Raw genomic sequence first — 72,089 nt, 5'->3', positions numbered from 1 at the left:
AGGCTGTGCACATGAGTCACTCCCGACCACTTAGATATCTTGGAGCTATTTAGGTAGATATGCTTATTCTTGAATATAAATATGTAGGTCTATCTATTCACAAATTAAACCTCAGACATTTTTAGACATGTTCTATATATTAGCCTAATACATATATCAAAAAAAATGCTTAGTTGTAATTCGCTGACAAAATGTATTGTTTGATACATGTAATATACTACATTACATTAAGTAACTACATATTAATATAATGTAACATAATACATTAAATGCAAAGTTTTGTTGCAAAAAAGAAGCTTCGCATAGCAACCTACCAAATGAATAGTGGAATATCCTACTCCAATTACTCGGGCAAGCCCTAATTTTAATTCAACTCATTGTTATATAAGCCTACTAGTTTTACCGGCGCCTTTCCCATTCATCATAGCATGCATACATTTGATTATTACAAAGTTCTATATTACGGAGAAGGTACAAACTATATTTTTTGATCTTACCTTATGGCCTGCATGCTGCTTGTGGACGGCATGTTTTATGAAGACTGCGTCAATGTCAACCCCTCGTAAATCCTCGGTTATACGATTTTCCAATTTTCCCTGCCTTTGTATAAACTTGCTTTATAATAAAATTTGGTCTGGGTGGTCCTAATTCCTTTACTGTTAATTTCTCCTGGTTGCTACGACGGCTGAACGGTGTTGTTCAGAACATTACTAGCCGCCATTGCCATGGTGAACGAACGTGATCTGAAATGAAGGTTAATTGGCTAGCTCGTCTAAAGCTACGCCGGACATGACGTAAGCACGTACGATTCTTTGTGCATGTCCCAAAACCCCATAGACAAATGACCGAATGGCCTGAAGTTACCAAAATAGATTTTACATGCAAGTCTACGAGAACAGCCTAGTGCAACTTCGAGTAGACTGAAAGTTGCCCTGAAAGGGGCGGGACTTGAAGCTGATTGGAACATACTCCACAGAACACTAGCTGATTGGACTATGATATACTCCACAGAACACTAGCTGATTGGACTATGATATTCAGAAGCAACACTGTCTAGAAGTCATAGAAAAAAAATCTCTCTCTTCTCCCTTTGGTGGGGCATTGCCCAATTGCCCCTAATGAACCAGCCTCCCCTGTCTCCCACACCTCCCCCCCCCACCCGAAAGACCCTCTGCACATACTAGTTGTTTAAATGATCCGTTTTCTGTAGTACCCGGAGAATTGCCATTTTCAATGTTTTGCTGTGTTAAAAAGATGTAAATTATCTCAAATAAGTATCTCACGTTGTGGATGATGCCGCACCCTCTTTTCAGTTGTGAATGAAATGTTTGTTTGTTTAGTTAATTACGTTTTTGATTGGTTTGTTTTTCCAAGATAATTTCCTGCCTTCTGCGTATACACGATGACATTATTTATATTGCAACGTGGTTGATGTCTCTTTATATACAGTACCGACCACTGCACATTTCGTTTACGGCCATACCACTCTGACCACGCCCGATCTCGTCCGATCTCGGAAGCTAAGCAGGATCGGGCCGGGTTAGTACTTGGATGGGAGACCGCCTGGGAATACCCGGTGCTGTAAGCATTTTCCTGATTTCGACCAGTAGGGTGTACTATTGTACCATCACATTGATTGATTGATTGAAAACTTTATTAGAAGATTTGCAGAAGTAGGTACATGAAAGTACATATTACATACAAGGTCAACTAAAAGGATAAAAACCCAAGAAAGCCACTGGCTTATTTCAATTGGGGTCCTTGAACTGTAGTTGTAACAGTGCTGTAGTGTTACAGTTTTTCTCCAGCGCTTCCACAAAACATGGCTCGTTTTCTCAAAACTCTAAACACAAATCCCAAAACTCACACACAAAACCTTAAAGTGTAAAGCTTTACAATGCATGAAACACATTCAAATGTAAGAACTTCTAAATCTGGAAAATGGGTATGCAGTCGTAATGTCGTAATGTCAATTGTCTCATTAAAGGGGACAATATTCATGCCCGTAGCGAGGGGGGCGGGGGGCGGACGGTTCGAACGACCCCCCCCCCTCTCACGGCCAAAGGTCCACAATTTAAGGCCGTTTTTTAAAGTGTGTCCCCTCTTAAATAACGAAGTGAAATAATTCTGAACTAATCTAAAAAAGATATATACACAAGTAGCAGACACACTACACTATCCAGAATGCATATAAACATATCTTTTAACAATGTTCATAGGAGGATTCCAACTAACAAGACTGATTAATTAATTAATTGATTGATTGATACATTATAACCTGTATCTCCTGTCTCTCTGTCTGTCTGCCTGTCCCAGGTTCCTTCAACGCCAACCTGCGTCCCCCGGGGACATTATTCAAGGTGATCTTCTGGCTGGGCTACTTCAACAGCTGCCTGAACCCCATCATCTACCCCTGCAACAGCCACGAGTTCAACAGCTGGCCTTCATCCGCATCCTGCGCCGCCAGTGCCACCCGCCGAAGAAGCCGAAGGGCTGGAGGGCCGACTACAACTGCCGCTCCTCCCACCTCGGCTCCTCCAACCTCTCGGGTGGCACTGGCAATCCTACCTAGAGGGGAGGGAACAGGTGGTTAGTGTGAACGGAACACTGTCCCCCCCCCTCCCAGTGACCTGCGGCGTTCCACAAGGAAGCATATTGGGACCTTTACTGTTCCTAATATATGTGAATGACATGTCATCAGCATGTGATTGCAATTTGTTCCTGTTCGCGGATGACTCGGCTCTGCTGGTCTCTGACAGGGACATATTGCAGGTGGAAAAAGCGCTAAGCACTGAACTGAGTAGAATCTGCATCTGGCTAGCTGACAATAAACTATCAATACACCTAGGTAAAACTGAAACCATCCTATACGGATCCCCATCTAAACTCAGAAAGGCTGTAAATTACAAAATAAAAGTGGGTAACATTACTATCACAAGAAAAGAGGATATTACATACCTGGGCTCCATCTTAGAGGCAAATCTTTCCGGAGATAAAATGGCAGCAAAAGTAATCAAAAAAGTTAACCATAGAACTAGATTCTTGTACAGGATATCCTCACTTGTCAGTAAAAACACACTGAGGACCCTATCAGGAGCTCTCATTCAATGTCACTTCGACTATGCCGTAACATCATGGTACTATAGAACCACAAAGGCCCAAAAAACAAGACTCCAGACAGCCCAAAATAAACTGGTTAGGCTTCTGCTAGGCCTCAACCCTAGGACACATCTAACCGCTGCTCATTTTTTGAGCCTTGATTGGCTACGAGTAGTTGACAGAGTGCAGCAGCTTGCACTGGGCCTGGTCTTCAAGATACGCTACACCACAAAGACACCCAAGTACCTGTCAACATACTTCCAAAAAGTGAACAACGTCCACACATACAATACCAGAGGAAGCTCCACGAACCACGTTCAACCGCGTTGCACCACAAACAAGGGGTTAAACTCGTTTGCAAACTATGCAGTAAAAATGTGGAACGCCCTTCCTATAATCTTAAAGGAGTGCAAAACACTGCCCACCTTCAAAACCACTCTCAAAAAACATTTACAGGAGGCTGCAATCCGTAACTGGACCCTCTAAATCAAAAATCTAATTAAAAGACTACACCCCCACCAGGACCACCCTCTATATATTCTTGTGGTTTTGTTGTTATGTCTCCCACACCTCCCCCCCCCCCGAAAGGCCCTCTGCACATACTAGTTGTTTAAATGATCCGTTTTCTGTAGTACCCGGAGAATTGCCATTTTCAATGTTTTGCTGTGTTAAAAAGATGTAAATTATCTCAAATAAGTATCTCACGTTGTGGATGATGCCGCACCCTCTTTTCAGTTGTGAATGAAATGTTTGTTTGTTTAGTTAATTACGTTTTTGATTGGTTTGTTTTTCCAAGATAATTTCCTGCCTTCTGCGTATACACGATGACATTATTTATATTGCAACGTGGTTGATGTCTCTTTATATACAGTACCGACCACTGTACATTTCGTTTACGGCCATACCACTCTGACCACGCCCGATCTCGTCCGATCTCGGAAGCTAAGCAGGGTCGGGCCGGTTAGTACTTGGATGGGAGACCGCCTGGGAATACCCGGTGCCGTAAGCATTTTCCTGATTTCGACCAGTAGGGTGTACTATTGTACCATCACAACTGTAGTTGTAACAGTGCTGTAGTGTTACAGTTTTTCTCCAGCGCTTCCACAAAACATGGCTCGTTTTCTCAAAACTCTAAACACAAATCCCAAAACTCACACACAAAACCTTAAAGTGTAAAGCTTTACAATGCATGAAACACATTCAAATGTAAGAACTTCTAAATCTGGAAAATGGGTATGCAGTCGTAATGTCGTAATGTCAATTGTCTCATTAAAGGGGACAATATTCATGCCCGTAGCGAGGGGGGCGGGGGGGCGGACGGTTCGAACGACCCCCCCCCTCTCACGGCCAAAGGTCCACAATTTAAGGCCGTTTTTTAAAGTGTGTCCCCTCTTAAATAACGAAGTGAAATAATTCTGAACTAATCTAAAAAAGATATATACACAAGTAGCAGACACACTACACTATCCAGAATGCATATAAACATATCTTTTAACAATGTTCATAGGAGGATTCCAACTAACAAGACTGATTAATTAATTAATTGATTGATTGATACATTATAACCTGTATCTCCTGTCTCTCTGTCTGTCTGCCTGTCCCAGGTTCCTTCAACGCCAACCTGCGTCCCCCGGGGACATTATTCAAGGTGATCTTCTGGCTGGGCTACTTCAACAGCTGCCTGAACCCCATCATCTACCCCTGCAACAGCCACGAGTTCAACAGCTGGCCTTCATCCGCATCCTGCGCCGCCAGTGCCACCCGCCGAAGAAGCCGAAGGGCTGGAGGGCCGACTACAACTGCCGCTCCTCCCACCTCGGCTCCTCCAACCTCTCGGGTGGCACTGGCAATCCTACCTAGAGGGGAGGGAACAGGTGGTTAGTGTGAACGGAACACTGTCCCCCCCCCTCCCAGTGACCTGCGGCGTTCCACAAGGAAGCATATTGGGACCTTTACTGTTCCTAATATATGTGAATGACATGTCATCAGCATGTGATTGCAATTTGTTCCTGTTCGCGGATGACTCGGCTCTGCTGGTCTCTGACAGGGACATATTGCAGGTGGAAAAAGCGCTAAGCACTGAACTGAGTAGAATCTGCATCTGGCTAGCTGACAATAAACTATCAATACACCTAGGTAAAACTGAAACCATCCTATACGGATCCCCATCTAAACTCAGAAAGGCTGTAAATTACAAAATAAAAGTGGGTAACATTACTATCACAAGAAAAGAGGATATTACATACCTGGGCTCCATCTTAGAGGCAAATCTTTCCGGAGATAAAATGGCAGCAAAAGTAATCAAAAAAGTTAACCATAGAACTAGATTCTTGTACAGGATATCCTCACTTGTCAGTAAAAACACACTGAGGACCCTATCAGGAGCTCTCATTCAATGTCACTTCGACTATGCCGTAACATCATGGTACTATAGAACCACAAAGGCCCAAAAAACAAGACTCCAGACAGCCCAAAATAAACTGGTTAGGCTTCTGCTAGGCCTCAACCCTAGGACACATCTAACCGCTGCTCATTTTTTGAGCCTTGATTGGCTACGAGTAGTTGACAGAGTGCAGCAGCTTGCACTGGGCCTGGTCTTCAAGATTCGCTACACCACAAAGACACCCAAGTACCTGTCAACATACTTCCAAAAAGTGAACAACGTCCACACATACAATACCAGAGGAAGCTCCACGAACCACGTTCAACCGCGTTGCACCACAAACAAGGGGTTAAACTCGTTTGCAAACTATGCAGTAAAAATGTGGAACGCCCTTCCTATAATCTTAAAGGAGTGCAAAACACTGCCCACCTTCAAAACCACTCTCAAAAAACATTTACAGGAGGCTGCAATCCGTAACTGGACCCTCTAAATCAAAAATCAAATTAAAAGACTACACCCCCACCAGGACTACCCTCTATATATTCTTGTGGTTTTGATGTTATGTCTCCCACACCTCCCCCCCCCCCCCCACCCGAAAGACCCTCTGCACATACTAGTTGTTTAAATGATCCGTTTTCTGTAGTACCCGGAGAATTGCCATTTTCAATGTTTTGCTGTGTTAAAAAGATGTAAATTATCTCAAATAAGTATCTCACGTTGTGGATGATGCCGCACCCTCTTTTCAGTTGTGAATGAAATGTTTGTTTGTTTAGTTAATTACGTTTTTGATTGGTTTGTTTTTCCAAGATAATTTCCTGCCTTCTGCGTATACACGATGACATTATTTATATTGCAACGTGGTTGATGTCTCTTTATATACAGTACCGACCACTGTGCATTTCGTTTACGGCCATACCACTCTGACCACGCCCGATCTCGTCCGATCTCGGAAGCTAAGCAGGGTCGGGCCGGTTAGTACTTGGATGGGAGACCGCCTGGGAATACCCGGTGCCGTAAGCATTTTCCTGATTTCGACCAGTAGGGTGTACTATTGTACCATCACAACTGTAGTTGTAACAGTGCTGTAGTGTTACAGTTTTTCTCCAGCGCTTCCACAAAACATGGCTCGTTTTCTCAAAACTCTAAACACAAATCCCAAAACTCACACACAAAACCTTAAAGTGTAAAGCTTTACAATGCATGAAACACATTCAAATGTAAGAACTTCTAAATCTGGAAAATGGGTATGCAGTCGTAATGTCGTAATGTCAATTGTCTCATTAAAGGGGACAATATTCATGCCCGTAGCGAGGGGGGCGGGGGGGCGGACGGTTCGAACGACCCCCCCCCTCTCACGGCCAAAGGTCCACAATTTAAGGCCGTTTTTTAAAGTGTGTCCCCTCTTAAATAACGAAGTGAAATAATTCTGAACTAATCTAAAAAAGATATATACACAAGTAGCAGACACACTACACTATCCAGAATGCATATAAACATATCTTTTAACAATGTTCATAGGAGGATTCCAACTAACAAGACTGATTAATTAATTAATTGATTGATTGATACATTATAACCTGTATCTCCTGTCTCTCTGTCTGTCTGCCTGTCCCAGGTTCCTTCAACGCCAACCTGCGTCCCCCGGGGACATTATTCAAGGTGATCTTCTGGCTGGGCTACTTCAACAGCTGCCTGAACCCCATCATCTACCCCTGCAACAGCCACGAGTTCAACAGCTGGCCTTCATCCGCATCCTGCGCCGCCAGTGCCACCCGCCGAAGAAGCCGAAGGGCTGGAGGGCCGACTACAACTGCCGCTCCTCCCACCTCGGCTCCTCCAACCTCTCGGGTGGCACTGGCAATCCTACCTAGAGGGGAGGGAACAGGTGGTTAGTGTGAACGGAACACTGTCCCCCCCCCTCCCAGTGACCTGCGGCGTTCCACAAGGAAGCATATTGGGACCTTTACTGTTCCTAATATATGTGAATGACATGTCATCAGCATGTGATTGCAATTTGTTCCTGTTCGCGGATGACTCGGCTCTGCTGGTCTCTGACAGGGACATATTGCAGGTGGAAAAAGCGCTAAGCACTGAACTGAGTAGAATCTGCATCTGGCTAGCTGACAATAAACTATCAATACACCTAGGTAAAACTGAAACCATCCTATACGGATCCCCATCTAAACTCAGAAAGGCTGTAAATTACAAAATAAAAGTGGGTAACATTACTATCACAAGAAAAGAGGATATTACATACCTGGGCTCCATCTTAGAGGCAAATCTTTCCGGAGATAAAATGGCAGCAAAAGTAATCAAAAAAGTTAACCATAGAACTAGATTCTTGTACAGGATATCCTCACTTGTCAGTAAAAACACACTGAGGACCCTATCAGGAGCTCTCATTCAATGTCACTTCGACTATGCCGTAACATCATGGTACTATAGAACCACAAAGGCCCAAAAAACAAGACTCCAGACAGCCCAAAATAAACTGGTTAGGCTTCTGCTAGGCCTCAACCCTAGGACACATCTAACCGCTGCTCATTTTTTGAGCCTTGATTGGCTACGAGTAGTTGACAGAGTGCAGCAGCTTGCACTGGGCCTGGTCTTCAAGATTCGCTACACCACAAAGACACCCAAGTACCTGTCAACATACTTCCAAAAAGTGAACAACGTCCACACATACAATACCAGAGGAAGCTCCACGAACCACGTTCAACCGCGTTGCACCACAAACAAGGGGTTAAACTCGTTTGCAAACTATGCAGTAAAAATGTGGAACGCCCTTCCTATAATCTTAAAGGAGTGCAAAACACTGCCCACCTTCAAAACCACTCTCAAAAAACATTTACAGGAGGCTGCAATCCGTAACTGGACCCTCTAAATCAAAAATCAAATTAAAAGACTACACCCCCACCAGGACTACCCTCTATATATTCTTGTGGTTTTGATGTTATGTCTCCCACACCTCCCCCCCCCCCCCCCCACCCGAAAGACCCTCTGCACATACTAGTTGTTTAAATGATCCGTTTTCTGTAGTACCCGGAGAATTGCCATTTTCAATGTTTTGCTGTGTTAAAAAGATGTAAATTATCTCAAATAAGTATCTCACGTTGTGGATGATGCCGCACCCTCTTTTCAGTTGTGAATGAAATGTTTGTTTGTTTAGTTAATTACGTTTTTGATTGGTTTGTTTTTCCAAGATAATTTCTTGCCTTCTGCGTATACACGATGACATTATTTATATTGCAACGTGGTTGATGTCTCTTTATATACAGTACCGACCACTGTACATTCCGTTTACGGCCATACCACTCTGACCACGCCCGATCTCGTCCGATCTCGGAAGCTAAGCAGGGTCGGGCCGGGTTAGTACTTGGATGGGAGACCGCCTGGGAATACCCGGTGCCGTAAGCATTTTCCTGATTTCGACCAGTAGGGTGTACTATTGTACCATCACAACTGTAGTTGTAACAGTGCTGTAGTGTTACAGTTTTTCTCCAGCGCTTCCACAAAACATGGCTCGTTTTCTCAAAACTCTAAACACAAATCCCAAAACTCACACACAAAACCTTAAAGTGTAAAGCTTTACAATGCATGAAACACATTCAAATGTAAGAACTTCTAAATCTGGAAAATGGGTATGCAGTCGTAATGTCGTAATGTCAATTGTCTCATTAAAGGGGACAATATTCATGCCCGTAGCGAGGGGGGCGGGGGGGCGGACGGTTCGAACGACCCCCCCCCTCTCACGGCCAAAGGTCCACAATTTAAGGCCGTTTTTTAAAGTGTGTCCCCTCTTAAATAACGAAGTGAAATAATTCTGAACTAATCTAAAAAAGATATATACACAAGTAGCAGACACACTACACTATCCAGAATGCATATAAACATATCTTTTAACAATGTTCATAGGAGGATTCCAACTAACAAGACTGATTAATTAATTAATTGATTGATTGATACATTATAACCTGTATCTCCTGTCTCTCTGTCTGTCTGCCTGTCCCAGGTTCCTTCAACGCCAACCTGCGTCCCCCGGGGACATTATTCAAGGTGATCTTCTGGCTGGGCTACTTCAACAGCTGCCTGAACCCCATCATCTACCCCTGCAACAGCCACGAGTTCAACAGCTGGCCTTCATCCGCATCCTGCGCCGCCAGTGCCACCCGCCGAAGAAGCCGAAGGGCTGGAGGGCCGACTACAACTGCCGCTCCTCCCACCTCGGCTCCTCCAACCTCTCGGGTGGCACTGGCAATCCTACCTAGAGGGGAGGGAACAGGTGGTTAGTGTGAACGGAACACTGTCCCCCCCCCTCCCAGTGACCTGCGGGGTTCCACAAGGAAGCATATTGGGACCTTTACTGTTCCTAATATATGTGAATGACATGTCATCAGCATGTGATTGCAATTTGTTCCTGTTCGCGGATGACTCGGCTCTGCTGGTCTCTGACAGGGACATATTGCAGGTGGAAAAAGCGCTAAGCACTGAACTGAGTAGAATCTGCATCTGGCTAGCTGACAATAAACTATCAATACACCTAGGTAAAACTGAAACCATCCTATACGGATCCCCATCTAAACTCAGAAAGGCTGTAAATTACAAAATAAAAGTGGGTAACATTACTATCACAAGAAAAGAGGATATTACATACCTGGGCTCCATCTTAGAGGCAAATCTTTCCGGAGATAAAATGGCAGCAAAAGTAATCAAAAAAGTTAACCATAGAACTAGATTCTTGTACAGGATATCCTCACTTGTCAGTAAAAACACACTGAGGACCCTAATCAGGAGCTCTCATTCAATGTCACTTCGACTATGCCGTAACATCATGGTACTATAGAACCACAAAGGCCCAAAAAACAAGACTCCAGACAGCCCAAAATAAACTGGTTAGGCTTCTGCTAGGCCTCAACCCTAGGACACATCTAACCGCTGCTCATTTTTTGAGCCTTGATTGGCTACGAGTAGTTGACAGAGTGCAGCAGCTTGCACTGGGCCTGGTCTTCAAGATACGCTACACCACAAAGACACCCAAGTACCTGTCAACATACTTCCAAAAAGTGAACAACGTCCACACATACAATACCAGAGGAAGCTCCACGAACCACGTTCAACCGCGTGGCACCACAAACAAGGGGTTAAACTCGTTTGCAAACTATGCAGTAAAAATGTGGAACGCCCTTCCTATAATCTTAAAGGAGTGCAAAACACTGCCCACCTTCAAAACCACTCTCAAAAAACATTTACAGGAGGCTGCAATCCGTAACTGGACCCTCTAAATCAAAAATCAAATTAAAAGACTACACCCCCACCAGGACTACCCTCTATATATTCTTGTGGTTTTGTTGTTATGTCTCCCACACCTCCCCCCCCCCCCCCCCCCCCCCCGAAAGACCCTCTGCACATACTAGTTGTTTAAATGATCCGTTTTCTGTAGTACCCGGAGAATTGCCATTTTCAATGTTTTGCTGTGTTAAAAAGATGTAAATTATCTCAAATAAGTATCTCACGTTGTGGATGATGCCGCACCCTCTTTTCAGTTCTGAATGAAATGTTTGTTTGTTTAGTTAATTACGTTTTTGATTGGTTTGTTTTTCCAAGATAATTTCCTGCCTTCTGCGTATACACGATGACATTATTTATATTGCAACGTGGTTGATGTCTCTTTATATACAGTACCGACCACTGTACATTTCGTTTACGGCCATAGCACTCTGACCACGCCCGATCTCGTCCGATCTCGGAAGCTAAGCAGGGTCGGGCCGGGTTAGTACTTGGATGGGAGACCGCCTGGGAATACCCGGTGCCGTAAGCATTTTCCTGATTTCGACCAGTAGGGTGTACTATTGTACCATCACATTGATTGATTGATTGAAAACTTTATTAGAAGATTTGCAGAAGTAGGTACATGAAAGTACATATTACATACAAGGTCAACTAAAAGGATAAAAACCCAAGAAAGCCACTGGCTTATTTCAATTGGGGTCCTTGAACTGTAGTTGTAACAGTGCTGTAGTGTTACAGTTTTTCTCCAGCGCTTCCACAAAACATGGCTCGTTTTCTCAAAACTCTAAACACAAATCCCAAAACTCACACACAAAACCTTAAAGTGTAAAGCTTTACAATGCATGAAACACATTCAAATGTAAGAACTTCTAAATCTGGAAAATGGGTATGCAGTCGTAATGTCGTAATGTCAATTGTCTCATTAAACGGGACAATATTCATGCCCGTAGCGAGGGGGGCGGGGGGGCGGACGGTTCGAACGACCCCCCCCCTCTCACGGCCAAAGGTCCACAATTTAAGGCCGTTTTTTAAAGTGTGTCCCCTCTTAAATAACGAAGTGAAATAATTCTGAACTAATCTAAAAAAGATATATACACAAGTAGCAGACACACTACACTATCCAGAATGCATATAAACATATCTTTTAACAATGTTCATAGGAGGATTCCAACTAACAAGACTGATTAATTAATTAATTGATTGATTGATACATTATAACCTGTATCTCCTGTCTCTCTGTCTGTCTGCCTGTCCCAGGTTCCTTCAACGCCAACCTGCGTCCCCCGGGGACATTATTCAAGGTGATCTTCTGGCTGGGCTACTTCAACAGCTGCCTGAACCCCATCATCTACCCCTGCAACAGCCACGAGTTCAACAGCTGGCCTTCATCCGCATCCTGCGCCGCCAGTGCCACCCGCCGAAGAAGCCGAAGGGCTGGAGGGCCGACTACAACTGCCGCTCCTCCCACCTCGGCTCCTCCAACCTCTCGGGTGGCACTGGCAATCATACTTAGAGGGGAGGGAATAGGTGGTTAGTGTGAACGGAACACTGTCCCCCCCCCTCCCAGTGACCTGCGGCGTTCCACAAGGAAGCATATTGGGACCTTTACTGTTCCTAATATATGTGAATGACATGTCATCAGCATGTGATTGCAATTTGTTCCTGTTCGCGGATGACTCGGCTCTGCTGGTCTCTGACAGGGACATATTGCAGGTGGAAAAAGCGCTAAGCACTGAACTGAGTAGAATCTGCATCTGGCTAGCTGACAATAAACTATCAATACACCTAGGTAAAACTGAAACCATCCTATACGGATCCCCATCTAAACTCAGAAAGGCTGTAAATTACAAAATAAAAGTGGGTAACATTACTATCACAAGAAAAGAGGATATTACATACCTGGGCTCCATCTTAGAGGCAAATCTTTCCGGAGATAAAATGGCAGCAAAAGTAATCAAAAAAGTTAACCATAGAACTAGATTCTTGTACAGGATATCCTCACTTGTCAGTAAAAACACACTGAGGACCCTATCAGGAGCTCTCATTCAATGTCACTTCGACTATGCCGTAACATCATGGTACTATAGAACCACAAAGGCCCAAAAAACAAGACTCCAGACAGCCCAAAATAAACTGGTTAGGCTTCTGCTAGGCCTCAACCCTAGGACACATCTAACCGCTGCTCATTTTTTGAGCCTTGATTGGCTACGAGTAGTTGACAGAGTGCAGCAGCTTGCACTGGGCCTGGTCTTCAAGATACGCTACACCACAAAGACACCCAAGTACCTGTCAACATACTTCCAAAAAGTGAACAACGTCCACACATACAATACCAGAGGAAGCTCCACGAACCACGTTCAACCGCGTTGCACCACAAACAAGGGGTTAAACTCGTTTGCAAACTATGCAGTAAAAATGTGGAACGCCCTTCCTATAATCTTAAAGGAGTGCAAAACACTGCCCACCTTCAAAACCACTCCCAAAAAACATTTACAGGAGGCTGCAATCCGTAACTGGACCCTCTAAATCAAAAATCAAATTAAAAGACTACACCCCCACCAAGACTACCCTCTATATATTCTTGTGGTTTTGTTGTTATGTCTCCCACACCTCCCCCCCCCCACCCGAAAGACCCTCTGCACATACTAGTTGTTTAAATGATCCGTTTTCTGTAGTACCCGGAGAATTGCCATTTTCAATGTTTTGCTGTGTTAAAAAGATGTAAATTATCTCAAATAAGTATCTCACGTTGTGGATGATGCCGCACCCTCTTTTCAGTTGTGAATGAAATGTTTGTTTGTTTAGTTAATTACGTTTTTGATTGGTTTGTTTTTCCAAGATAATTTCCTGCCTTCTGCGTATACACGATGACATTATTTATATTGCAACGTGGTTGATGTCTCTTTATATACAGTACCGACCACTGTACATTTCGTTTACGGCCATACCACTCTGACCACGCCCGATCTCGTCCGATCTCGGAAGCTAAGCAGGGTCGGGCCGGGTTAGTACTTGGATGGGAGACCGCCTGGGAATACCCGGTGCCGTAAGCATTTTCCTGATTTCGACCAGTAGGGTGTACTATTGTACCATCACAACTGTAGTTGTAACAGTGCTGTAGTGTTACAGTTTTTCTCCAGCGCTTCCACAAAACATGGCTCGTTTTCTCAAAACTCTAAACACAAATCCCAAAACTCACACACAAAACCTTAAAGTGTAAAGCTTTACAATGCATGAAACACATTCAAATGTAAGAACTTCTAAATCTGGAAAATGGGTATGCAGTCGTAATGTCGTAATGTCAATTGTCTCATTAAAGGGGACAATATTCATGCCCGTAGCGAGGGGGGCGGGGGGGCGGACGGTTCGAACGACCCCCCCCCTCTCACGGCCAAAGGTCCACAATTTAAGGCCGTTTTTTAAAGTGTGTCCCCTCTTAAATAACGAAGTGAAATAATTCTGAACTAATCTAGAAAAGATATATACACAAGTAGCAGACACACTACACTATCCAGAATGCATATAAACATATCTTTTAACAATGTTCATAGGAGGATTCCAACTAACAAGACTGATTAATTAATTAATTGATTGATTGATACATTATAACCTGTATCTCCTGTCTCTCTGTCTGTCTGCCTGTCCCAGGTTCCTTCAACGCCAACCTGCGTCCCCCGGGGACATTATTCAAGGTGATCTTCTGGCTGGGCTACTTCAACAGCTGCCTGAACCCCATCATCTACCCCTGCAACAGCCACGAGTTCAACAGCTGGCCTTCATCCGCATCCTGCGCCGCCAGTGCCACCCGCCGAAGAAGCCGAAGGGCTGGAAGGCCGACTACAACTGCCGCTCCTCCCACCTCGGCTCCTCCAACCTCTCGGGTGGCACTGGCAATCCTACCTAGAGGGGAGGGAACAGGTGGTTAGTGTGAACGGAACACTGTCCCCCCCCCACCCAGTGACCTGCGGCGTTCCACAAGGAAGCATATTGGGACCTTTACTGTTCCTAATATATGTGAATGACATGTCATCAGCATGTGATTGCAATTTGTTCCTGTTCGCGGATGACTCGGCTCTGCTGGTCTCTGACAGGGACATATTGCAGGTGGAAAAAGCGCTAAGCACTGAACTGAGTAGAATCTGCATCTGGCTAGCTGACAATAAACTATCAATACACCTAGGTAAAACTGAAACCATCCTATACGGATCCCCATCTAAACTCAGAAAGGCTGTAAATTACAAAATAAAAGTGGGTAACATTACTATCACAAGAAAAGAGGATATTACATACCTGGGCTCCATCTTAGAGGCAAATCTTTCCGGAGATAAAATGGCAGCAAAAGTAATCAAAAAAGTTAACCATAGAACTAGATTCTTGTACAGGATATCCTCACTTGTCAGTAAAAACACACTGAGGACCCTATCAGGAGCTCTCATTCAATGTCACTTCGACTATGCCGTAACATCATGGTACTATAGAACCACAAAGGCCCAAAAAACAAGACTCCAGACAGCCCAAAATAAACTGGTTAGGCTTCTGCTAGGCCTCAACCCTAGGACACATCTAACCGCTGCTCATTTTTTTAGCCTTGATTGGCTACGAGTAGTTGACAGAGTGCAGCAGCTTGCACTGGGCCTGGTCTTCAAGATACGCTACACCACAAAGACACCCAAGTACCTGTCAACATACTTCCAAAAAGTGAACAACGTCCACACATACAATACCAGAGGAAGCTCCACGAACCACGTTCAACCGCGTTGCACCACAAACAAGGGGTTAAACTCGTTTGCAAACTATGCAGTAAAAATGTGGAACGCCCTTCCTATAATCTTAAAGGAGTGCAAAACACTGCCCACCTTCAAAACCACTCTCAAAAAACATTTACAGGAGGCTGCAATCCGTAACTGGACCCTCTAAATCAAAAATCAAATTAAAAGACTACACCCCCACCAGGACTACCCTCTATATATTCTTGTGGTTTTGTTGTTATGTCTCCCACACCTCCCCCCCCCACCCGAAAGACCCTCTGCACATACTAGTTGTTTAAATGATCCGTTTTCTGTAGTACCCGGAGAATTGCCATTTTCAATGTTTTGCTGTGTTAAAAAGATGTAAATTATCTCAAATAAGTATCTCACGTTGTGGATGATGCCGCACCCTCTTTTCAGTTGTGAATGAAATGTTTGTTTGTTTAGTTAATTACGTTTTTGATTGGTTTGTTTTTCCAAGATAATTTCCTGCCTTCTGCGTATACACGATGACATTATTTATATTGCAACGTGGTTGATGTCTCTTTATATACAGTACCGACCACTGTACATTTCGTTTACGGCCATACCACTCTGACCACGCCCGATCTCGTCCGATCTCGGAAGCTAAGCAGGGTCCGGCAGGGTTATTACTTGGATGGGAGACCGCCTGGGAATACCCGGTGCCGTAAGCATTTTCCTGATTTCGACCAGTAGGGTGTACTATTGTACCATCACAACTGTAGTTGTAACAGTGCTGTAGTGTTACAGTTTTTCTCCAGCGCTTCCACAAAACATGGCTCGTTTTCTCAAAACTCTAAACACAAATCCCAAAACTCACACACAAAACCTTAAAGTGTAAAGCTTTACAATGCATGAAACACATTCAAATGTAAGAACTTCTAAATCTGGAAAATGGGTATGCAGTCGTAATGTCGTAATGTCAATTGTCTCATTAAAGGGGACAATATTCATGCCCGTAGCGAGGGGGGCGGGGGGGCGGACGGTTCGAACGACCCCCCCCCTCTCACGGCCAAAGGTCCACAATTTAAGGCCGTTTTTTAAAGTGTGTCCCCTCTTAAATAACGAAGTGAAATAATTCTGAACTAATCTAAAAAAGATATATACACAAGTAGCAGACACACTACACTATCCAGAATGCATATAAACATATCTTTTAACAATGTTCATAGGAGGATTCCAACTAACAAGACTGATTAATTAATTGATTGATTGATACATTATAACCTGTATCTCCTGTCTCTCTGTCTGTCTGCCTGTCCCAGGTTCCTTCAACGCCAACCTGCGTCCCCCGGGGACATTATTCAAGGTGATCTTCTGGCTGGGCTACTTCAACAGCTGCCTGAACCCCATCATCTACCCCTGCAACAGCCACGAGTTCAACAGCTGGCCTTCATCCGCATCCTGCGCTGCCAGTGCCACCCGCCGAAGAAGCCGAAGGGCTGGAGGGCCGACTACAACTGCCGCTCCTCCCACCTCGGCTCCTCCAACCTCTCGGGTGGCACTGGCAATCCTACTTAGAGGGGAGGGAACAGGTGGTTAGTGTGAACGGAACACTGTCCCCCCCCCCTCCCAGTGACCTGCGGCGTTCCACAAGGAAGCATATTGGGACCTTTACTGTTCCTAATATATGTGAATGACATGTCATCAGCATGTGATTGCAATTTGTTCCTGTTCGCGGATGACTCGGCTCTGCTGGTCTCTGACAGGGACATATTGCAGGTGGAAAAAGCGCTAAGCACTGAACTGAGTAGAATCTGCATCTGGCTAGCTGACAATAAACTATCAATACACCTAGGTAAAACTGAAACCATCCTATACGGATCCCCATCTAAACTCAGAAAGGCTGTAAATTACAAAATAAAAGTGGGTAACATTACTATCACAAGAAAAGAGGATATTACATACCTGGGCTCCATCTTAGAGGCAAATCTTTCCGGAGATAAAATGGCAGCAAAAGTAATCAAAAAAGTTAACCATAGAACTAGATTCTTGTACAGGATATCCTCACTTGTCAGTAAAAACACACTGAGGACCCTATCAGGAGCTCTCATTCAATGTCACTTCGACTATGCCGTAACATCATGGTACTATAGAACCACAAAGGCCCAAAAAACAAGACTCCAGACAGCCCAAAATAAACTGGTTAGGCTTCTGCTAGGCCTCAACCCTAGGACACATCTAACCGCTGCTCATTTTTTGAGCCTTGATTGGCTACGAGTAGTTGACAGAGTGCAGCAGCTTGCACTGGGCCTGGTCTTCAAGATACGCTACACCACAAAGACACCCAAGTACCTGTCAACATACTTCCAAAAAGTGAACAACGTCCACACATACAATACCAGAGGAAGCTCCACGAACCACGTTCAACCGCGTTGCACCACAAACAAGGGGTTAAACTCGTTTGCAAACTATGCAGTAAAAATGTGGAACGCCCTTCCTATAATCTTAAAGGAGTGCAAAACACTGCCCACCTTCAAAACCACTCCCAAAAAACATTTACAGGAGGCTGCAATCCGTAACTGGACCCTCTAAATCAAAAATCTAATTAAAAGACTACACCCCCACCAGGACTACCCTCTATATATTCTTGTGGTTTTGTTGTTATGTCTCCCACACCTCCCCCCCCCCACCCGAAAGACCCTCTGCACATACTAGTTGTTTAAATGATCCGTTTTCTGTAGTACCCGGAGAATTGCCATTTTCAATGTTTTGCTGTGTTAAAAAGATGTAAATTATCTCAAATAAGTATCTCACGTTGTGGATGATGCCGCACCCTCTTTTCAGTTGTGAATGAAATGTTTGTTTGTTTAGTTAATTACGTTTTTGATTGGTTTGTTTTTCCAAGATAATTTCCTGCCTTCTGCGTATACACGATGACATTATTTATATTGCAACGTGGTTGATGTCTCTTTATATACAGTACCGACCACTGTACATTTCGTTTACGGCCATACCACTCTGACCACGCCCGATCTCGTCCGATCTCGGAAGCTAAGCAGGGTCGGGCCGGGTTAGTACTTGGATGGGAGACCGCCTGGGAATACCCGGTGCCGTAAGCATTTTCCTGATTTCGACCAGTAGGGTGTACTATTGTACCATCACAACTGTAGTTGTAACAGTGCTGTAGTGTTACAGTTTTTCTCCAGCGCTTCCACAAAACATGGCTCGTTTTCTCAAAACTCTAAACACAAATCCCAAAACTCACACACAAAACCTTAAAGTGTAAAGCTTTACAATGCATGAAACACATTCAAATGTAAGAACTTCTAAATCTGGAAAATGGGTATGCAGTCGTAATGTCGTAATGTCAATTGTCTCATTAAAGGGGACAATATTCATGCCCGTAGCGAGGGGGGCGGGGGGGCGGACGGTTCGAACGACCCCCCCCCTCTCACGGCCAAAGGTCCACAATTTAAGGCCGTTTTTTAAAGTGTGTCCCCTCTTAAATAACGAAGTGAAATAATTCTGAACTAATCTAGAAAAGATATATACACAAGTAGCAGACACACTACACTATCCAGAATGCATATAAACATATCTTTTAACAATGTTCATAGGAGGATTCCAACTAACAAGACTGATTAATTAATTAATTGATTGATTGATACATTATAACCTGTATCTCCTGTCTCTCTGTCTGTCTGCCTGTCCCAGGTTCCTTCAACGCCAACCTGCGTCCCCCGGGGACATTATTCAAGGTGATCTTCTGGCTGGGCTACTTCAACAGCTGCCTGAACCCCATCATCTACCCCTGCAACAGCCACGAGTTCAACAGCTGGCCTTCATCCGCATCCTGCGCCGCCAGTGCCACCCGCCGAAGAAGCCGAAGGGCTGGAGGGCCGACTACAACTGCCGCTCCTCCCACCTCGGCTCCTCCAACCTCTCGGGTGGCACTGGCAATCCTACCTAGAGGGGAGGGAACAGGTGGTTAGTGTGAACGGAACACTGTCCCCCCCCCTCCCAGTGACCTGCGGCGTTCCACAAGGAAGCATATTGGGACCTTTACTGTTCCTAATATATGTGAATGACATGTCATCAGCATGTGATTGCAATTTGTTCCTGTTCGCGGATGACTCGGCTCTGCTGGTCTCTGACAGGGACATATTGCAGGTGGAAAAAGCGCTAAGCACTGAACTGAGTAGAATCTGCATCTGGCTAGCTGACAATAAACTATCAATACACCTAGGTAAAACTGAAACCATCCTATACGGATCCCCATCTAAACTCAGAAAGGCTGTAAATTACAAAATAAAAGTGGGTAACATTACTATCACAAGAAAAGAGGATATTACATACCTGGGCTCCATCTTAGAGGCAAATCTTTCCGGAGATAAAATGGCAGCAAAAGTAATCAAAAAAGTTAACCATAGAACTAGATTCTTGTACAGGATATCCTCACTTGTCAGTAAAAACACACTGAGGACCCTATCAGGAGCTCTCATTCAATGTCACTTCGACTATGCCGTAACATCATGGTACTATAGAACCACAAAGGCCCAAAAAACAAGACTCCAGACAGCCCAAAATAAACTGGTTAGGCTTCTGCTAGGCCTCAACCCTAGGACACATCTAACCGCTGCTCATTTTTTGAGCCTTGATTGGCTACGAGTAGTTGACAGAGTGCAGCAGCTTGCACTGGGCCTGGTCTTCAAGATACGCTACACCACAAAGACACCCAAGTACCTGTCAACATACTTCCAAAAAGTGAACAACGTCCACACATACAATACCAGAGGAAGCTCCACGAACCACGTTCAACCGCGTTGCACCACAAACAAGGGGTTAAACTCGTTTGCAAACTATGCAGTAAAAATGTGGAACGCCCTTCCTATAATCTTAAAGGAGTGCAAAACACTGCCCACCTTCAAAACCACTCTCAAAAAACATTTACAGGAGGCTGCAATCCGTAACTGGACCCTCTAAATCAAAAATCAAATTAAAAGACTACACCCCCACCAGGACTACCCTCTATATATTCTTGTGGTTTTGTTGTTATGTCTCCCACACCTCCCCCCCCCACCCGAAAGACCCTCTGCACATACTAGTTGTTTAAATGATCCGTTTTCTGTAGTACCCGGAGAATTGCCATTTTCAATGTTTTGCTGTGTTAAAAAGATGTAAATTATCTCAAATAAGTATCTCACGTTGTGGATGATGCCGCACCCTCTTTTCAGTTGTGAATGAAATGTTTGTTTGTTTAGTTAATTACGTTTTTGATTGGTTTGTTTTTCCAAGATAATTTCCTGCCTTCTGCGTATACACGATGACATTATTTATATTGCAACGTGGTTGATGTCTCTTTATATACAGTACCGACCACTGTACATTTCGTTTACGGCCATACCACTCTGACCACGCCCGATCTCGTCCGATCTCGGAAGCTAAGCAGGGTCCGGCAGGGTTAGTACTTGGATGGGAGACCGCCTGGGAATACCCGGTGCCGTAAGCATTTTCCTGATTTCGACCAGTAGGGTGTACTATTGTACCATCACAACTGTAGTTGTAACAGTGCTGTAGTGTTACAGTTTTTCTCCAGCGCTTCCACAAAACATGGCTCGTTTTCTCAAAACTCTAAACACAAATCCCAAAACTCACACACAAAACCTTAAAGTGTAAAGCTTTACAATGCATGAAACACATTCAAATGTAAGAACTTCTAAATCTGGAAAATGGGTATGCAGTCGTAATGTCGTAATGTCAATTGTCTCATTAAAGGGGACAATATTCATGCCCGTAGCGAGGGGGGCGGGGGGGCGGACGGTTCGAACGACCCCCCCCCTCTCACGGCCAAAGGTCCACAATTTAAGGCCGTTTTTTAAAGTGTGTCCCCTCTTAAATAACGAAGTGAAATAATTCTGAACTAATCTAAAAAAGATATATACACAAGTAGCAGACACACTACACTATCCAGAATGCATATAAACATATCTTTTAACAATGTTCATAGGAGGATTCCAACTAACAAGACTGATTAATTAATTGATTGATTGATACATTATAACCTGTATCTCCTGTCTCTCTGTCTGTCTGCCTGTCCCAGGTTCCTTCAACGCCAACCTGCGTCCCCCGGGGACATTATTCAAGGTGATCTTCTGGCTGGGCTACTTCAACAGCTGCCTGAACCCCATCATCTACCCCTGCAACAGCCACGAGTTCAACAGCTGGCCTTCATCCGCATCCTGCGCTGCCAGTGCCACCCGCCGAAGAAGCCGAAGGGCTGGAGGGCCGACTACAACTGCCGCTCCTCCCACCTCGGCTCCTCCAACCTCTCGGGTGGCACTGGCAATCCTACTTAGAGGGGAGGGAACAGGTGGTTAGTGTGAACGGAACACTGTCCCCCCCCCCTCCCAGTGACCTGCGGCGTTCCACAAGGAAGCATATTGGGACCTTTACTGTTCCTAATATATGTGAATGACATGTCATCAGCATGTGATTGCAATTTGTTCCTGTTCGCGGATGACTCGGCTCTGCTGGTCTCTGACAGGGACATATTGCAGGTGGAAAAAGCGCTAAGCACTGAACTGAGTAGAATCTGCATCTGGCTAGCTGACAATAAACTATCAATACACCTAGGTAAAACTGAAACCATCCTATACGGATCCCCATCTAAACTCAGAAAGGCTGTAAATTACAAAATAAAAGTGGGTAACATTACTATCACAAGAAAAGAGGGTATTACATACCTGGGCTCCATCTTAGAGGCAAATCTTTCCGGAGATAAAATGGCAGCAAAAGTAATCAAAAAAGTTAACCATAGAACTAGATTCTTGTACAGGATATCCTCACTTGTCAGTAAAAACACACTGAGGACCCTATCAGGAGCTCTCATTCAATGTCACTTCGACTATGCCGTAACATCATGGTACTATAGAACCACAAAGGCCCAAAAAACAAGACTCCAGACAGCCCAAAATAAACTGGTTAGGCTTCTGCTAGGCCTCAACCCTAGGACACATCTAACCGCTGCTCATTTTTTGAGCCTTGATTGGCTACGAGTAGTTGACAGAGTGCAGCAGCTTGCACTGGGCCTGGTCTTCAAGATACGCTACACCACAAAGACACCCAAGTACCTGTCAACATACTTCCAAAAAGTGAACAACGTCCACACATACAATACCAGAGGAAGCTCCACGAACCACGTTCAACCGCGTTGCACCACAAACAAGGGGTTAAACTCGTTTGCAAACTATGCAGTAAAAATGTGGAACGCCCTTCCTATAATCTTAAAGGAGTGCAAAACACTGCCCACCTTCAAAACCACTCTCAAAAAACATTTACAGGAGGCTGCAATCCGTATCTGGACCCTCTAAATCAAAAATCAAATTAAAAGACTACACCCCCACCAGGACTACCCTCTATATATTCTTGTGGTTTTGTTGTTATGTCTCCCACACCTCCCCCCCCCCCCCCCCCCCCACCCGAAAGACCCTCTGCACATACTAGTTGTTTAAATGATCCGTTTTCTGTAGTACCCGGAGAATTGCCATTTTCAATGTTTTGCTGTGTTAAAAAGATGTAAATTATCTCAAATAAGTATCTCACGTTGTGGATGATGCCGCACCCTCTTTTCAGTTGTGAATGAAATGTTTGTTTGTTTAGTTAATTACGTTTTTGATTGGTTTGTTTTTCCAAGATAATTTCCTGCCTTCTGCGTATACACGATGACATTATTTATATTGCAACGTGGTTGATGTCTCTTTATATACAGTATCGACCACTGTACATTTCGTTTACGGCCATACCACTCTGACCACGCCCGATCTCGTCCGATCTCGGAAGCTAAGCAGGGTCGGGCCGGGTTAGTACTTGGATGGGAGACCGCCTGGGAATACCCGGTGCCGTAAGCATTTTCCTGATTTCGACCAGTAGGGTGTACTATTGTACCATCACAACTGTAGTTGTAACAGTGCTGTAGTGTTACAGTTTTTCTCCAGCGCTTCCACAAAACATGGCTCGTTTTCTCAAAACTCTAAACACAAATCCCAAAACTCACACACAAAACCTTAAAGTGTAAAGCTTTACAATGCATGAAACACATTCAAATGTAAGAACTTCTAAATCTGGAAAATGGGTATGCAGTCGTAATGTCGTAATGTCAATTGTCTCATTAAAGGGGACAATATTCATGCCCGTAGCGAGGGGGGCGGGGGGGCGGACGGTTCGAACGACCCCCCCCCTCTCACGGCCAAAGGTCCACAATTTAAGGCCGTTTTTTAAAGTGTGTCCCCTCTTAAATAACGAAGTGAAATAATTCTGAACTAATCTAAAAAAGATATATACACAAGTAGCAGACACACTACACTATCCAGAATGCATATAAACATATCTTTTAACAATGTTCATAGGAGGATTCCAACTAACAAGACTGATTAATTAATTGATTGATTGATACATTATAACCTGTATCTCCTGTCTCTCTGTCTGTCTGCCTGTCCCAGGTTCCTTCAACGCCAACCTGCGTCCCCCGGGGACATTATTCAAGGTGATCTTCTGGCTGGGCTACTTCAACAGCTGCCTGAACCCCATCATCTACCCCTGCAACAGCCACGAGTTCAACAGCTGGCCTTCATCCGCATCCTGCGCTGCCAGTGCCACCCGCCGAAGAAGCCGAAGGGCTGGAGGGCCGACTACAACTGCCGCTCCTCCCACCTCGGCTCCTCCAACCTCTCGGGTGGCACTGGCAATCCTACTTAGAGGGGAGGGAACAGGTGGTTAGTGTGAACGGAACACTGTCCCCCCCCCCTCCCAGTGACCTGCGGCGTTCCACAAGGAAGCATATTGGGACCTTTACTGTTCCTAATATATGTGAATGACATGTCATCAGCATGTGATTGCAATTTGTTCCTGTTCGCGGATGACTCGGCTCTGCTGGTCTCTGACAGGGACATATTGCAGGTGGAAAAAGCGCTAAGCACTGAACTGAGTAGAATCTGCATCTGGCTAGCTGACAATAAACTATCAATACACCTAGGTAAAACTGAAACCATCCTATACGGATCCCCATCTAAACTCAGAAAGGCTGTAAATTACAAAATAAAAGTGGGTAACATTACTATCACAAGAAAAGAGGGTATTACATACCTGGGCTCCATCTTAGAGGCAAATCTTTCCGGAGATAAAATGGCAGCAAAAGTAATCAAAAAAGTTAACCATAGAACTAGATTCTTGTACAGGATATCCTCACTTGTCAGTAAAAACACACTGAGGACCCTATCAGGAGCTCTCATTCAATGTCACTTCGACTATGCCGTAACATCATGGTACTATAGAACCACAAAGGCCCAAAAAACAAGACTCCAGACAGCCCAAAATAAACTGGTTAGGCTTCTGCTAGGCCTCAACCCTAGGACACATCTAACCGCTGCTCATTTTTTGAGCCTTGATTGGCTACGAGTAGTTGACAGAGTGCAGCAGCTTGCACTGGGCCTGGTCTTCAAGATACGCTACACCACAAAGACACCCAAGTACCTGTCAACATACTTCCAAAAAGTGAACAACGTCCACACATACAATACCAGAGGAAGCTCCACGAACCACGTTCAACCGCGTTGCACCACAAACAAGGGGTTAAACTCGTTTGCAAACTATGCAGTAAAAATGTGGAACGCCCTTCCTATAATCTTAAAGGAGTGCAAAACACTGCCCACCTTCAAAACCACTCTCAAAAAACATTTACAGGAGGCTGCAATCCGTATCTGGACCCTCTAAATCAAAAATCAAATTAAAAGACTACACCCCCACCAGGACTACCCTCTATATATTCTTGTGGTTTTGTTGTTATGTCTCCCACACCTCCCCCCCCCCCCCCCCCACCCGAAAGACCCTCTGCACATACTAGTTGTTTAAATGATCCGTTTTCTGTAGTACCCGGAGAATTGCCATTTTCAATGTTTTGCTGTGTTAAAAAGATGTAAATTATCTCAAATAAGTATCTCACGTTGTGGATGATGCCGCACCCTCTTTTCAGTTGTGAATGAAATGTTTGTTTGTTTAGTTAATTACGTTTTTGATTGGTTTGTTTTTCCAAGATAATTTCCTGCCTTCTGCGTATACACGATGACATTATTTATATTGCAACGTGGTTGATGTCTCTTTATATACAGTATCGACCACTGTACATTTCGTTTACGGCCATACCACTCTGACCACGCCCGATCTCGTCCGATCTCGGAAGCTAAGCAGGGTCGGGCCGGGTTAGTACTTGGATGGGAGACCGCCTGGGAATACCCGGTGCCGTAAGCATTTTCCTGATTTCGACCAGTAGGGTGTACTATTGTACCATCACAACTGTAGTTGTAACAGTGCTGTAGTGTTACAGTTTTTCTCCAGCGCTTCCACAAAACATGGCTCGTTTTCTCAAAACTCTAAACACAAATCCCAAAACTCACACACAAAACCTTAAAGTGTAAAGCTTTACAATGCATGAAACACATTCAAATGTAAGAACTTCTAAATCTGGAAAATGGGTATGCAGTCGTAATGTCGTAATGTCAATTGTCTCATTAAAGGGGACAATATTCATGCCCGTAGCGAGGGGGGCGGGGGGGCGGACGGTTCGAACGACCCCCCCCCTCTCACGGCCAAAGGTCCACAATTTAAGGCCGTTTTTTAAAGTGTGTCCCCTCTTAAATAACGAAGTGAAATAATTCTGAACTAATCTAAAAAAGATATATACACAAGTAGCAGACACACTACACTATCCAGAATGCATATAAACATATCTTTTAACAATGTTCATAGGAGGATTCCAACTAACAAGACTGATTAATTAATTGATTGATTGATACATTATAACCTGTATCTCCTGTCTCTCTGTCTGTCTGCCTGTCCCAGGTTCCTTCAACGCCAACCTGCGTCCCCCGGGGACATTATTCAAGGTGATCTTCTGGCTGGGCTACTTCAACAGCTGCCTGAACCCCATCATCTACCCCTGCAACAGCCACGAGTTCAACAGCTGGCCTTCATCCGCATCCTGCGCTGCCAGTGCCACCCGCCGAAGAAGCCGAAGGGCTGGAGGGCCGACTACAACTGCCGCTCCTCCCACCTCGGCTCCTCCAACCTCTCGGGTGGCACTGGCAATCCTACTTAGAGGGGAGGGAACAGGTGGTTAGTGTGAACGGAACACTGTCCCCCCCCCCTCCCAGTGACCTGCGGCGTTCCACAAGGAAGCATATTGGGACCTTTACTGTTCCTAATATATGTGAATGACATGTCATCAGCATGTGATTGCAATTTGTTCCTGTTCGCGGATGACTCGGCTCTGCTGGTCTCTGACAGGGACATATTGCAGGTGGAAAAAGCGCTAAGCACTGAACTGAGTAGAATCTGCATCTGGCTAGCTGACAATAAACTATCAATACACCTAGGTAAAACTGAAACCATCCTATACGGATCCCCATCTAAACTCAGAAAGGCTGTAAATTACAAAATAAAAGTGGGTAACATTACTATCACAAGAAAAGAGGGTATTACATACCTGGGCTCCATCTTAGAGGCAAATCTTTCCGGAGATAAAATGGCAGCAAAAGTAATCAAAAAAGTTAACCATAGAACTAGATTCTTGTACAGGATATCCTCACTTGTCAGTAAAAACACACTGAGGACCCTATCAGGAGCTCTCATTCAATGTCACTTCGACTATGCCGTAACATCATGGTACTATAGAACCACAAAGGCCCAAAAAACAAGACTCCAGACAGCCCAAAATAAACTGGTTAGGCTTCTGCTAGGCCTCAACCCTAGGACACATCTAACCGCTGCTCATTTTTTGAGCCTTGATTGGCTACGAGTAGTTGACAGAGTGCAGCAGCTTGCACTGGGCCTGGTCTTCAAGATACGCTACACCACAAAGACACCCAAGTACCTGTCAACATACTTCCAAAAAGTGAACAACGTCCACACATACAATACCAGAGGAAGCTCCACGAACCACGTTCAACCGCGTTGCACCACAAACAAGGGGTTAAACTCGTTTGCAAACTATGCAGTAAAAATGTGGAACGCCCTTCCTATAATCTTAAAGGAGTGCAAAACACTGCCCACCTTCAAAACCACTCTCAAAAAACATTTACAGGAGGCTGCAATCCGTATCTGGACCCTCTAAATCAAAAATCAAATTAAAAGACTACACCCCCACCAGGACTACCCTCTATATATTCTTGTGGTTTTGTTGTTATGTCTCCCACACCTCCCCCCCCCCCCCCCCCCACCCGAAAGACCCTCTGCACATACTAGTTGTTTAAATGATCCGTTTTCTGTAGTACCCGGAGAATTGCCATTTTCAATGTTTTGCTGTGTTAAAAAGATGTAAATTATCTCAAATAAGTATCTCACGTTGTGGATGATGCCGCACCCTCTTTTCAGTTGTGAATGAAATGTTTGTTTGTTTAGTTAATTACGTTTTTGATTGGTTTGTTTTTCCAAGATAATTTCCTGCCTTCTGCGTATACACGATGACATTATTTATATTGCAACGTGGTTGATGTCTCTTTATATACAGTACCGACCACTGTACATTTCGTTTACGGCCATACCACTCTGACCACGCCCGATCTCGTCCGATCTCGGAAGCTAAGCAGGGTCGGGCCGGGTTAGTACTTGGATGGGAGACCGCCTGGGAATACCCGGTGCCGTAAGCATTTTCCTGATTTCGACCAGTAGGGTGTACTATTGTACCATCACAACTGTAGTTGTAACAGTGCTGTAGTGTTACAGTTTTTCTCCAGCGCTTCCACAAAACATGGCTCGTTTTCTCAAAACTCTAAACACAAATCCCAAAACTCACACACAAAACCTTAAAGTGTAAAGCTTTACAATGCATGAAACACATTCAAATGTAAGAACTTCTAAATCTGGAAAATGGGTATGCAGTCGTAATGTCGTAATGTCAATTGTCTCATTAAAGGGGACAATATTCATGCCCGTAGCGAGGGGGGCGGGGGGGCGGACGGTTCGAACGACCCCCCCCCTCTCACGGCCAAAGGTCCACAATTTAAGGCCGTTTTTTAAAGTGTGTCCCCTCTTAAATAACGAAGTGAAATAATTCTGAACTAATCTAAAAAAGATATATACACAAGTAGCAGACACACTACACTATCCAGAATGCATATAAACATATCTTTTAACAATGTTCATAGGAGGATTCCAACTAACAAGACTGATTAATTAATTGATTGATTGATACATTATAACCTGTATCTCCTGTCTCTCTGTCTGTCTGCCTGTCCCAGGTTCCTTCAACGCCAACCTGCGTCCCCCGGGGACATTATTCAAGGTGATCTTCTGGCTGGGCTACTTCAACAGCTGCCTGAACCCCATCATCTACCCCTGCAACAGCCACGAGTTCAACAGCTGGCCTTCATCCGCATCCTGCGCTGCCAGTGCCACCCGCCGAAGAAGCCGAAGGGCTGGAGGGCCGACTACAACTGCCGCTCCTCCCACCTCGGCTCCTCCAACCTCTCGGGTGGCACTGGCAATCCTACTTAGAGGGGAGGGAACAGGTGGTTAGTGTGAACGGAACACTGTCCCCCCCCCCTCCCAGTGACCTGCGGCGTTCCACAAGGAAGCATATTGGGACCTTTACTGTTCCTAATATATGTGAATGACATGTCATCAGCATGTGATTGCAATTTGTTCCTGTTCGCGGATGACTCGGCTCTGCTGGTCTCTGACAGGGACATATTGCAGGTGGAAAAAGCGCTAAGCACTGAACTGAGTAGAATCTGCATCTGGCTAGCTGACAATAAACTATCAATACACCTAGGTAAAACTGAAACCATCCTATACGGATCCCCATCTAAACTCAGAAAGGCTGTAAATTACAAAATAAAAGTGGGTAACATTACTATCACAAGAAAAGAGGGTATTACATACCTGGGCTCCATCTTAGAGGCAAATCTTTCCGGAGATAAAATGGCAGCAAAAGTAATCAAAAAAGTTAACCATAGAACTAGATTCTTGTACAGGATATCCTCACTTGTCAGTAAAAACACACTGAGGACCCTATCAGGAGCTCTCATTCAATGTCACTTCGACTATGCCGTAACATCATGGTACTATAGAACCACAAAGGCCCAAAAAACAAGACTCCAGACAGCCCAAAATAAACTGGTTAGGCTTCTGCTAGGCCTCAACCCTAGGACACATCTAACCGCTGCTCATTTTTTGAGCCTTGATTGGCTACGAGTAGTTGACAGAGTGCAGCAGCTTGCACTGGGCCTGGTCTTCAAGATACGCTACACCACAAAGACACCCAAGTACCTGTCAACATACTTCCAAAAAGTGAACAACGTCCACACATACAATACCAGAGGAAGCTCCACGAACCACGTTCAACCGCGTTGCACCACAAACAAGGGGTTAAACTCGTTTGCAAACTATGCAGTAAAAATGTGGAACGCCCTTCCTATAATCTTAAAGGAGTGCAAAACACTGCCCACCTTCAAAACCACTCTCAAAAAACATTTACAGGAGGCTGCAATCCGTAACTGGACCCTCTAAATCAAAAATCAAATTAAAAGACTACACCCCCACCAGGACTACCCTCTATATATTCTTGTGGTTTTGTTGTTATGTCTCCCACACCTCCCCCCCCCCACCCCCCCCCACCCGAAAGACCCTCTGCACATACTAGTTGTTTAAATGATCCGTTTTCTGTAGTACCCGGAGAATTGCCATTTTCAATGTTTTGCTGTGTTAAAAAGATGTAAATTATCTCAAATAAGTATCTCACGTTGTGGATGATGCCGCACCCTCTTTTCAGTTGTGAATGAAATGTTTGTTTGTTTAGTTAATTACGTTTTTGATTGGTTTGTTTTTCCAAGATAATTTCCTGCCTTCTGCGCATACACGATGACATTATTTATATTGCAACGTGGTTGATGTCTCTTTATATACAGTACCGACCACTGTACATTTCGTTTACGGCCATACCACTCTGACCACGCCCGATCTCGTCCGATCTCGGAAGCTAAGCAGGGTCGGGCCGGGTTAGTACTTGGATGGGAGACCGCCTGGGAATACCCGGTGCCGTAAGCATTTTCCTGATTTCGACCAGTAGGGTACCATCACAACTGTAGTTGTAACAGTGCTGTAGTGTTACAGTTTTTCTCCAGCGCTTCCACAAAACATGGCTCGTTTTCTCAAAACTCTAAACACAAATCCCAAAACTCACACACAAAACCTTAAAGTGTAAAGCTTTACAATGCATGAAACACATTCAAATGTAAGAACTTCTAAATCTGGAAAATGGGTATGCAGTCGTAATGTCGTAATGTCAATTGTCTCATTAAAGGGGACAATATTCATGCCCGTAGCGAGGGGGGCGGGGGGGCGGACGGTTCGAACGACCCCCCCCCTCTCACGGCCAAAGGTCCACAATTTAAGGCCGTTTTTTAAAGTGTGTCCCCTCTTAAATAACGAAGTGAAATAATTCTGAACTAATCTAAAAAAGATATATACACAAGTAGCAGACACACTACACTATCCAGAATGCATATAAACATATCTTTTAACAATGTTCATAGGAGGATTCCAACTAACAAGACTGATTAATTAATTAATTGATTGATTGATACATTATAACCTGTATCTCCTGTCTCTCTGTCTGTCTGCCTGTCCCAGGTTCCTTCAACGCCAACCTGCGTCCCCCGGGGACATTATTCAAGGTGATCTTCTGGCTGGGCTACTTCAACAGCTGCCTGAACCCCATCATCTACCCCTGCAACAGCCACGAGTTCAACAGCTGGCCTTCATCCGCATCCTGCGCTGCCAGTGCCACCCGCCGAAGAAGCCGAAGGGCTGGAGGGCCGACTACAACTGCCGCTCCTCCCACCTCGGCTCCTCCAACCTCTCGGGTGGCACTGGCAATCCTACTTAGAGGGGAGGGAACAGGTGGTTAGTGTGAACGGAACACTGTCCCCCCCCCCTCCCAGTGACCTGCGGCGTTCCACAAGGAAGCATATTGGGACCTTTACTGTTCCTAATATATGTGAATGACATGTCATCAGCATGTGATTGCAATTTGTTCCTGTTCGCGGATGACTCGGCTCTGCTGGTCTCTGACAGGGACATATTGCAGGTGGAAAAAGCGCTAAGCACTGAACTGAGTAGAATCTGCATCTGGCTAGCTGACAATAAACTATCAATACACCTAGGTAAAACTGAAACCATCCTATACGGATCCCCATCTAAACTCAGAAAGGCTGTAAATTACAAAATAAAAGTGGGTAACATTACTATCACAAGAAAAGAGGATATTACATACCTGGGCTCCATCTTAGAGGCAAATCTTTCCGGAGATAAAATGGCAGCAAAAGTAATCAAAAAAGTTAACCATAGAACTAGATTCTTGTACAGGATATCCTCACTTGTCAGTAAAAACACACTGAGGACCCTATCAGGAGCTCTCATTCAATGTCACTTCGACTATGCCGTAACATCATGGTACTATAGAACCACAAAGGCCCAAAAAACAAGACTCCAGACAGCCCAAAATAAACTGGTTAGGCTTCTGCTAGGCCTCAACCCTAGGACACATCTAACCGCTGCTCATTTTTTGAGCCTTGATTGGCTACGAGTAGTTGACAGAGTGCAGCAGCTTGCACTGGGCCTGGTCTTCAAGATACGCTACACCACAAAGACACCCAAGTACCTGTCAACATACTTCCAAAAAGTGAACAACGTCCACACATACAATACCAGAGGAAGCTCCACGAACCACGTTCAACCGCGTTGCACCACAAACAAGGGGTTAAACTCGTTTGCAAACTATGCAGTAAAATGGAACGCCCTTCCTATAATCTTAAAGGAGTGCAAAACACTGCCCACATTCAAAACCACTCTCAAAAAACATTTACAGGAGGCTGCAATCCGTAACTGGACCCTCTAAATCAAAAATCAAATTAAAAGACTACACCCCCACCAGGACTACCCTCTATATATTCTTGTGGTTTTGTTGTTATGTCTCCCACACCTCCCCACCCCACCCGAAAGACCCTCTGCACATACTAGTTGTTTAAATGATCCGTTTTCTGTAGTACCCGGAGAATTGCCATTTTCAATGTTTTGCTGTGTTAAAAAGATGTAAATTATCTCAAATAAGTATCTCACGTTGTGGATGATGCCGCACCCTCTTTTCAGTTGTGAATGAAATGTTTGTTTGTTTAGTTAATTACGTTTTTGATTGGTTTGTTTTTCCAAGATCATTTCCTGCCTTCTGCGTATACACGATGACATTATTTATATTGCAACGTGGTTGATGTCTCTTTATATGCAGTACCGACCACTGTACATTTCGTTTACGGCCATACCACTCTGACCACGCCCGATCTCGTCCGATCTCGGAAGCTAAGCAGGGTCGGGCCGGGTTAGTACTTGGATGGGAGACCGCCTGGGAATACCCGGTGCCGTAAGCATTTTCCTGATTTCGACCAGTAGGGTGTACTATTGTACCATCACAACTGTAGTTGTAACAGTGCTGTAGTGTTACAGTTTTTCTCCAGCGCTTCCACAAAACATGGCTCGTTTTCTCAAAACTCTAAACACAAATCCCAAAACTCACACACAAAACCTTAAAGTGTAAAGCTTTACAATGCATGAAACACATTCAAATGTAAGAACTTCTAAATCTGGAAAATGGGTATGCAGTCGTAATGTCGGATGAGCTGTTATGTGGCGAGCGTGACGCGGGGGGTAGCCAAAACCCCCCCCCCCCCCTCCTTATAGCAGCGAGAGGCCCTTTCCCGTTTTCGTGATTTCGGCCTCCCGTAAGAGAACGAACGAGTAGGGTCCATCTGCGCGCAACAAATCCAACACCCGGAAATGTGTTATGCAAATATGCAGGCGCGGTATGATGACGTATGGTACATCACATTTCCGGGTGATGGATTTGATGCGCGCAGCGCAGATGGATACACTAGGAGTAAACCATGAATCGCCTTACTACGGCCTTACTATGGTGAAAACTACGGAAAAAAACTAATATGTAGAGTACAGTCCTATCAATTGTTCGAAAAGGAGTAGGAAGAAGCCTGTCCTACCCCTGTTTATACTTAACAATTATGCTTACATTATATAATCCAATTAATTAATACATATATTTCAGTATCATCCGTTCTAATACTTTTTCATTAAAAATAATTTAAACCTTTTTTTAAATAGAGCAATAGAGCAATATTTCTGCTTTCCTTCATATTTTCTTCATATTTTTGACATTAGGAACAAGTTATTAGTGTGATCACGATATCCGACCTCATGTACAATCTGTACTGCAGTAAAAATGTGGAACGCCCTTCCTATAATCTTAAAGGAGTGCAAAACACTGCCCACCTTCAAAACCACTCTCAAAAAACATTTACAGGAGGCTGCAATCCGTAACTGGACCCTCTAAATCAAAAATCAGATTAAAAGACCCGAACTACCCACTGTACATACTTTGTGTTTTGTCCCCCGCCCCCACCTGTGGTGTATGTCCCCACCTGCCCTACCCGCTGTACATACCTGATGTTTTGTTGTATTGTTCTTCCCATGATGGATGTATTTTTATCTTGTAGATAGTAATAGTTATTTGTCTGTATTATCTTGTAGATAGTACTAGTTTGTTTTGTCGGTCTTACATGTAACGATGAATTGAGAATCAAGGACCCCAATTGAAATAAGCCAGTGGCTTTCTTGGGTTTTTATCCTGTTAGTTGACCTTGTATGTAATATGTACTTTCATGTACCTACTTCTGCAAATCTTCTAATAAAGTTTTCAATCAATCAATCAAAATCCTCATAGCTTTTTTCTGTAGTGTAATCAATGGGTTTAAAGTGCTTTTATATTCATTTCCCCATATCTCCACACAGTAACTCAAATAGGGTAAGACAAGACAACAATATAGAGTATACAACATCCTCTGTTCCAGAATGTTTTGCCCTGCACAATACTGCAATACTCCTTGATACTTTGGATCTAACGTATCTTATATGAGATTTCCAACAGAATTTACTGGGCTTAAAGTGCAGACTCTCAGCTTTAGGTTAAGGGTATTCACATCCAAATTGAAGGAAGGGTTTATGAATTATAGCTCTTATGTATAATAACCAAAAGTAATTAGACAATTGACTCAAAAGCTGTTTCATGGGCCAGTGTGGGCTATTTATTCCTTCATTATTTCTTTATCAATTAAGCAGGTAAAAGGTCTGAGTTGATTCCAAGTGTGGCATTTGCATTTGGAGGCTGTTGCTGTATACGCACAACATGCAGTCAACAGAGCTCTCAATGCAACTGAAACAGGCCATCCTTAGGCTGTAAAATGCACTTCAATTACATCTGGATTGTTTCATTTCAAATCCTTTGTGGTGGCATACAGAGACAAAATTATGGAAATTGTGTCACTGTCCAAATACTTCCAGACCTAACTGTATATAAATAAAAGAATGTCAATGACCCCAGGTGAGGGACTTTATTAGGTCAAACAGGTTTGAGGGGTCAGGCAAAGGACTTGGTGGAGTCAGGCAAGGGTCAGGCGATCATCGTTGTAATCCATGGAGCAGGGCAGGAACCGTGGTGCAAGGTGCTGGGCTGGAGGTGTCCATGGTGCTGAGTGCACACTGATGAGCTAAATAAAACATTATATTTCTGATGTCAACAGCACTAGGGCTCCTTCACAAAACCCTTACTGGAATCTTCATACACTCTGTGAATTAGTCTTTACTTTCTGATGAGTCAACAGCAATAACCCCATCCAGTGCGACATGTAGATAGCATATATTTAGAATATGTAAAATGCAAACACCAGAAATGCAAGAAAGTTTATGAGGTATACCAAATGGAATTAATAACAAGTGTTACAACCCTTCTGTCTAGAGTAAAATAAGGGCCTAACAGGGTAGAGTGCAGAATGTACAGGTGTGTTGCAACACAAATGCCCAAAAAAAGTGTACAAGGGATCAAATCAATTCAAGCTTTATTTGTATAGCGCATCTCACAAGATACGACTCAATGCGCTTCAATCAAGACATCATTGCTGATTGCACTTTAGCACAAGTGCTCTTTCAACATTGTCTCTATGGTCTTTCAGCTTCCTTTTCTTCTCACATTTTCGACCATATAATGGTGAGACAGCTGCTTCTCACTGTTGAGACAAAATGTTATAAAGAAGTGATTAATAATTAATTTAAGAAACTCACATTCATCAGTGGTTGCAAACTGTCATGGAATTTGTATTAGCACTCTCCTCATGTTTCCAAAATGCATTGCAAATGCAATGCACTAACAAGTCATTGGTCACTCTTCGTTGGTGTTGAACTTGTTGAGCCCTTTCCTAAAATAATAATACAGTGCTTAACCATGTTACAATGAAAAGGTGCAGTTAAGTACTGAATGAGTCACTCACTTTCTTTCCTTGATCATTCTACCTCAAGTGTCCTGATATAAAGTGTGGTTTCACTTTCCAGGCTTCTGACATCTTTGTCCCTGGTAACAGGATACACACATAAGCATGACTATGTGTACAGCTGTGAATGGTGGATAGTATGTTTGTATGCAATAAACTTCATTCACACTAACCAATTCTTTAGGAGGAAAGCTGTAAGGCCTCTTGAAGTACGTGTGGTCCTCGTCAGTGTCCAGTGGCATCTGTACAGAGTCCACCATTATTGCCAGTATGTTTTACATGAAAGGGTTAACTACTTCAAAAAGAGATCCAGGCTGGATTCAGAATGACACAGTACCACTAAACATATTGCATGTGCCATAAAGTTGCATGGAGTATGTGTTTTAGGAGCAGTAGCCCATTCAGAAACAGGCACACGGTCATAGATACTTAGTGAGAGATGCACTGACCATGGTGTTGCTTGCATGACTCCTTTTAACACTTGAATAGGTCCTGAATACAGGTGGGACACTGTCGTGAAGGGTCGCTCTGCCTTCCTCACTAAAGTGAGCAAACTTCCTTCCATATCTGAAATTAACACACATTATCTTCACCGGAAGGTTGAATTGTAGGGCCAGGTGTTACCCCAAAGTCCTCTTGATAATAAATGTACAAATACAATTATTATTTTTGTAGCACTGCAGCATACCCTTCCAGCCCAATGTTTTCCACCAGGACAATACACCACCACCTTCTCAGGAGAGACATGTCATCCTAAAGAAAGAGCAGTTACTCAATTTGCATTCAAAGTCTTATAGCATATTGATATAATGGGTTCTTGTTTTCTTAATACTTACAATGCTGAAGTCAAAGGTAGCCTCCATGGCGAAATACCAGGCATACTGTAATGAGAAAAGACACAAAGACAAGATTACCATGTGACAGCTTATAACTCAGTGAGAAGGTAGTCACACACATCCAATGAAATGTACATGGCTGATAACTCCATAGGAAAGTGATATGAGAGGTCTGCACACATGAATGTTCCTTAATACCTTTTATTGCACACCTTTTTATTTGCAAATGCACAAACAGAATGTTGGTCAGGACTAAGTGGTGGTCAGTCATTGTTACATACATTTACACATTTTTTTGATGGTTTTAAGGAACAATCAAGTGTGCCATATCACTTGGTGGCATTACCATAACTCACCATTATCATGAAGACACCACAGTCATTGCCACTGGTCTGCCTCGGAAGCCCCTGTACGAAGAAAAGTTAGTTAGAGAATAGTAGGTAATTATGACTATAGCTATAATATGATAGTAACATTCAAACAATACCTCCAAATCCAGACCAGTCTTCTCTGTCCAGGATCCCGCAACAATTTTCTCAGCAACACCCCTGGGCAACCAAGAATAAAACTAAGTCAAACAAAGAAGTACACACCTCCTACAGGAGAGAAAAAAGGAACAACATTCGTACCACTGCTGCTTCAGAACCACTTCACACCATGCAAGTCGGTCGATCATGCTTATTTGCAAAAGTTCAATGAGGAGGATTTCTCTGTGTTTCTCTTTCCTTGTGTTGGAAATGTGTCTATTTAAGTCCACTCCAGCTTTCGGGAAGCCAATCCTTTCTGAATGTTGGACAAACAATCAGTACATAATGCATGCATTGCCACAATGCCTCCTGATTGAACACAAGTCTTTAGAAATGGCAGTAACATTAGACAGGTCAGGGGACCGCCAGGACACACATCATAGGCAGGTCAGGGGACCGCCAGGACAAACATCATAGGCAGGTCAGGGGAACGTGACCGCCAGGACACACATCATAGGCAGGTCAGGGGAACGTGACCGCCAGGCAGGTCAGGGGAACGTGACTGCCAGAGCAAAAAATATTTGGGGCAACCTTAATAGTGTTCTGTAGGCTTCAGAGGTGAATCCCCTTGGAGTTTCGAAATACTGCGAATCTAGAAAGAAAATTTCTTTCTGGTGTGGCCTCATTACCTACAGGGAATAACGCATTCTGGACAATAAGCAAAAAGGACACTTTGGGGGTAATACAATAGACACAAACTCACAAGCAAATGGCATATGAAGGTTAAAGCTGAGAAATGCTCAACTACATTGTATGTCTTTATAATCTACTACTGTGGATGTCATATGTTGCATATAAAGTTATGCTCTGTATATATATATATATATATATATATATATATATATATATAACAATTGATAGGACTGTACTCTACATATTAGTTTTTTCCCGTAGTTTTCACCGTAGTAAGGCCGTAGTAAGGCGATTCATGGTTTACTCCTAGTGTATCCATCTGCGCTGCGCGCATCAAATCCATCACCCGGAAATGTGATGTACCATACGTCATCATACCGCGCCTGCATATTTGCATAACACATTTCCGGGTGTTGGATTTGTTGCGCGCAGATGGATACTATAGGAACGAACGGGCTCGGGAGAGAGAGTCACGGCCGAAATCACGAAAACGGGAGAGAGAGCAGCGGGCCCGCGAGCGTCGACGTTTCGTGCGGTCTCACCGACGGTACGGCTGGGTCACCCTAAATCCCGTCCACGCGGAGCGCAAACATGAGCGATCCTTCCGGTAAACACGATAAGAGAGACGAGGAGGTCTCGGGCCGAGACTCACGTCCGCGATCGTACCGCCGCCGCCGCCGTCGCAGAGAGACGTTTATCGAGAGAGGAAAACCGCACGAGAAACGACAGAGTCGGCGGTAAACGTAACGTCGGGTTTTAACGGCGCGAGTCCCTCGGACGTCGTCCGCGGCCGGCGAACGACACGACGCGATCGTGTACGTGGCCGCCGGCTGTTTATAGAGGAGCTGCTCTGTGCCGGAGGGATGTAGATGAGGGGACTGGGTTGTGATAGCTTCACGAGAGGGACACGTAGTAGGAGGCTCCGCAGAACATGCGCAGACTAGTCTAGCGCTTCCTCCGCAGTCCCCACACCGTGACACTGATCAAACCCACTGTGATGTGGGTCGGTGGGGAAGGTTTTGCATCTAACGTTTGGTTATCGATTTTGGGTTTACTGTGAACCACCTCCGAACGGTAAAGGTAGCCGAGAGGAGATAAGTCGATCAAACACTGCGCTTCGAACCGGCAAAGGGCAGAGACGCACGTCTCTCTCAAACAAGCTCTCAAGGACTGTCGGTAAAGAAAAATGCCTGTAAATATGGACGATAACAAGGTCCGTGACCTTGAACTCTCCCCGGTCTATCTACACAGAACAACTCGTTAACATACAATGTGGCTGATAACAAAAATGGCAAGCTCGTCTCTTAGGCTCCCCCCCCCCCCAATTTCATTTCGCAGCGTTTCCCTCTTGAAATTCACTATAGTACTGAGTAGACAGTATGGCTATAAAAAAAAGAAAGGTTATAGTCCGTCTTAAAGGTAAATGCTTACAGTCATTTGACACTGGAGGTGTTGTTTGTGGAATTAAGGCCTGAGTTGTGTGTACACTGTTACTTAGATTAGAGCAGTTTAAAGGGATGAGGTTTTACTCTATGTGATTCCAACTTTGGAAACGTTGCACGGTTGTGGTTTTGTGTGCATGTTATTTCAGTAAGTGTCTCACTAATTTCAGATTTTTCAGCCAATGTGAGAATGAAACAGACTGTTGGTTAGTGTTAGCGTAGCATATTATGTGTTTATGAACAGGACAGATAAGTGGAAGGATGTTTACTAGTGGATGATGGGAAACAGAGCAGTCTGTGGAGTCCTCACAATGATCCGGCGCCCGCCGTGAGTTTGAGATGGCGAAAAAGGGCGTGGCACCCGCTCTTTTCCGCCATCTCAGACTCAACAGGATATGATAACCTAAACAAACACAGGTTTAATTTTAGTGGTTCTTACTAAAGTATGTGTCACTGACGACAGGGTGGGGGTGTGTTATTCTCATTTTTAGACACTTGTGTTCTATCTTCTACAGGCACTGAAGGAGAACCATAACTGTGGGAGAAGGGAGCTGCAGAGAAAGGTAAGCAATTCAAACCCTCTCATTGACTTAATTTCAAAATGTTTTTAAGTAACTCACTCCATCTTACATTTAATTTCATTCTGCAGCCAACATGCATTTTCAAATGGTCTAACTGTCCCAGTGGAGGTATGGAGGAGTTGAGGGGCATACGGTGCAAACTGGCAAAGAAAATCTCTCAGGTGAGTAACTGAAACATCTGGAACATCTTTCATCTATTCCATATCTTGTCCTCAATTATTATCATTAATTGGACATGTTTTATCTGTTTTCCACATGCATTTGACAGGTTTTCAGACAACAAAGGCATATAATTTAAAAGGCTTCTGATTTTTCACAGGTTCCAAAATGTGAAAAAAAGGGAAAGCCGCACAAGAAGCAAAGAATAGGTTTTCGTAAAATTTTTGACTGTTGGTCCAACTTTATATCTGCAAACCTCACCACAGGATGAGATACAAAAACATCTGTTTGATCCTAGGATAAACACTGTTCTGTTCCTTTCTTCTCCTTACATTTTTAAAATAAAAAATACAATGTGTGTCATCGTTTTTGTGTAATTATATATTAGGGTTGTATGTATCATCAGAGTCAGTCACTGGTAGTGTCTTTAAGCCTAAGCTGGGCAGGAAAGACATTCATGGTGAGGTCTACAGCACCGTTATTACAAATCTGATGGCTACTCGTTCTAGCACTTGTATAGTAATGACATAATTCAGTACGATTGAACTTTTAACAGAATATGTATTATATGCTTTCTTTTTTTATATATATGATTAAAAATGCATACCAATCTTTCTCTTTTGCAAACTGTAGTTTCTGTAAACTTTGTGGCCTTGTTCTGCTAAGTACTTCAAGAGAGTCACTGTGTTACATGTTTCTTTATCAGGGGATTATTGTATTGTAAGATTGCTCCCTCCATCTAATTTGAGTCCTACCAAATTATCTCTAACGGCTGCTGCAAATAGGGGGGGGGGGGGCTGTGTCTACATGTACAATTGGCCAGTATATTCAAAGACAAACCGATATTGGGAATCCTTGTGCACAGGAATACTAAATAATGCATTAGCTAGGTTGACCGCTGAGAAGAATTTACTGTTACCAGGTACCTTTGTCATAATTGTATATGGGTACTACGTGCATGAACTGCTTCATTGACCTTGTTATGCACGAAGCTCCACACTTTTGTTTGGCCTTCCTGTTTGGCTCTCTCCTGTTTGGAAGATAGAGGTGCAGCATGGACTGTTTGGGCGTGGAACAATAATCCCTTTCTCTAATAATGCTTCAAAAACTGGAATAATTCTCTCTATAGCTTACTGAAAGGGCAAACATCAATTCTTGCATCAGTAAAGTCTGTGTGCTGACAGGAAGTCAACTTAAGTGTGCTTAATAGGCTTCTGATTTTTCACAGGTTCCAAAATGTGAAAAAAAGGGAAAGCCGCACAAGAAGCAAAGAATAGGTTTTTGTAAATGTTTTGACTGTTGGTCCAACTTTTTATCTGCAAACCTCACCACAGGATGAGATACAAAAACATCTGTTTGATCCTAGGATAAACCCTGTTCTGTTCCTTTCTTCTCCTTACATTTTTAAAATAAAAATACAATGTGTGTCATCGTTTTTGTGTAATTATATATTAGGGTTGTATGTATCATCACACTTCTTATAATAGACATTGTAATGTATGTAGAAAATCATCAAAATTAGTCTCTTGCTGTAACAACAATGTTGAAGATTATTTTTGGTTATTAGTGTGTGTGTGTGTGTGTGTGTGTGTGTGTGTGCTAAGCAGGCTGGTTGATCACAGTGTTGAATCCAAGTCTCGGAATTGAGCTATGGTAGCTCTTACAGCTTACACACACACACACACACACACACACACACACACACACACACACACACCGCTCCACGGAGGCTCCACAGAGACACACTCAGTTATACACTAACACATCCATCACAGTTAGTGTCTGAATTAGCTTTAAAGTCTGTATATTTAAATGCAATAAGTCTGTATATTTAAATGCAATAAGTCTGTATATTTAAATGCATCCCAAACAGGATGTTCAGATTGTTATGTAGATATATAAAGTGTGAGAAAAAATAAATCCACCTTCAATGAGCATCGACAGTTTTTGGAGCAGAAATATGTATGGTTACTAATCGGGTTTAAAGGCTTAAGCAAAGACAAAAGACTGTGGCTACACTCCAGCAGTCGTCTCTAAACATCATTTGTCTAAACAGCAGACAAAGATCTATCAAGCCTGCTCTTGAATATCCCTAATCTAAATGACCGCATGGTATCTAACAGTCTCAGACATTGCAAGGAAATCCTGTTTGGGGAGGCACTGGCTAATATCAGAGCCAGATTTACGCAACAGCAATTTAACCATAGCCTTTATATTTCCTTTACGTTAACCAGTCAAGACCACTTAGATCAAGACATTTTCAGAAGCTGATCTTTAATGCAACGATCCATAAACTCCTCGCATGGAGCAGAAACAGAGTCTGTTTAGTTTAGACTAGAGATGTGTTGCCGCTAACAAGGAAACAGCGTTGAGGGAAATCCACCTGATTACTTCTGGTAAAGGTGAGACTAGGAGTCAAAGGTCTGGATTCACTATAGACATGTATTACACTTGCCAGTGGTGAGACACTCTCAACAACGTTCAGTGAAATCTCTGAGGCACAGCTCCGAACCGTCCTCCGTAAAGCACATAATCAAGGGCAGAGATAGGGATGTTGACAGTGGGAACCGTATAAACAACAGGTGCCAAGTACTGCAAGTACTTCCAAGCAGTACAGTGCCCAGCAACAGAATCCATGGTACATTTCAATAAAGCAGGCATATTACATTGGCAATACAGCAGTATCGTAAGTATCATGAGGCCTATTACATTGGCAATACAGCAGTATCATAAGTATTATAATGTTGACAATATTTCTATCAATCATATTTCTAGCACAGTCCCCCCCCTTTGAACATTTTACCCCTTAATGTTAACAACTTCACCAGCCAAACCTTATTATGTTTGTAATGTAACGGTCCAAATTGATATCATGTCAGCGCTCATGCCCCGGTGGCTTTCGGCTGTCTCATTATCTAGTTGTTGTAGTGGCTCTGCCATGCTAATCGACTGCCTTGTCAATTTACCAGTACCATACCAAGGGAAACCAGCTCAGTGGCCTTGCGGTTAAAGTGTCCGCTGAGGGGAGCTTAGGTGGCGTAGCGGGTTAAGCGTTGACCATGTAACCGCAGGGTCCCCGGTTCAATTCCGTCCGGGGACATATCCTGCATGTCATCCCTCCTCTCTCTCTCACCCATCCTTCCTGTCTAATTCTCTACTGTATCTGTCAATAAAAATGAAAAATATGAGTGGGACTGCTCCACTCAGAAAAAATAACTATAAAAATAAATAAATAAAGTGTCCGCTGAGATTGGGAGGTTGTGAGTTCGACTCCCGGCCGAGTCATACCAAAGACTATAACAAATGGTACCCGATGCCTCCCTGCTTGGCACTCAGCATTAAGGGTTGGATTGGGGGTAAGACCCTGCGACATACCAGTGTCATGTCCGGGGGGGTGTACTTGTACATCAAGCCTGCTCATGCTATGGAAACAGGAGAAGGACCATTAGGAGCCATTAGGACCAAAGGACCATTAGGCTGGAGAACCATTGGTTGTCAAGGCTACTTATACCAAGGGAAAACGATTGCAAAGAAATGTTCAGTCTCTGAGATCAACCTGGATTGGAGAAAGGAGATCTCAGCAACATGTGAGTGTGAGGCACAACACCGGTACAGCCAACACAATACATGTAGATGTGTCATTAGACAGCCAACACAACGCAGCTAAGACAGAAGCAACATGCGGGAGAAAAAACACCAAATGCTCTTTCTTTATTTTATTTTTATTCAACCTTTATTTAACCGGAATTTAGGTAAAATAAAGTCTGTATTCCCTCTTCAGGCACAACTATGCAACCAGAAGAGGGAATTACAGACTTTATTTTACCTAAATTCCGAACAGCAATGGGTACTAATACATTTTTATTTACAGCAGCTTCAGAATAGAACAAGTTTCCAGTGGCCCTAAAAAGCTTAGAGGGAGAGGTAAGCTTTAGACGTGCAACAAAGCACTGGCTAGCCAGTGAAATGACAGAGTAGAAACACGTCATAGGTAGGGAGTGCAGGGAATTTGTGTAACTATCTATGTTTGTTTTTTTATGGTTTTTATCATGTTCTGTACATTTGTTTTATGGTAACAACTGTCTGTCCTGTCCTCAATCAGGGATCATGATGGAAATAAGCGCTTGCGCTTTATCATGTGTTTTTATCCCTTGGAAACTGTCTTTTTAATTCCACAATAAATCAAATAAAATCAAATCAAACCAGGTAGGTCAATTGAGAACCGTTTCTCATTTGCAATGATGACCTGGCCAAGAGGCAAAACAGAGGCAAGTCATTACAACACAGTATACACAATATAAAACATGTGTACAAAAACAACAAAGGTACATTTTAAAACATCCTAACAAATACAACATTACAATATACTTTCACTGTACTGTGGCATATATCAAGAATCAAACATCGTCACTGATTATAGATTCTGTCACTGGTAGTGTCTTTAAGCCTAAGCTGGATAAACCCTGTTCCTTTCTTCTCCTTTCTTCTCCTTACATTTTTAAAATAAAAAATACAATGTGTGTCATCGTTTTTGTGTAATTATATATTAGGGTTGTATGTATCATCACACTTCTTATAATAGACATTGTAATGTATGTAGAAAATCATCAAAATTAGTCTCTTGCTGTAACAACAATGTTGAAGATTATTTTTTGTTATTAGTGTGTGTGTGTGTGTGTGTGTGTGTGTGTGTGTGTGTGTGTGTGTGTGTGTGTGTGAGTGTGTGAGACAGACAGACATACAGACAGACACCTAAGAATATTTGTTACCATGCCAATTGTACGTTATTGTTTCTAATTATGTTATTGGAGTATTACAAACAACACAATGGTATAAAAGGAGGTATAAAAACAACACAATGTAAAGTGTGACCGTTTTGTTATTTGTAAATATGCTGGTACGGGAACATCATTGTGTGCTTGGTTTGGTTTTTCTCATTCTCTAGATTCACAGCGAGAAGCTGTTTGCAGAACAAAAATTCCAGAGCATCACCCCTGTCTCTCTGACTCTGATGCACACATCTGAGGCTGGGCCGAGCCAAGTGCTTGCATCCATAGCTCCGTCTATGAATTTGAGAGTGGTCACATTTCTCCAGCCTCATCCCTGAGCTGTTTACCAAAAAAGTGGCAGGGAGACTGTTTTGTTATCCGCTTGTTAAGTCTGACGTCAAAAGTGTCGTTTAGGATGATTGTTCACGTATAAATCCCCTAAATCCCGGTGCGCGGTCGCGACGTTATCATGCGCCCTTTAGGGATTTAGGGTGACCCCGCCGTACCGTCGGTGAGACCGCACGAAACGTCGACGCTCGCGGGCCCGCTGCTCTCTCTCCCGTTTTCGTGATTTCGGCCTCCGTAGCGTCGCGCCCGCGCGACCGGGACGTCCGCGCTCGCGGGCCCGTGACTCTCTCTCCCGAGCCCGTTCGTTCTCTTACGGGAGGCCGAAATCACGAAGACGGGAAAGGGCCTCTCGCTGCTATAAGGAGGGGAGGGGGGGGGGTTGGTTACCCCCCGCGTCACGCTCGCCACATAACAGCTCATCCTTATATCATATAAATCCCCTAAATCCCGGTGCGCGGTCGCGACGCTATCATGCACCCTGTATAAATCCCCTAAATCCCGGTGCGCGGTCGCGACGCTATCATGCACGGATAATGGATAATAGAGTCTACAGTATTTAAAGCTATCGTATTATCGCTATCCAACTGTTTCGTTTAGTTTGTCAAGCTGTGACATCGGGAGGTAAAGTTTAATTAGTGTTGTACAAAGATTTATGAAGACAACCAGGGAGCCATCGCACTAAGTAAGAACCCAGTGAACAGACAGAGGTCCAAACACATTGATGTAAAATATCACTTTATTCGTGATGCACTCAGTGAAGGAAAAATAGATATTGTTTACTGTCCATCAGAAGACATGGCTGCAGATACACTTACAAAGCCAGTAGTTAAGTTTAAGTTCAGAAAATTCAAGAGTTTTTTCTTTGGAAACTAATATGGGTATCATCATTTTCGGCTTGAGATGATGAGAACAAGTGGGGGTGTTGGGATGTGTGTTCTCATGTGTTAGGATGAGTGTACATTCATGGTACATATTTGTGTTGTAGTGCCTTGTGCACATTTATTGTGAAGGTTATATTGTTATCTGTACATGTGACATGTGTAACACGTGACGTTTATGTGTATATATATATATCACGTGACGTTTATGTATAAATATCCGTTTTGGCGCGAATGTTGTTTCAGACAAGTTGATGGATACCACAGTATTGAGGAGTTTGCTGGTGCTGTGAAGATTTTGGTAAATAAACCAATAATATGAACATGTGAGTGTGATAGTCCTTCTTTTTATATGGACGAGGATAATATATTGCACATACAGATGGCGGATCAACAAACTGAACGTCTTACAGAGATGATTTCAACTTGCGTACGTGCCTAGCTACGGAATGTTTTCTCCTCAATAATCGTGTTTTCACGTTCGCAAGCTCTCAACGATCATATTCTGCTGTTGCACAATATTCTACTGTTATGTTTCTCAATAGGTTCTGTTATGTTTCTCAATAGGTTCTGGGTGTACACAATAATGTCGGATCCAGGTGCGGTGTAAGTAAAGAATGAGACGGAGATGTAATAAAATAAAGATTCTCTTTACTGAGACGTATGATTCATAGGTACAAACATAAACTCTTAGCCGGACAACAAAAAGGGGAGCAGTAGGGCTCAACACGTAGGTAATAATAACTCAGGCACTGCGGTCAATAATAAAGTGCACGAAAACTAAAGATTGAGCAAAGGGCTCCAAAGGCGGTACAAGGTTGCAAACCAGCAAGCAAAGTCAAAGTTCAAATTACGTTCCGGGTAACGGATACGTGAAGTGGTCATACATACACAGGGTTCTGAAGCATTCCATACGGTGTAACACAAGTGATCGACTGACAAGGGAACAAGGAAATGGGACACACCTAAATACACTGACAAACACTCACAGGTGACAACAATCATTCGATAATTAGTCCAGGGCTGGAGCACTGTCGCTCTTCGACCAGTAGGGGCGATGGGGAGTCCTCTTAGCTGACCCCCCTTGTAACAGTGCCCCCCCCTGACGAACGGCACCAGAAGTTCACCCGGGTGCCTCGGGATGGAGCCGGCGAAAGTCCGTGATGAGGCTCGGATCTAGAATATCCCGCCGAGGCACCCAGGTACGCTCCTCAGGCCCATAACCCTCCCAGTCCACCAGGAATTGGAGACCCCTCCCCACCTTCCGGCAGTCAATAATCCTGTTAACCGTGTAGGCAGGTTGTCCATCAATGAGACGGGGCAGGGGGGCGGGGCGGGGTGGAGGGGCCATGGGGGAGAAAACAACGGGTTTGAGGAGTGAAACATGGAAGGTGGGGTGAACTCGCATGGAGGGTGGGAGTAGCTGTCTGTAGGCCACGGCGTTGACCCGCCGCACCACCTTAAACGGCCCCACGAAGCGAGGAGCCAGCTTGCGTGACTCCACCCGGAGGGGGAGGTCCCGGGTAGACAGCCAGGCCCTCTGACCAGGACGGAAGACCGGGGCCGGACGGCGCCTGCGGTTGGCCTGGCGTTGGGACCTGTCCGAAGCCCGCACAAGCGCCGCCCTTACCCGCCTCCAGGTACGGCGACAGCGGCTGACATGGGCTTGGACCGATGGTACCGCTGCCTCCTCCTCCTGCTCCGGGAAAAGGGGGGGCTGATACCCGTACTGGCATTGGAAAGGGGAGAGGCCAGTGGAGGAGCAGAGGAGGGTGTTGTGGGCGTATTCAGCCCACGCCAGCCGCCGGTTCCATGTCGCCGGATTGCTGGAGACGTAGCACCTCAAGACCCCCTCCAGATCCTGGTTGACGCGCTCCGTCTGCCCATTGGATTGGGGGTGGAACCCGGAGGACAGGCTGACGGAGGCGCCAAGGCTGGTGGCGAATGCCTTCCAGAACCTGGAGGCGAATTGAGGACCCCGGTCGGATACCATGTCCAGGGGTAGTCCGTGCACCCGGAAAACGTGCTGGACCACTAGCTCCGCCGTCTCTTGGGCCGTGGGGAGTTTGGGGAGGGGGATGAAGTGCGCCGCCTTGGAGAACCGGTCTACCACCACTAGTATGGCGGTGAACCCATCAGATGGGGGTAGACCCGATATGAAATCGAGGGCTATGTGCGACCAGGGACGTTTGGGGATGGACAGGGGGTGTAGGAGTCCCGGCGGCCGTTGCCGGGAGGCTTTACTGCGCGCGCATAGGGCACAGGCTGCCACAAACGCGCGCGTGTCCCCCTCCGCTGTGGGCCACCAGAACCTCCTTCGTATGAAGTCCAATGTCCTGGTGGCCCCTGGGTGACTGGTGAGGGAGGAGGCGTGCGCCCACTGCAGCAGTCGTGCACGTGCAGTCTTCGGAACGTAGAGCCTCCCCGGCGGACCCCCGCCCGGGTCAGGCTCCCGCCTCAGCGCTGTCCTCACTACCCTGTCGATTCCCCAGGACACGGGGGCGACGACCAGGCCAGTGGGGACGATCGAATCCGTACTCTCCACCAGGTCCACAGGATCGAACTGCCTCGACAGTGCATCGGGCTTGGTGTTTTTAGAGCCCGGTCGATAGGAGATCGTGAACTGGAACCTGGTGAAGAATAACGCCCACCTGGCCTGTCGGGAGTTGAGGCGTTTGGCCCCCTGGATATAGGCCAGGTTCTTGTGGTCCGTCCACACTATAAAAGGGTGCGCGGCCCCCTCCAACCAGTGCCTCCATTCCTCCAGCGCGAGTTTGATTGCAAGCAGCTCGCGGTTCCCCACGTCGTAGTTGCGCTCCGGCGCGGACAGCCTGCGCGAAAAAAAGGCACAGGGGTGAGTCTTATTGTCCTTGGCGCAGCGCTGTGACAAAACCGCCCCTACCGCAATGTCCGAGGCATCCACCTCCACAACAAAGGGTAGGGACGGGTTCGGGTGCACCAGGATGGGTGCTGAGGTGAAGCGCTGTTTTAATGCCGTGAACGCGGTGTCCGCCTCCGGGGACCAAGAAAAGGAGCGTAGGCTAGTCTGGGTGAGGGCTGTCAACGGGGCCGCTAAGGCGCTAAACCCGCGAATGAACCTCCTGTAAAAGTTTGCGAAACCCAAAAAGCGTTGTAATTGTTTGAGAGAGGAGGGTCGGGGCCAGTCCAACACCGCACTGACCTTTCCGGGATCCATGAGTAGATTCCCCTTGTCCACCACGAAGCCCAGAAAGGAAACAGTGTCCACATGGAACTCGCACTTCTCCACTTTAACAAAAAGTTTGTGATGGAGAAGGCGTTCGAGCACCTGTCGCACATGGATTCGGTGTTGGGCTAGGTCCTTGGAGAAAATTAGAATGTCGTCGAGGTAGACGAAGACTGAGTGGTCGAGGAGGTCTCGTAGGACATCATTAACGAGCGCTTGAAATACCGCTGGCGCGTTGGCAAGGCCGAACGGCATTACTAGGTACTCGTAATGTCCTCTGGGGGTGTTAAAAGCTGTTTTCCACTCGTCCCCCTTCCGGATCCTCACTAAGTTGTACGCGTTTCGTAAGTCCAGCTTAGTGAAGACCCGGGCCCCCTGCAAGGACTCAAAAGCCGTCGTCATCAACGGAAGAGGGTATCTGTTTTTCACCGTGACGTTGTTCAACCCCCTATAGTCGATGCACGGCCGTTGCCCCCCGTCCTTCTTGGCCACAAAGAAAAACCCTGCACCCGCCGGGGAGGTGGAAGGGCGAATGTGGCCCGCGGCGAGTGCGTCGTCGATGTACTCCTTCATGGCCAGGGTCTCAGGACCGGAAAGGGAGAACAATCTCCCCCGAGGGGGCGTGGTGCCGGGCAGGAGGTCGATGGCACAGTCGTACGTCCTGTGGGAGGGTAGTTCCCTAGCCCGCTGCTTGCTAAAAACCTCCCCCAGATCCCAATAGACCTGGGGAACGCCCACTACGGCCGGAGTCACTGGAATGTTTGTAGACCCCGCCGCTAGCGTGGAAAAGGGTCTAGGGGCTGTAGCTAGGGAGTGGGAAGGGACTGGGAATGGGGTTGGGGTTCTGGGAGGGTTGGTAATTCGCCCCGTGGACCAGTTAATGTTATGGTTGTGCACCGCCAGCCAGGGGTGCCCCAGGACCAGAGGACAGTCGGGAGACTCAATAATAAAAAACTGGATGAGCTCCCACTGTTCTTGCTCCACCTGGATGCGAATAGGTGGTGTGCACTGGGTAACGAAGCCGGTCCCCAGAGGCCGGCCGTCCAGGGCGCGGACCGGTAATGGAACGGGAAGGTCCTTTAGAGCTAGTCCCCACTCGTGGGCTAAGCCCGTGTGCATAAGGTTCCCCGCCGCCCCCGAGTCCACCAACGCCCACACCCGTCGTATGCGGCGTCCCCCCTCTATCGTTACCCCCAAAAAGGTCCGGTGATCGCCCATTGCGGAAGGTGACTCGTGGCTCACCAATGCCCCTCCCGACATTAGCGAGCCCTCCCGTTTCCCGGTTTCTCCGGGCACGTAGCGACTAGGTGTCCAGCCCGCCCGCAATACAGACAGCGCCCCTCTCTCTGACGCCGCTGTCGCTCGGTCTGAGACAGGCGTGCCGCTCCTAGCTGCATTGGCTCATCGTAGGTGGGTTCCTCCTCCATGAAGCCACTGGGTGGTTTCACACCCGGCGTTAGGTGGGAGGGCGCGCCCCTAGCCGAGCCTCTCTCGCGGTCCCGCTCCCGGCGTCTATTATCCACCCGCCGAGAGAGGTCGACTAAGTCGTCCAGCTGCTCAGGCAGCTCTCGGAAGGACAACTCGTCCTTCATGACCTCCGAGAGCCCCTGCGCATACAGGACGACCACAGCGCGCTCCTCCCACCCGGTCTCTCTGGCCAGGGTGCGGAACTCCACGGAATAGTCCGCCACCGTGCGATGACCCTGTCGACAGGCGGTGAGTCTCCTGCCTGCCTCGTAGGTAGAGAGTACCCGGGTGTGATCAAAGACTTTCCGCAGCTCTGCTATGAAGAGCTGGGAACTGGCACATATCGCCGTCCCCCTCTCCCACTCTGCCGTCGCCCAGGACAGGGCACGTCCCGTTAGCAGAGTGGTGATATAGGCCACCCGGGACTGCTCGGTGGGAAAGGAGGTCGGCTGTAGGTTGAAGACTAAGGTGCACTGTGTGGTGAACTCTCGGCAGCCCTCTGGACGTCCGTCGTACCTCTCTGGAGGTGGAAGGCGAGGCTCACGAGGTGTAGGCGGAGGTGTAGGGACCAGTAGTGGAGGTGGGACTGCTGCGGCGTTGGCTGCGGCGGCGACCCGTTCCGCGTTGTCCTGGCGGTCCACCAGGCTCGAGACGGTGAGGGACAGCTGGCTGAGATGTTCACTCATCTCCCGGAGGAGACGTTCATGCTGGGTCAGCATGGCACCTTGGGTGGCCAGTACGGTGCGAAGGTGGATTACATCCGCTGGATCCATAGTGGTCAGTCGATCTGTTATGTTTCTCAATAGGTTCTGTTATGTTTCTCAATAGGTTCTGGGTGTACACAATAATGTCGGATCCAGGTGCGGTGTAAGTAAAGAATGAGACGGAGATGTAATAAAATAAAGATTCTCTTTACTGAGACGTATGATTCATAGGTACAAACATAAACTCTTAGCCGGACAACAAAAAGGGGAGCAGTAGGGCTCAACACGTAGGTAATAATAACTCAGGCACTGCGGTCAATAATAAAGTGCACGAAAACTAAAGATTGAGCAAAGGGCTCCAAAGGCGGTACAAGGTTGCAAACCAGCAAGCAAAGTCAAAGTTCAAATTACGTTCCGGGTAACGGATACGTGAAGTGGTCATACATACACAGGGTTCTGAAGCATTCCATACGGTGTAACACAAGTGATCGACTGACAAGGGAACAAGGAAATGGGACACACCTAAATACACTGACAAACACTCACAGGTGACAACAATCATTCGATAATTAGTCCAGGGCTGGAGCACTGTCGCTCTTCGACCAGTAGGGGCGATGGGGAGTCCTCTTAGCTGACCCCCCTTGTAACATTCTACTGCGCCCCATAGTGTCTTGGTGGTAAAGTGAAGGCAGTCAAAGGCATACTGTCATTCACAGGAGATTAATGCTGGTGCGTGTAGTTCTTTTGGAAAACGTGTTTCTTTTAGAATATTTCTCATATAAATAAATATAAATAATACTCATTACATTTACATTTTTGATCAAATAATGGTTGTGGTAATGTATTATTAGCGACCCCCACAGATGTAGGATTTAGTTTCTCTTAGAGAGAGAGCTGTCAAACACTTGTGATCTGTACATTGTGACATCATAATAGGTGACATTTCAGTGATGTCATATGATTCTATAGTAAAAACAGAGGAACGCAGTTTCAGACAGTCTTTCATTTCAGTAGGAGATGTAAGAAGTATAGCTAACAAGAGAGAGAGACGATTAATTAAAAGATGAGTTGTGTTCTAAACCAGCTGGGAGGACGCAAATGTGTCTGTGTGGCTGGCCTGGCAGCCGCTGCTGGTTACTACATCTATAAAACCTGGGGCTCTGAAGAGGCCCCTGTTATTATCACTGAGGAGGAAGGTAGGTTACAGTTATCTCTGAACTGCCCTAAACGGAGATAGAACCTTATCATTCTAAGCTCACGAAATGTCAATGTCATTATTCCTTCTAGTCCACCGAGTGGACAAAGTTGGATGGTAATTTAGCTACGGCAAGCATGGCTCGAATTTTACAAACCACGTTACAGTACATAACATCTACCCACTATAATAGAGTGCATTTATTAGTTCAGGGGGCCTCATTTATAAATAAAAAAGTACTTGAACGTCATCTCATCTTTGACTTTCACGTAAGCACATTTTTCTAAACGGACGTGAGCATTATTTATAAAACGGGCTGAGATGGTTTAAAGTTGCGTGCTTCCTTCTATAAATACCAACGCAGGTAAAATGAACGCAGGTGAGGTTTGTATTAACGCCCTGTGATAGCGGCTCAATTATGAATGAATGAATGAATGAATGGACTTTATTTGTCATTGCTACAGTACAGGTACCAAACAACGAAATTTAGGAGGGGTGGCTCCCCTGGTGCTAGGAAAAAAAAAACTAAAAACAAGAAGGGAAAAGTAGATATGTACACTGCAGGTTATCAATCATATCTACATTACATATCACATTTGATTATACATATCAGGCGGTCGTGTTGTTAAGAGAGAGGCTATCTTTAGACTCCCCACCAAGGCGAAACAGCGGAAATATCAGTTGTTTTTCAAATGTCAGTTATTTTTCAAATGTCAGTTATTTTTCAGATGTCAGTTATTTTTCAAATGTCAGTTATTTGTTCTAATTGGTATTGGTCTCAGGTATCTGTAGTTAGTTAACGTTATCCACGTCTTAACGTTAGCTGGCTAGCCATGTCCTCTGTGTTACCATAGCTACGGTACGTTAGCTCGCTGCTCTCGGATGCGTTCGTAAACACGCTCTGGAAATCTGACCAGCACTCATGGGAATGCCTCTCGTCCAATCTAATTACTCGGTCCCTTTATGGACGTTGAACCCAGTGTGCGCTCCGGCGCTATCAGAACGACTTTACGAACGCAACCCTTGTCGGTTTTCTATGAATGAATGAATGAATGAATGAATGAATGGCATTCCCATTATTCATTAGTTAGGTTACCACAGAATGATTGAATGGTCTTTATTGTCATTGATATAGTACAGGTACCAAACAACGACATTTGGGAGGGGGGGGCTCCCCTGGTGCTAGGAGAAAAAAAAACAAAAAAAAAAACAGCCGGCTGAATTAAGACAAGTGCTATAATTTAATATAATATAGGGTAGCCGTTCGTCTGGAAGCGGGAGAGGGCAGAGAAGGGTGGCTTCTCTGTAAGTTGCATTTGTAACGTTTGATCATGACAACTAACCAGGCACATGCTTAAATACTCTACTCAAGTTGTAAAAGAAAATCAGGGGAGGTGGTGGATTTGATCATAAGAGGACAATTTTAGCATCCCCACAGCGTCAGTGACTTCAGTGTCAGTAACTTGGTAAAAATGTCATTGCATGTGTGCGTGCCGTGCCCCCTCGCACCTTGAAATAGCAGTAATACCACGTTCATTGATAAAAATGACATAAAGTATGGAAAGGGGGGGGGGCGATTTTGACTGTTTTTATCGAGTGCTGCTTATACTGTAATAATATAATGGTCTTATTCTTATATGGCTGCTCATTCCCAGACACCGGGTAAATCCAGTATAATTGAGCGCGTGGCCGGGCAAGGTCCGTTGTGGAACGCACTAGGCATGTTGAAGGGGAGACAGCTCCGGAGGGATATAAAGAAAGACTGAAATACAATCATAAACATCAGTTCCCTTTAAATCTTGAATTAAACTCATTTTCTCGGCTGATAACAACATCGTTAATTTTATTACGAGCCACTTGTATGAATTACACTAGGCAGTGCGGCTCACATGCCTGTAATAACTCCGCATAACCAGTAGGTAATGTGCGTAAGCAAGTTGAATACTCGACGTCGAGCTACGATCGTTTCCACGGTCAAATTGACTCACGTTGAAATTGTATAAATCACTACGTTGACGTGGTTTTCTACGTACGACACGGGTAAGATCAACATTTGATCTAAGCACGTTCTATAAATGAGGCCCCAGAAATGATTACAACACTTGTGTGTTGTTGTGAACCACCTATATAGCCTGTAGAACATTCTAGAAACCCTACCAATAAACATAATCATGTTTGATATTACTAGTCCTGACCGTGGACGGCGTGGAGGATCTGCCAGTGACTCAGGCGTGTGTCCTGACCCACCCTGTGGGAAACCCAGACCTCGGTCAACCAGACCAAGACTCACCCACTGTCCTCATCTGTGAGGTAAGATCTCCCACTAGGAGAGAATGATGACAGTCTCTAGTCTAGGTGTATGTATGTTAGTAGTACAAAGCATTACGTTTATTTTGTATTGAGTAAAAAACAGTATTAATGCATTTTAACATTGAGACATATATTTTGTATTGACTATAAAATAGTATTAATGCATTTAAACATTGTACCCGCTCTCCCAATATCTCAAACTGTGACCCCCCTCCCCAAGAAAAAGTTTCAGGCGCAGCATTTTTCCCCACTTTAAGCCCTGATGCTGGTGCTGCTGAGTAGCCAGTCAGTTTCCCTATCCCCAACCCCCCCTTGTTCCCAGTTATCCTGTGTGTCAGACACCTGACCCTCCCAGCCTGCTTATCTGGGGTTCCCCATCTCTTGCAAGTCTTTCTCCTGCTCCTATTCCTAGCCAATGTGTTCCTCCCTTAGGTGTATCACAACCAATATGGTAAGGGCATTCAACTGCAATCCTTAAGGGCCACAGTCTCTGCTGGTTTTCTTTTTTCAATTGATGTAATGAATCACTGAGAGTGTACACGTCTGGGTTTCCAGATCTAATTCGAAGTATGAAAACCAGGAGACACTGCAGCTCCTGGGGGGTGAAGTTCAAAACACCAGAGGTGTGCTGTGTGAGAACTGATATGGTACCACCAAACTATATCCACTAGAGGGCAGCGCAATACATTAGGAACAGGCATCCTATATTACAAATGTGGGATTAGAGTGTCATTTGATGTACTTATACTACTGCTATGATGGACCTCTCTGCCACGTGTTTGTATAGGGCCCTATTTAAACTCAATACAGACCCTTCCTCAAAGACTTGCGCGATGCCAGGGATATTCAGCAGTTACCTTGTCTTGCAAGTGTATACAGAACACACTCATTTTGAGCCAGAGTTGTCCTGTCCTATAGGTTGCCACGGTGTCCGAGAAGTCCCGCATCATGGAGCTGGAGAGGGACCTCTCTCTGCGGACAAGGGAAGTGGCCGACTTGCGGCTGCGTCTGGAGTCCCAACAGGTCTCTGAGGGTGCTGACTCCACTGCCTCACCTCTTCTTGAGGAGGTGATCACACTAAGAGCTCAGCTGGCCTCTCAGGAAGCCAATCAACAGGGTGAGCTGACTGAGCTAAAGGAGAGGATGGGGGCTGAAGAGAAAGCCCACCGTGAAGCACTGGCCCAGCTTCAGGCTTCATCCGGGAGGCTCTCCGGTGACAACGAGCAGTTGCGAATGCGCCTGAGCCAAGGTGAGAAGGAAAATGCAGACATCATAGAGTTGTGGCGCTCTAAGCTGGAATCTGCCATTGCCTCTCACCAACAAGCAATGGAGGGGTTGAAGGTGTCCTTCAGCAAAGGGGAAGGTGCCCAGGCGACAGAGCTAGTAGAGACCAAGAGTGCCTTGGAGAGGCTGAAGGTGGACCACAAGTTAGCGCTGGAGGAGGCAGGGGCCAGGCACAGGGCAGGGGCTGCAGTCTTGGCACAGGAGACAGAGGAGCTAAAATCACAGCTGCTGATTGTGTCAGAAGAGAAGGAGCATCTGGATGAGTCTCTGCGGACCAGTGTGGAGAGTGCTGAGGAGCAGCACCTGGTGGAGATGGAGGATGTGCTGGGCAAACTGCATGCTGCTGAGATGAAGGTAAAGGAGCTGGAAGACAACGAAGCAAAGTTAGTCCAGCAGGTTCAGGACAGAGCCAGAGAGGCCCAAGAGCAGGTGGCAGCTATGGCAGCTATGGAGGCCCTGAATTCCCAGGAAATTCAGGGCCTCAGGCTCTGGAGCTTATTTGAGCTCCAGAGCCTGAGGACCCAGCTGGAGGAGGCCCAGAGCCAGGCCCGCTCACAGGGCGTCAAGGTGGGCCTACATCCATCTTCCCATTGTCAATCACCATTTCAATCTCCAAATGTATATCCAATCCCATATGTTATAACTAACACATTTGCCAATTGATCATGGAATACATCTGTATGATACTATCTGTTATAGCTTATCCCTTTCATCAAATTCCTTACTTGAATTTATTTTTGTTCATTATTACCCTTTCCTCCATATTTATTTTGTTTACTTATTGTCATTTCGTTTTCTTCAAAATGTCCTCCATGTCCATGCATGGTGTCACCATCTGGCCTGTGCTATAGTTCAACGAGTTAAGCTCTGAGTTGGAAGGACAGCAGCAGAAGCTTCTCTCTGTGCAGCACAGCCTGACCTCTGTTCAGCAGGAAAAGAGCTCCTTGGAGCAGGAGCTGGTGAGTTATGGGGCCTACAGAAGGGTGGTGAGGAGCCAGGGGTTGGGCATGGGTGGCATGACTGTTGGGATAGGACTTAAGGTAAGCTCAGGTAAGGAAGAGCATAGCATCATCAGCATGCTAGTGAATGCTACAAAGAATGCAAAGTTGTGCTACAAAGATTCATCACATGGTGGTGACACATTCTTCAAGAGGCTAGATGCCTATAGAGGTTTTGACTTATTATATCATCATGGATAAACCATCATTTCAGTCTTTAGTATAAGCATAACTTGTCTCATTATGAATTGTGAGTAATTTTGAGGTGTGTCTTGGAACAACACATTCCAGCATGCACACACATACTAATAACTTTTTTTATTTCCTCAGAAACAAAAACTGGAAGAAAGCACAGATGAGAAGATTAAATCAACACAAACTATGCAAGGTAAATGTATTTACTTGGGTTGATCTTTCATACCCTTTTTGTTTGACAGATCTTACTTGTAGATACATGAAGTAATCTGAATTCAACTCCTTCTTTCAGAGTTGCTTGAGAAGCTTGGCAAAAAGGAGGAGCAATGCACATCTCTCTCCGATGAATCAGAGGCTCTAAGGAGCCAACTTGCAGGTCAGAGCTTTGGCCAGAATTGTGGTGTTTAACGTACAGCACACACACAGTACAAGTCACCATTTATGTGACATTGTTTTTTTGTTCTAGTTGAGTAAAGTGTGAGTAAATTCCAATGAATTGTCTTCCTTATGGGTTATTTTTCATTCCATAAAACACCGGTGTAAGTGTGAATATGCCTGGTTAAAAAGGGGACACGTGATGATAAAAAAATCACAAAATATCACCATTATTGCTCTCCTTGGTGATAAAGTTGTGTTTATGTCCATTGTGTGGGAAAGTTGTCTTTACTGACATGTCCATTGTGTGGGAAATATGCGTATGTTGTAACAAAACGGCGTAGACTAGTAGATTTAATTGTGTTTCTCACATTCAGGCCTGGAGAGGAAGCTAAAGGCTGGGGATGAGAAACTTGATCAGATCACAAAGGACAAGGCCCAACTCAAAAGTGACATCTCAGACATGATGAAGTCAACAGGTGATCGCTCAGAACAGCTCACCAAAATGAATGAAGACCTCACTCAAAAAGAAAGGTACATGCCTTTACCAGCCCAAAAATTTTCTGATGAAGTCTCTCGTACATTGCATTTTCAGCAGAGGTGTGTCCTCAAACATGCCAATCCAAATGTTATTTGCTCTGTTGTAGAACAATGAAACGTTAATTTTTATCTTACAAATGTTGATACCTGACTTGCCTTTAGTGTTATTTAAGAAATTACAGTTGTATAATCTTGGGTGATGTTGAAGTGTCTTTACATTGCTTGCTGAACAGAATACAAAATATTCACAAATTACTCATCTTGTACTTGTACTGTAGTTTTAATGCTCATCTCAAATAGTAAGATGTTGCTCATAAAGCATGTGATAGTTGCTATATTAAAGTAGGTCTCACCATATTTCTATCTTGGTTTATCAGGTCTTATTGAGGTTAATTTTGTCTCCATATGTGACATGGTCTGGTGAAAAAGTCCCCAAGTAGGGCAAGGTAATTTTTCAGTTCAGAGATTATGAAAGTGCAGATTGTAAGCTTTCAAAGGATGTGTCATACATTGAAAAATAGTTGAAGAAGATTTGCTTATTTGAATGTTGGTATCATCTCGTTGAGCTACCTAGCAGCTAAAAAGAAAACATCGCTATACTGACATGTAACTGCATGTTTAGCACATCAGAACACGCTGATAGAACATCAACATAACTACACATAATTAGATGATCACACAGTCCTTGCTTTTGAACATGAACATTTTAAAACATGTTTGTTTAAAAGCCATGTATCTCTAACCCAGTAGCCTAGGAACAGGACGGCTGGCGATACAGTGAATCCAATTCACAAATTATAAGTATTTAGTGATTCTAAAACTGTTATTTGTTATATTGAGTGGGTTTTTCAACACTTCAGACCTCCTATCTGCAAAATTCACTTTTTCACAGACAGACTTATCATGTGCAGCCTGAAGGCCGATTTAAACTTCTGCGTAAAATCGACGCCGTAGCCTTGCGTCGGCCCGCGTGGGCCCGCCTTGCCTACGGAGAGGCTTGACGCGCACATCTCCAAAAATGTAAGAACGCGTCAGTTTCTACGCAACCATAAGCTCTGTGATTGGTCCTCTTGGTAGCACATGATTCCGACTCTCTCAGCGGCCAAAATGCGGAAGCCATGACAGAAATGTCATTTACTTTTTCTGTAATTACTCATTAATAAAGATTAGAAAAATTATGATAACCATCGTATTATCTTAGTTTAGTGTCATTTCAATGGATCATAGAACTTTTATTTACAACAAGCATAACAACAAAAAGATCGCTATTATGCCGCTTTGAGCTTTGAGCTCCGTTGAGTTCCTAACCGGAAGAGGCACAGCACAGGGGCATAGAAAACACACTGCCACCTAGCGATGTGATGGTGTAATTGAGCCTCTAGTTTGTAGTAGTAGTTTAGTTATCCCCCTCTCCCCCTCCTTTTCCTAGGCAGTTAGAGGAGTTACAGACCCAACTGGCAGAGGAGAAGGAACGGATGGCACGTTCTGAAGAGCAACAACAGCAGGAACTGGGCCGGAAGGACCAGGAGCTGAAGGAGATCACAGACAAACATCAGGGTCAGCTAAACAGCCTGCAGAAGAAAATTGTTGACCTGGTGAGTGATGATCTGGATAAAACATTGAAAGTCAGGGACAATAAGAGGTTGGTGAAGACTACCGAAATGGCTTTGAATGTTATTAGAAATGCCTTTTCTTGAGTGCTGCCACATATTAACCTATAACACATAAATTATAGGGACTTGACCAGACCTTTTCCTGATCATTCTCTCCCTCCCTGTCCCTTTCCTAACAATTGGTGATGTAATTAGTTAAAATGTCTCTCTTCTTATGCATTGTATAGGAAAAGCATGTGCAGCAGTGTGAGACCCAGGCCAAGGAGCTTGAGGCCTCTCAGGAGAAGGGCCTGTCTGAGGCCTCAGAGCACCATGCACAGGAGCTTCAGGGTCAGGCTAACAAGGCGAGGCAGGAACTGAGCATCTCCAGGGAGAAAACCCAGGAGCTGGAGAGGCTGGTATCTGACTTGCAATCTTATAAGGAGAAGGCCCAGGTAAGCACCAACTTATCATAGCATCATATTGTTTGTCTCCAGTGTATTAGAATCACAGATTCTGTGGAGGTGCTGCCTTTTAGTACCAAATATCCACCAATGCAGTGTTTCCTCTATATGCATTTATTCGTGGCGGGCCGCCACGAATGAATTTCCTCCGCCACTAATTGATTCAGACAGTCCACTTTGATTCAGGCTGCGCAGAAAGGCAGCGAGTTATTATGACCGGAGAACAGAAAAAAAGCAGATTGAAGCTAGATTTAGGCCGCTTCCAGACCTACATTTCGTTACGATTTAGGGCGTAGTTAGTTACAATATGTTACAATGTTGCAATTAACCTCGTCGTTTGTGTTCGCACTGCAATCGAGACTGAATCGCTCTCAACAGGCGCGCGGCGCGAGTCGACGCGCTTTCAAAACAGTTTTGTGATTGGTCCGAATTTAGCGGGACATTTGGATTTCTCTTTTAGCCCGTCGCCGGTGCCTTTAATCCCGTATCCTAATCGAAAATGCAACATCATCAGCGACGACTGTGGGTTATTGCATTTACTGCTGTTCTCTGGTTCATGTTCTTATACCAGTGCTCAGTATAGAGTATTTTAAATGAACATTCGTAATGTATGTCTCTGATGTTCATGGTCAACTAAATCAGCCTATTTTGTGAAACAAATAATGTTCCCGCTAATGGGTTAACCGAGCATTCTCGCACCTAACGTGCAAGCACCTAGCTTCGAACTATTCATAGCAATATGCGCGGGGCAAAAATAATCTATTGCCTCTAAAATCACCACGAACAGAACGGCGGAGGTACGGGTAAGCAGGGCTCATGTAACATGAGTCATGTTGGTGTCCTCAAAGGTAAGAGTTGGTTTTCTTTAACTCAACTGATAGCATTACCTTGCTGTTGTTGTTTACCGAATGCTCCATCTGACTGTCACACTGTGATTTTACTTGTGTAAACAGTTAATGAGTAACGTTAGCCGGTTTTGTGCGTGTACTCTCATGTAGGCCTACTTCGTATTGATCTTTCTCTGTGTGTGTGTGTGTGTAATGCGCCTTCCGCATGTTCCGCTGCAGCTGTAGGATATATTGGTATTTGGTATATTGGTATCACCTTCTATATAAAATCACCTGCTCGGCTTTAATGACTTAACCGCTATTTAAGAAATTATAATTGTTGCCACCCTCTAGTTTTTGGTGAAATTACGTCTTTGTTTTGAGCGCCAGTGCGCACCGCGCGCGAAAAATGAGCGCTCCGCCACTAATATGAAAAATCCTTGAGGAAACACTGCAATCAGGGACGCGGGAAGGGGGGTGCTGAGGGTGCTGCAGCACCCCCTAGCGGCAAGCAGAAGGAGCTCCTCCTGCCTGAATTTTAAAAATAAAAATATTATTCAAACAATAATTTAAAACAATATAATAACTATTGTTGCTTTTGGGAATAAAAATAAATGTGTTTTTTGTAATAAATGTAAAAATGTGTTTGTTAGTTTTAATGTTAGTGATCACATGGTCATATCTTGCTAGGGACTTGACATCCGAGTCTTGACACCCCCACCCCCACCCCCGTTTGACGAGCCGTGTCGACCAGACATACGTTTTCCTGGGAGGAAAATTGGAACAGAGACATTCGAGTTTCATTTCATTTAAAAAAAGCTGGTTTACCAGGTGGAAATGGTTGCATTATGTCACTGAAAGAGACCCTGTTCTTTGCTTCTCTTGCAGTAAAGCTATATAGAGAAGGGGTTAAGGCACCACGACAGAAAGACAAGTGCATTTACAGTAGGAGGCTTTTGTAAGTTTAGCCAACACGAGATGTCTGACATACATTCAGAATCGGTGAGATTGCTTGCTTCGCTTAACAACACTCCCATTAATGCTCTACTGTCGGACGTTGTTGAGAAAGAGCAACAGACGGCCAGAAACGTATTAGAACTGATATTCAGATCCATCCGATTCTTCGGCAGCGAAGGGCTTCCGTTAAGATGCAATACCAATCGACATGGAGTGCTGTCTGTAATAATGGTCAACATCATGTTTGTGGACATTGTGGGACACTGTGAGCTGAGTGGAAATTACTGTAAATTCCAACACATTGTTGGTAAAATATTTAACGTTACGTCTTTGTAGTGTGTGGGTGCATGCGTGCGTGCTTAACTATTATTGCCCGTGCATTGGGGCCCGTCGTTATGCCACTGTGTGCGTGTGAGCGAACGAGCAATCAGCGAGAGGGAGGGAGAGAAATCGTTATATTTTTTTCCCTGGCAATTTTTTTCCCTGTAGCGTATAGACAGCACCTCAGCACCCCCAGTCAAAATACCTTCCCGCGTGCCTGACTGCAATGGCCATGTTTTGAGCTGTTAAGTAATGTTTGATTGTTGTAATGCAAACTGTGATTCCCACATGTAGTGGCTATAGACATACAGGATGTTCACATTTTGTTGCCTCAGAGCCTGAAATCTGATTTTATTGTCTTTGTTTCACTGATCTAGACAGCAATACAGAAATACAAATTCTAAATATTTGTAGTAGTAATTTATAAAATAAAATAAAATAAATACCTGTTTGTAAAAGACCCCCCTCGCTGTGGCTCAAATGCAAATCAATAATTGTGTTTGCAACAATGAATTCAAGTGATGCTAGAAATTTGTTTCTTTGGCTTTACTACAAAGCATTACGTTTATTGCAAACCCAGCACACTGGTGCACCTTGTCCCATGTGAAGAATAGTGGTAGCTGCAGCATGTTATGGGTGTGCTTGTCACTTGATCAGGGGTCAAGAGAAAGTTGAGAAATTTGCTGAGTTGGTAGTGACATCCTAATCTACACAGTGTGTAATTGTTTTCTATTAAAATCGGGGACCCTACAAGGACAATGATATTCATTCCGATATCACATGAACTATTATCCTTGCACTCAGATGGCCTCAATTCATCTGAATAAATTGTTGAATAAATGTTTGCATTTTAGCTAATTTTAGGAGCGCCACAGCAAGGGGGGTGTAGACCTTTGCAAACAGGTCTTTACTTCACTTTGTAAGTGTCCAGTAGGCTGTGTAGATCAGTGTGAAAGAAATCCTAATTTAATGTATTTCGATTCCAGCCTCTGGGGCAACAAAAGATGAAAATGTTGAAAGAGGGTGTAGCCTTTCTATAGGCACTGTATATACACTTTATACTACAAATGTCATTGCACATATTTTATTAAGGTTGCTCACCCTGCTTCCTTCTACTACATATTTTGGATGTGTGTAAGAAAATTTGCCTTTGGTCAGGATGGGTGTGAGAAAATGTTTATGAATGTTGGAACCCAGCTCGTCCCTTCAAATGCCCTAGCAGTAATCATAAATGTTCATGTTTATGTTACAATTAACAACCAGCAAATTATGGTCCTAATATTCATCTTCATTTCAGCATTTTCTGTGTGGCTATGTTTTTTTTTTAATGGGCTACTTTGAAAGCAGGGTTACTATAAACTGATGCTTGGTGGTGGTTTTAGTTTACCACCTTGCTCTTATAGATGGAGTTTGATAAACGTATGTGTGACTTGTGAGTTTGTTTTGTAATTGTACCTCAACTTCTTAAGAATCTTGATTGATTGAATGGAACTGCTCTGATCATTTAGCATAGTGTTTTGGATGCAGTATGCATTATGCCATATGAAAAGGCTAATTGTTCGGTCTACTTGCCGACCGAAAGGCTGGACTGAGGGACACGGATACCATTCAACTCGTTTTTCTTATTCTTTATGAAAATTGAATAGATTGTAAAACCTGCGAATGCAGAAAACAAAAACATACATGAATACACAGCTCTGACACATTCAAAGACTAAAACAAAGCATATACATGTTACACAAAGCACGCATCAAACACACTAACCGTGGCATCCCTCACGTCCTGGCATCACACAATGAATCCCTACGCACGGTCTCCCACTATTTAAGCACCTAATCACAGCCCCCAATATCCCTACGCACAACTGGTCTCTATACTCAAACAATTCCCACGCAGCTATGAGGCATAACCCAAAATAATGTTACTAATAACTAATAATTAATAATTAATAATAACTAATAATTATTCAAATAACATTTAAAATAAAATGTCACATTTGTCCCATTTTATAGGCTAAAATATGCACACTGAACACACCCCATCCTAACTGGACAGTACACCTCCCACCTAGCCGATCTAGCTACTAGTCTAGGGAGGCTACCAATGTCCCTTGTTCCTCAATGGGGAGGAGAACAACCATCCTCCTGACATCCCGGTGGAGGACGACCCCGGGCAGCTTGCCAGAGCCTTTCTTTTCTCTTGTTTTGGCTCCTCCTGGAGAGGCAGGGCCCTGGTGAGCGCTCCTGAGAAGGCCTTCCGTTTGAGCTTGTTCACACTTTCTCGAGCATCAGCTGCCACTTCTGCCGCTGATTTCACGGGCCACTCCTCAAAAGGCTTCTCCAGGAATCCAGGTCCATTCTGCCACAGAGAATCTTCGTTCAGTTTTTCAGGAACTGCTCCTCTTGTGCTGATGTTGGCCACATTGCACTCACCGGGGATCCACGACCACTCGGTTGAAGACCCTGTCTTCCCAGGGTCCCACGTTTCCTTGGCTGAGCTCCCGCCTCCTGCCTCTTGTTTCAGCTGATTTGGTAGCACCAGGGTTTTGGATGTCGCTCCAGGCCTCTCCCCTCCACAGGTTCTGGCGTCGTCCTTTCTCCTCCCACCTTGGCCAGACCGGACCCACGGCTTTAGAAAGAACCCTCCAGCGCTCAAGATCTCCTCCACTCCACTCGTGATGGTGTCGAGCATCTTCAGATCATCATGGGAAGTCAAGATGTCGTCGACGTAGCTGTCTTTCTCCAAGACACGATGCTCTTCCTCCCTTTCAATGAACTGAGGTAGCCCTGCTGTCTCCCTCATTGCTAGTTGAGCAATGCAACCAGCAGGACGGTCTCCAATGTTCTCCCTCGTGATGGCGTACTCCCCGATGTCCTCTTCAGGATCGTCTCTCCAAAGGACCCTGTGCAGGTGTATCTCCCGGTTCTTCAGCCACATAGAGTTGTACATTTTGGTGATGTCGCCCAGGGCCGCATGCTCCCCAGTCCGAAACCGCAGGAGCACAGCCCTGATGGGGTTCAACACGTCTGGCCCCTTTAACAGAAGGTCGTTCATGCTGACACCTTTGTATGATTGGCTACTGTTCCACACTAACCGGACCGGTGTTGTCACAGAATGGGGATTGGGTGCAACCAGGTGGCTCTCGCACCAAACCGGACCTTTCCACTCTTGAATCTTCTCTGGTGTGAGCCTCACTGCTGCGCCCCTCCTTACCATCTCGTGAACCTGCTCTCCGTAGGCAGTTCGCCACTCCGGCTGTTTCAGGAGGCGCTTCTCCGTTCTTAGGAATGTTGCCATCACAGCTCCTCTGTTGTTCGGTAGACTGGATGGATCCTCTGTCCAAGGGTAACTAGCATCCCAATGTGGAGCATCGCTGTGGTGATCGCTGGCGACATAGGACAGACCCTCCTTTATCCTCTCCAGCTCCTTTTCTTCCGCCAGGGTCATCTCTTTTCCACCCGGCTGGCACGCTCCACAACGACATCCCCCGCATTCACAGGCTGCCCCGATGCTCTCCCACTTCCACCATTTCAACACTTCTTTGTTGGTTGCCATTGAGCTCCGGACTCTTGAGTCGCTTTCCTGCCTCAGTCCACTCTCCCTGGTCTCTTCGCAGCCCCCGATACACTTGACGATTTCCTTATACTTGGCCGCTGCTGTTCTCATTGATCGGGCGAAGTGTGTCTTGGACTCGTAGGTCACCGTCTCCACATCTTCAAACAGATTGGGATGCGTCCCACTCACAATCTTTCCAAGTGGGCCTTCCCACAGGATCAGGTCTCCTACTACCTTCACGGGACAGGGAACCAGCCGCCCCTCAGTGTCATTGGAAGTGTGGTCGATAAAAAAGTTACGGTGTTTAAGCGTTGTGCAACGAGAAAGTCGTACGAGCATGGCCACACATTTGCCACGACATCACCCTGGTGTGTTGACGGGAGGCACGAAAAAGGCAGCTTGACAACTTCTGATAATGTAGCCAATTTTTTCATACCATGTTTAAAGTAAGGTTTCACTTTATTATTTAGTTAAAAGTGGCATAAAACATGTTTATTTGTCTGCTTTAAAGAGCCCAGTGATTCACTGCTGCAACCAGGTGCCTCCTCCCTCTCTCCTACTGGCTACTGCATCATTTAAGTTGAATGTGTGTTTCTGTTTAATATGTAGCCTAATGTTTGAGTGTAGAATATGTTATGTATGTATATATATACACACATACACACATATATATATATATATATATATTCCAGTTTTGACATCTTGAATGTTGTTGGGTTTTACACAGTGAAAGTGGTGTTTTTACAGAATTCGAGGAAATTAATATTTTTATGTTTTGTGTTGATCCGAAAAATGATCCGATCCGTGACTCAAAAACCGTGACACGATCCGATCCGTGAGTTAGGTGATCCGTTACGCCCCTAGTAGAGAGACAGGAATCTGTGCTATTGTTGCCATGGAGGCCATGGAGGTCAGGTCGTCTGTACTGTGGGCCTCTGGCCATAAGGGTAAGACATGTTTTACTATCCTAGCTTGTCAGTCTGTTGGATTGATAAATGCTAAATGCAATCCTTGGGACGGCCCAACTCTGACGTCACCCGTTGGGTAAGGGTTGGGTAAGGGAGATAGATAGAAGTTTATTTTTCCCAGGGGGAACTTTTTGTGGGGTGGTAGGCTACAAGCAACTGTTGGTACTAATCCACATGTCCATTAGAGAGCCAAGAAAACCATCATTAATAAACAAATACAGTACAAGACAGAAGATTACAACTGAATATGATTGGGAGGAGTCATTGTTCAAGGGCAAGGGTCAAAGGTCACCCCAGAGAACCCACTTAGGGCTTGATTAGGTTTTGCTCGTGCAAAAAAAAAAAAATCACCGTCAGCCCCCAGTTGGACTTTCAAAAAGGAACGTCCAAATGGTGAGTATAATATCCAGTCGATTTCACAGCAGACCTGTGTTCCCATGAAACACATAAGTATGCTTGATTTACTTTTCCTATTGCAATGAAAACAATGGAATTTCAATGGGGTTGGTTGGCAAAAGTGAAAAAGAAATCCTATTCTACTACATTCACAGTCATCTCCACCCTATCAATTATAGACCACCATATATAATGACATTAATAATAATATAATGTATACATATTTAGGCCCTCTCTGGCCCTGGCCCCGCCCCTGGACATAGCTCCGCCCCTGGTGTGTGTGAGTGAGAATAGCAAAGAGGGAGGGTTTGTGATGGTCTTCTCCTGTGTGGCTGTGTGACAGAGAGAGAGAAAGTTTATTGTGAGTTTACTATGCAGGCTGGAAACTGTGTGTGTGTGTGTGTGTGTGTGTGTGTGTGTGTGTGTGTGTGTGTGTGTTTGTAGTATGTGTGTGTATGTTTGCGATGTTGAATCTAGACTGGTAGATCTTGGCAGACTGGCTACTTGAAAAGTAGATCTTGGGCACCCCTGGTGTATAGTATATCCATCCCTGAAAAAAAAATAAGAGAAAAATGAAATCAGCATCTCTACATTTCTGGCAGCCATTCCATTCCAGTGTCTGTTGAATTCCAACACAGACACACCTTATTCTACTTAGTGAGGTACTGATTAGGTGATGACCAGAACCAAATCTTATTTAACAACAAAAAGTATAAAAACCACTGCTGTGGTCATCACTATCCTCTTAGTCATACTAAAAACAGTGCTAGTTGTACCTCAAAGGTAATTGGAATAATAATTTAAAAAAAATACTGACCATGCCAAAACAGTTGAAAACGAAAAGTTTTTGAGTGAGGAAAAGAACTGTTAAGCAACACTCACTCATCAACTTAAGATATGCGCAATTAATCTCTCAAATACCATCATGATTTGTATCCTACCACAGTTTACAAGTCATATAGAGCCTGTTTCAGCTACACGTCAAGAAAACATTAATGATTGGTAATGAAAAATAACTGGCCCCCACAATGAAGGCTTTGCTGCTTGACGCAGTCAGAGGTAACTGCGTCAAGCAGAGGTAAGAGGTAAGCAGAGGTAACTGCGTCAAGCAGAGGTAAGAGGTAAGCAGAGGTAACTGTGGTTCTCGACAGTGCCTTTCTCTAAAGCAGTGGTTCTCAAACCTCTCTTCCGGGACCCCCAGGCCCTCCACATAATATTTGATCTGTTCCACCACCAGCACACCTGATTCAACTTGATTAGTTGGAACAGATCAAATATGTGGAGAGGCTGGGGGTCCCCGAGGAGAGGTTTGAGAACCACTGCTCTAAAGTGAATGAGCCTCGATCTCCCAACTCTCCAAAATCTCTTATTTATTAATACTAACATAGAAGTTGATGTACTTTGTAATTATGTATTTGAGGGGTTGAAAAATCATCTCACTAAACAGGGTCTCTCTCTACCAGGGTGTAAATCTGTATGTGAAGAACCTGGACGACAGCATGGATGACGAGGCCCTGCGCAAGGTGTTCGCCCCCTTCGGAACAATCACCAGTGCAAAGGTGGCGACGGAGGGTGGACGCAGCCAGGGCTATGGCTTTGTGTGCTTCTCCTCCCATGAGGCGGCCACCAAGGCCATGGCTGGCATGAACGGCCGCATCGTGGCCACCAAGCCGCTGTTAGTGGCTCTGGACAATGGCAGGGAGAGAGCAAGGCCCTCACCACCAGCCAGCGCAGGGCGATACAGGCCTCCAGCCCAGAAGCTGGACCGCACGACCAGAGACAAGGTTTGTGAATTTATTAATACTAACATAGAAGTTGATGTACTTTGTAATTATGTATTTGAGGGGTTGAAAAATCATCTCACTAAACAGGGTCTCTCTCTACCAGGGTGTAAATCTGTATGTGAAGAACCTGGACGACAGCATGGATGACGAGGCCCTGCGCAAGGTGTTCGCCCCCTTCGGAACAATCACCAGTGCAAAGGTGGCGACGGAGGGTGGACGCAGCCAGGGCTATGGCTTTGTGTGCTTCTCCTCCCATGAGGCGGCCACCAAGGCCATGGCTGGCATGAACGGCCGCATCGTGGCCACCAAGCCGCTGTTAGTGGCTCTGGACAATGGCAGGGAGAGAGCAAGGCCCTCACCACCAGCCAGCGCAGGGCGATACAGGCCTCCAGCCCAGAAGCTGGACCGCACGACCAGAGACAAGGTTTGTGAATTTATTAATACTAACATAGAAGTTGATGTACTTTGTAATTATTGTCTATGTATTTGAGGGGTTGAAAAATCATCTCACTAAACAGGGTCTCTCTCTACCAGGGTGTAAATCTGTATGTGAAGAACCTGGACGACAGCATGGATGACGAGGCCCTGCGCAAGGTGTTCGCCCCCTTCGGAACAATCACCAGTGCAAAGGTGGCGACGGAGGGTGGACGCAGCCAGGGCTATGGCTTTGTGTGCTTCTCCTTCCCTGAGGCGGCCACCAAGGCCATGGCTGGCATGAATGGCCGCATCGTGGCCACCAAGCCGCTGTTAGTGGCTCTGGACAATGGCAGGGAGAGAGCAAGGCCCTCACCACCAGCCAGTGCATACAGAGGACGGCCAGCGCCCACGCCACGCCATTCTGCATCCCTAAGGCCCAGACACTGAGAAGTGTGTGAGGGGTTGGATTGGACTCTCATGGCCAAACACACACACACACACACACACACACACACAGTCACACATACAGACAATACACAGAATACACAATAAAATTATTTAAATTTAGATTCTCTCCTATTGACTTATTGTTTGCCCCAAATACACCTATCGCACTAAAGACACCTAACTTTGCTATATGACAAGCTCTTTTGGAGTCGGTGTGTGTACACAGGTGAAATAGGATGCTGACATCCTGATAGATATATTTACCTGATAGTGAGCCTGAGAGGTATTCCAAGAGCTTTCCACGGAACCTCATCGGATATATGCTATCAGATATATGCTACACAATTACCATCATGGCATGGATCAAAATAAAGCTTCTGCAAAGCTTCTCTGGACTTCATGAAATGCATTTATGCAACGAAGTGTGTCTATAGGTTCTAAACTTTATGTCCACTATCGCAGCGAGTAGGACTGGGGCGCTCAACACACACACACACACACACACACACACACTTGTCTGACATGGGGAATTAGCCTCCTGTGTTTGTGTGTGAAGTCTTTCTAATCTCTGATCTCTTGGATAAGAGCTCAGATGTGCCAGAGTTAACCTGTAGCGGGGCGTCCGGTGTCCTGGTGTCATTTTACGCAAACATTTTCAGGTCGGTTCAAGACGGTTGCATATTTTAAGAAATAAATAACATTTTAAGTAATTTTTTCTGAGTTGGGTTGTCCCACTCACATTTCATTTTATTGGACAGATATAGTAAAGACAGACAGGAAAGTAAGGAGAGAGACATGTCAGCAGGGCATGGGCCAGACTCGAACCCATGCCAACATGGGCACATGTGTGCACTGTAGACAGCGGTGCCAGACCACTGGACCACCACAGGCCACGGTTGCATATTTTCTGACTTATATATCTTCTTCACTACTTTTGTTTTCCCCTTTGCTTCTGGGTTTGGATATCGTGTCTGGTGTGTGTGCGTGTGTCTGTGTGTGCATGTGCGCGTGTGTCTGTGTGTGTCTATGTGTGTGTGTGTGTGCGCTTTCATGTATGTATGTACTTTTTTTTACTGTCTAGCCTGGGGAGCTGTGACCAAGGTCTCTTTTACAAGGGAGCCATGCAAACAGAAGAGTAGATCATGGAGAGACACAGACAGTACAAACACGCAGACAATGAAGACAGTAACAGCCATGTCACAGTCAGAAACAGACAAAACACAGACAGCAAGACAAGACACAGAGTGAAAAGAGGACAGATGGAGAGAGAACAGAAGTGGGTTGATATAGTACAGGCATTATACAATATGACCTCAGACAAATTGCAACAGAAACTCTTTCAACTGTCCTAGTCTCATGGATATGTCCTTCATAACATATCAAAAGTCTTAAGAAATCCAAGTGGTGGAAAGTATTGAAAAATACTGAAACTGGTGATGCCACAATTTCCCCTTGACGCCCATGTTAAATAATGTTTTTATGCATGTCTTCTTGTCTGATGTCCACACAAAGTGTTCAATACTGTCCACAATCACCCAGAAACTGTTTTACATGAGACATGGAGTTGGATGCAGTACTATATGTGTGTAAAAGGAAATTCTTAACCCATAGATGCATACAGGTAAGTGGGTCAAGAGGAACCAGTGGGTTTGTTTTCTTGCAATATATTCGTAATGAAAGGTTTTTATCATTTCATATTCCAGGTATTCCTAAAAATATATATATCAGACCATCTAACCCTAACCCATAAAAAAAAAAAAAAAGATTGACCTTTTACACTTTTTAAGTATTTTTTGTATTACTAGCCCAAGCTTCCATAAGAGGGTCAAAGATACCTGCATGCATCCGATCTGGATGAAGTTGCTGTCCTCTATGCACAGTTGATGGAGGGATCAGTGTCTGCAGAGAAGGCTTGCAATGCTGATGTGATACTCAGAATAAAGGAACAACTCAAAAGCAAAAGTGAATACTTAAAATCCTGTAGCAGGACAGCT

General features: G+C 44.8%; 1 protein-coding gene and 1 long non-coding RNA gene across 5 annotated transcripts; one reads left to right on the top strand and one right to left on the bottom strand.

The window, feature by feature from the left end:
* Window positions 1-35,529: 35,529 nt before the first annotated feature.
* Window positions 35,530-37,506, bottom strand: LOC308170699 (uncharacterized protein). Of its 4 annotated transcripts, none has more exons than XR_013937797.1 (9): window positions 37,387-37,506; window positions 37,245-37,305; window positions 37,114-37,164; window positions 36,758-36,802; window positions 36,610-36,674; window positions 36,371-36,488; window positions 36,095-36,163; window positions 35,922-36,001; window positions 35,530-35,660 (listed from the first exon to the last, which is right to left on the bottom strand). XR_013937797.1 is itself a non-coding variant. In XM_080545528.1 (9 exons), the coding sequence occupies exons 1-8, from the start codon at window positions 37,431-37,433 to the stop codon at window positions 35,940-35,942; spliced, it is 510 nt and encodes a 169-aa protein (XP_080401654.1). In that variant the 5' UTR covers window positions 37,434-37,506; the 3' UTR covers window positions 35,530-35,660; window positions 35,922-35,939. The 4 variants fall into 4 exon arrangements, 3 of the variants coding, with proteins under 3 accessions (XP_080401654.1, XP_080401655.1, XP_080401653.1); XM_080545528.1 differs by having other exon boundaries at window positions 35,922-35,993; XM_080545529.1 differs by having other exon boundaries at window positions 35,603-36,001.
* An 845-nt stretch (window positions 37,507-38,351) lies between these two features.
* Window positions 38,352-40,049, top strand: LOC308171000. The gene is made up of 3 exons (XR_013937811.1): window positions 38,352-38,464; window positions 39,875-39,922; window positions 40,009-40,049. It is a non-coding gene; the product is annotated as an uncharacterized lncRNA (long non-coding RNA).
* Window positions 40,050-72,089: the final 32,040 nt, after the last annotated feature.

Source organism: Nansenia antarctica, assembly GCF_963989245.1.
Source record: "Nansenia antarctica genome assembly, chromosome: 15".
NCBI classification, from domain to species: Eukaryota; Metazoa; Chordata; class Actinopteri; order Argentiniformes; family Microstomatidae; genus Nansenia; species Nansenia antarctica.
This window is presented reverse-complemented; position numbering and strand designations above follow the sequence as displayed.

Excerpts from the sequence above, each read along its gene's own strand:
- LOC308170699 (XM_080545528.1), bottom strand. The coding sequence starts at position 37,433 with ATGATCGACCGACTTGCATGGTGTGAAGTGGTTCTGAAGCAGCAGTG. Across the intron at positions 37,165-37,244 it reads AGACTGGTCTGGATTTGGAG|GGGCTTCCGAGGCAGACCAG; the intron begins GTATTGTTTGAA and ends TTCTTCGTACAG. Across the intron at positions 36,489-36,609 it reads GAAAACATTGGGCTGGAAGG|ATATGGAAGGAAGTTTGCTC; the intron begins GTATGCTGCAGT and ends TGTTAATTTCAG.